Raw genomic sequence first — 72,089 nt, 5'->3', positions numbered from 1 at the left:
TTTTATTTTTCTATTTTTTGGACATTCTTCTTACTTTATTTATTTTATTTTTTAATTTTTTTCCAAATTTTATTTTTAATTATTTTTATTATTTTTTTTTTTACTTTATTTTACTTTAAAATACTGTATTGGTTTTCCCATACATCAACATGAATCCGCCATGGGTATACATGAGTACCCAATCCTGAACCCCCCTCCCACCTCCCTCCCCATACCATCTCTCTGGGTCATTCCAGTGCACCAGCCCCAAGCATCCTGTATCCTGTATCAAACATAGACTGGTGATTCATTTCTTACATGATATTATACATGTTTTAATGCCATTCTCCCAAATCATCCCACCCGCTCCCTCTCCCACAGAGTCCAAAAGACTGTTCTATACATCTGTGTCTCTTTTGCTGTCTCGCATACAGGGTTATTGTTACCATCTTTCTAAATTCCATATATATGTGTTAGTATACTGTATTGGTGTTTTTCTTTCTGGCTTACGTCACTCTGTATAATCGGCTCCGGTTCCATCCACCTCATTAGAACTGACTTAAATGTATTCTTTTTAATGGTTGAGTAATACTTCATTGTGTATATGTACCACAGCTTTCTTATCCATTCATCTGCTGATGGACATCCAGGTTGCTTCCATGTCCTGGCTATTATAAATAGGGCTGCGATGAACATTGGGGTACAGGTGTCTCTTTCAATTGTGGTTTCCTCAGTGTGTATGCCCAGCAGTGGGATTGCTGGGTCATAAGGCACTGCCTTCAATCTTTTCCAGCATCAGGGTCTTTTGTAATGAGTCTGCTCTTTGAATCAGGTGGCCAAAGTATTGGAGCTTCAGTCTCAGCATCAGTCCTTCCAATGAATATTCAGGGCTAACTTATTTGATTTCTTTGTAGTTCAAAGGACTCTCAAGAGTCTTTTCCAATACCACAATTCAAAAGCATCATTTTTTTTTACTTATTTGGAAACTTTTATCAGTACCGGTCTCAGACTTTTGAAAATCAAAGTCTTACTTAGTTGGAACCTTATATCAGTACCTGTCTCAGGACCACTGTCTATTTGCCCAAGAGATAAATACATATATATACAAAGATGATGCTTGTAGCTGAGACAGTAACAGTGATTGGAGGCATAAATCAGACCTCAACAAAGACATTGAGAGTGGGGAAGCCTTGAAGAACTTACACATACTTCTAAAAATATTACAGCATTTAGACACTTGCCTTACAGAGGATTCTGACAGTGAATCATTATTAACCAGAGATTCAGAGAAAAAAAAAAAATACTGAATGAGAGAATTGCAAGCTTTTCTAGTTAAATAAATAGTGCACCTACAAGTGCCTCTCAAATCTTCAAGTAGGGGGCAAGGTAAAAAATAAACAGCCAAATAAAACACATATAAGTGTTATCAAGTCATAAATCAGGGTTGTTGCTGTTCAGTCATGTCTGACTCTTCATGATACCATGGACTGCAGCATTCCAAGCCAGGATAACAAATTGTTAAATAACATTTGTTTTATTTTTCTACCTGATACGTATACCTTCATAATGATAAAATTTTAAAATATGGATGAGGCTATGTATTTCACAAAAGAAACTGAATTTAATCATTATTGTGCCTGTCTAAATAGTCTATAGATGGCAAGTTATGTTTAAGTGAGCAATATAATAAATTACACACATAATTCATAATTTCTATATTTATTTCACATTATGTCATTTGCCTCTTTTCAAAAAAATAGTTAATATGTTATTATAATCAAAAATTTCCCACTTATTTTAAAATAATAATAAAATTATAAAATAATTTAAAAATAAGATGTGATTGTATGAAGAGTATAAAATGTGAATAAGTATATAATTGAAAATTAGGCTAAAAGTAATTACATCACATGTATATGCATCAAAAGGTTGTTTTTCTTTTAACTTGTTCACAATTTTCTATTAATGTTAAAAAATTAAATATCAGTAATGACTATAAAAGTGTTTTATTTTAAAACATTACTTATAAATTTTTAAAAATTTCTTCTCAAATATTTCAAATAATTAAAACATATATCAGAGTAGCAATGCACTGCCACATTTAATAAATTGACAATTTATAAATAATGCTTACCTTTAGATATACACATAAATATAAAAAATGTAAAGGGCAATATGTATTTTTAATATTAAAATGTTTCTTACTCTTTATTTGTTATCTTTGAATTTATCTTGTTAATTCTGAAATCACAAAAAGAACACCAAGAGAACCTAAAAATCAGAAATTTTTCACTCTTGGGGAAGGATTCATTAAGCAATAATCTATTGCACTCATGCTGTTTGAAACAAAGGGTGTGACAGGTTAAAAAGTCTTTTTTGCTTATCGAAGCATTTCCATTTTGCAAATATCTGAAATTCAAGCTATTCATTGAATGACTCTGACACTGGAAAAAGAATATATAAACTTTCAAGGCACTGGGATGTGGATACCTTTCCCTTGAAAGATATACAGCAAGAGAGATAGAGAAGTGTTTCCTTGAGTTCTCAGCAGTGTTAGAAATGTAAATGCCTTGAGATACAGGTTTTGCCAAGTCAATATTGAGCCAGATCTTGCATAAGCAGGCTGTATATATTCTTTAATATGTTGGTTGCATTTTTAAATTATTTTGTGTATATTTTGTATGGTATGCAAGGCAGAGGACAGTTATCCTAATTGTTAAGTCCTGATTGTGAAAAGGGTGTTGGTTACCCCCTTTTCCTTTATTCTTGCTCTCTGCTCCTTACAGTATTGTGGAGGTTGAGAAATGGAATGAGTGGAAGAATGGTAAGATTCCTCTCTCCCCCAAGTCCATCAAGGCACAATCTCAGCTGATAATTGGCCAAATAGAAGCAAAGTTGAAGTATTTTGTTATAAAGGTGTAAGAAATGAGATGTAATAAGTCATGGTTTAAAGCAGGAACTAGTGCACTGTAGAGAAATCTTCTGAAAGCTCTCTTAAGAACTCACTTATGAACCCTACTGGACAACCAACATTCAGACCAGCACTTGGACAGATTGCATGTGATAGGCAGAAGAGAAATGTTATTAACCTCTACTAAGTAAATATCAAAATGAAATAAAATACCTGGTTGACATTTTCACCCTCATTCTTGCTTTCCTAACCCCAACTATCTTCACTCTAAAAGAAACAGAATTGAAGGGCTTTGAAAAAAAGCAATGTCAGAACTAGGCAGACATCAGATAACATCCTTCTCTTCTCTTGGTGGCTGATCTTGAATCCATGATCAGACTTGAATTTAAGGAAAGGCAAAAACTTAATACTGAGTTTGAATTTAAAGTTGAAATTTAAGCAAATTGTTCTTTTCCACAGTATGAAAAATTTTGAAATTTAAAGATAAAAGTTATTCTACTTTCTCAAGGTATCTTTATGTAACAGCAAGAGGAATCTGATATATCATGTTTGAATAATTCTAGATAAACTTCTTTTTCTTATTATGCCCATTCAATAAAGCAGTGACATACTTAGTTAACTCCCAGACATTTAGACTTTTCTCAATGTTTTACCATAATTATGATGATATGATGCACATCTCCTTTATTCAATGTGTTTTCCTCGATAAACAAAAAAAAAGTCTGAAATAATTTTCTATAATATTTAACTATCTTGATAATATTACCAAAAGGATTCTGATGAACTAAGGAAAGAAAAAAAAATTAACATGAGGTTAAAAGTAGAGCAAAAAATAAATGAAATATCCAAAGAGAGAGAGCTAGAAAAAATATGGGGTGGAGGAATGGTGATAGATTTTGAAATTCCACAAGGGTAGCTCACTCTAGTTTTTGCTTCAAGAAAAAAACTAATATTTTAAAGATGTTTCTCTCTTAAATACATTGGGATACATACCAAATTGCTTGCAAACCTATAGTAACACACACACACACACACACACATATATATATATATATATACACATATATACATATACACACACACACATACACATACTGGGCTATTAAAGATAATAACAAATACTGGAGATAGCACCTCAGGGAGAAGTACAGTAAGTTTCCACTTAAATAAGATTTGCACTTTTCACTTGTCCATAGGGAAATCCCAGAAGTGTCAGTTTTCTTTTAAAGAGACATGTACCCCTCTACAAAGAAAAGAATAATCAGCTAATGAGAACCACTTTGTAAATCTGAGTCAGTGCTTCCATATATGACTTCCTACAAGGGGTGAAAGAACAGGTCAGCTGCTTTACTTGCAATCAAGTGATCAAGACACATTTGTCTGTCTACTATTAATTCTCTGTGGGACCTTTGGTTGCACATTAGCTACTTTGAACCCAATTTCACTTAAAATGAATTTGATATTTTATTGAAAAGTTAGAAATTGTATATAGTAGTCATTGCTTCTGCGAGGGATATTTGATAAAGAGGATTCAGTCCCTGCAAATTAGGATGGAAGACATGAAAAACAGACAGACGGTAATACTAAAACATTTTTCTATGTCTATGCCCCTACATAGTGAAGAAACACAGGACTGAAAGAAATACAAGCTGGAATCAAGATTGCCGGGAGAAATATCAATAACCTCAGATATGCAGATGACACCATTCTTATGGCAGAAGGTGAAGAGGAACTAAAAAGCCTCTTGATGAAAGTGCAAGAGGAGAGTGAAAAAGTTGGCTTAAAGCTCAACATTCAGAAAATGAATATCATGGCATCCAGTCCCATCACTTCATGGGAAATAGATGGAAAAACATTGGAAGCAGTGTTAGACTTTAATTTTGCGGGCTCTAAAATCACTGCAGATGGTAATTACAGCCATGAAATTAAAAGACGCTTACTCCTTGGAAGAAAAGTTATGACCAACCTAGATAGCATATTCACAAGCAGAGACATTACTTTGCTGACTAAGGTCCGTCTAGTCAAGGCTATCGTTTTTCCAGTGATCATGTATGGTTGTGAGAGTTGGACTGTGAAGAAGGCTGAGCGCCGAAGAATTGATGCTTTTGAACTGTGGTGTTGGAGAAGACTCTTGAGAGTCCCTTGGACTGCAAGGAGATCCAACCAGTCCATTCTGAAGGAGATCAGCCCTGGGATTTCTTTGGAAGGAACGATGCTAAAGCTGAAACTCCAGTACTTTGGCCACCTCATGCGAAGAGGTGACTCATTGGAAAAGGCTCTGATGCTGGGAGGGATTGAGGGCAGGAGGAAAAGGGGACGACAGAGGATGAAATGGCTGGATGGCATCACTAACTCGATGGACGTGAGTCTGAGTGAACTCCGGGAGTTGGTGATGACAGGGAGGCCTGGCGTGCTGCGATTCATGGGGTTGCAGAGTCGGACACGACTGAGCGACTGAATTGAACTGATTCCCCAACCAGTAATACTGAAGAAGCTTAAGTTGAAAGGTTCTATGAAGACCTACAAGACCTTTTAGAACTCACACCCAAAAGAGATATCCTTTTCATTATAGGGGACTGGAATGCAAAAGTAATAAGTCAAGAAACATGTGGAGTAACAGGCAAATTTGGCCTTGCAGTACAGAATGAAGCAGGGCAAAGACTAACAGAGTTCTGCCAAGAGAATGCACTAGTCATAGCAAATACCTTCTTTCAACAACAGAAGAGAAGACTCTACACATGAACTTCACCAGATGGTCGGCACCGAAATCAGACTGATTATATATTTTGCAGTCAAAGATGGGGAAGCTCTATACAGTCAGAAAAAAGAAGACTGGGAGATGACTGTGGCTCATCCCATCTCTCCCATCTTCCTATTGCAAAATTCAGACTTAAATTCAAGAAAGTGCGGTAAACCACTAGAACATTCAGGTATGATCTAAATCAAATCCCTTATGACTGTACAGTGGAAGTGACAAATAGATTTAAGGGACTAGATGTGATAGACAGAGTGCCTGATGAACTATGGACGGAGGTTTATGACATTGTACAGGAGACAGGAATCAAGACCATCCCCAAGAAAAACAAAATGCAAAACAGCAAAATGGCTGTCTGTGGAGCCTTACAAATAGCTCTGAAAGGAAGGGAAGCAAAAACCAAAGGAGAAAAGGAAAGATATTTCCATCTGAATGAAGAGTTCTAAAGAATAGGAAAGAGAGATAAGAAAGGTTTCCTCAGCGATCAATGCAAAGAAATAGAGGAAAACAACAGAATGGGAAAGACTAGAGATTTCTTCAAGAAAATTAGAGATACCAAGGGAACATTTCATGCAAAGATGGGCTCAATAAAGGACAGAAATGGTAAGGACCTAACAGAAGCAGAAGATATTAAGAAGAGGTGGCAAGAATACACAGAAGAACTGTACAAAAAAGATCTTCACAACCCACATAATCAAAAAGGTATGATCACCCATCTAGAGCCAGAAATCCTGGAATGTGAAGTCAAGAGGGCCTTAGGAAGCATCAATAGAAACAAAGTTAGTGGAGGTGATGGAATTTCCATTGAGCTATTTCAAATCCTGAAAGATGATGCTGTGAAAGTGCTGCACTCAATATGCCAGTAAATGTGGAAAACTCAGCAGTGGCCACAGGACTGGAAAAGGTCAGTTTTCATTTCAATCCCAAGAAAGGCAATGCCAAAGAATGCTCTAACTACCACACAATTGCACTCATGTCACATGCTAATAAAGTAATGCTTAAAATTCTCCAAGCCAAGCTTCAGCAATATGTGAATCATGAACTTGCAGATATTCAAGATGGTTTTAGAAAAGGCAGAGGAACTGGAGATCAAATTGTCAACATCTGCTGGATCATCAGAAAAGCAAGAGTTCCAGAGAAACATCTATTTCTGCTTTACTGACTATGCCAAACCTTTGACTGTGTGGATCACAATAAACTGTGGAAAATTCTGAGAGAGATGGGAATACCAGACCACCTGTCTTGCTTCCTGAGAAATCTGTATGCAGCTCAGGAAGCAACAGATAGAACTGGACTTGGATCAACAGACTTGTTCCAAATAGGAAAAGGAGTACACCAAGGCTGTATATTGTCACCCTGCATATTTAACTTCTATGCAGAGTACACCATGAGAAACGCTGGGCTGGAGGAAGAACAAGTTGGAATCAAAATTGCCAGGAGAAATATCAGTAACCACAAATATGCAAATGACTCCACCCTTATGGCAGAAAGTGAAGTAGAACTAAAGAGTCTCTTGATGAAAGTGAAAGTGGAGAGTGAAAAAATTGGCTTAAAGCTCAAAATTCAGAAAACTAAGATCATGGAATCTGGTCCCATCACTTCATGGCAAACAGATGGGGAAACAGTGGAAACAGTGGCTGACTTTATTTGTTGGGCTCCAAAATCACTGCAGATGTTGATTGCAGCCATGAAATTAAAAGACACTAACTCCTTGGAAGGAAAGTTATGACCAACCTAGACAGCATGTTAAAAAAGAGAGACATTACTTTGTCAACAAAGGTCCATTTAGTCAAGGCTATGGTTTTTCCAGTGGTCATCTATGGATGTGAGAGTTGGACTATAAAGAAAGCTGAGCCCCGAAGAATTAATGGTTTTGAACTGTGGTGTTGGAGAAGACTCTTGAGAGTCCCTTCAACTGCAAGGAGATCCAACAAGTCCTTCCTAAAGAAGATCAGTCCTGGGTGTTCATTGGAAGGACTGATGTTGAAGCTGAAACTCCAATACTTTGGCCAGCTGATGCGATGAGCTGACTCATGGTAAAAGACCCTGATGCTGGGAAAGATTGAGGGCAGGAGGAGAAGGGGATGACAGAGGATGAGATGGTTGGATGGCATCAGTGACTCAATGGACATGGATTTGAGTGGACTCCAAGAGTAGGTTATGGACAAAGAGGCCTGGCATGCTGTGGTTTATGGGGTCGCAAAGAGTTGGACACAACTGAGTGACTGAACTGATTGAATACTAGAATTAGAAAAAGCAGCAGCATAGGCCTCAAATTCCCTAAAGTGTGACTATACCAGCCTGAATACAAATATCCAAGAAATGCAGTGTTACTAAGTGTAAGAGAGTAAGGAAGAAGAGGGGTAGATGGGAAGGTCAAGAGGGGAATAGCATCAGTTTATATTGGGGATGAGACGGTAAAGAATTCACTTGCAGTGAAGGAGAACCTGCTTCTATTCCTGGGCAGGAAAGTTGCCCTGGAAAAGGGTGCAGTTACCCGCTCCAATATTCTTGCCCAGAGCATTCCATGGACAGAGAAGCCTGATGGGCTACAGTCCATGGAGTCGCAAAGAGTAGGACATGACTGAATGACTAACACTTGCATTTTCAAGCCTTATTCAAAGATTGGTCTTTGTTGTCGTTGTTGTTGGGTGAAGTAGGAATGTATTTGAAGGCTTTAAAAGAATAGCGTGTTCTAATCTATGTTTTATCAGGCTTATTCTTACTACCACCAAGGGCTAAATTAAACAGTAAAAAGAAAAGACACATTAAGAGGTATATTTAAAGTATAGTTAAGAGATGATGGTAGCTTAGACCAGCATTATCAGAAGTGGTGGCTGTGAGCTGTGGTCAGATTCAGAATCCACTTTGAAGTCAGGGTGACAGAATTTGCTGATAGATTGGATTTACTTATTGACAGAGAATGAGTAAAGAATAATTTCAAGAGTTTTTGATCTGAGATAATAAAAGGATGGAATGGTCAATAACTGAGATGATACAAAATGTAGGAAGCTTGTTTCAACTGACCAAAAAAAAAAAAAAAATCAGAGGGGAGAGAAAAGAATGGATACAGAAAAGCAGATTCTAGGCAAATAGAAAAATAGAGTAAATATGGAATAAATGGCAGCATGGTAGGAAAGATAAAAATACAGCTTATTTTAAAATCTAAGTGAGATGTTATGTCAGAAATGCATAATGCATGTGGAATGATAGTGTCTGATACTGATAGTACATTATGAAGAACCCAGAATATTTCCAAAGGACTTCTCACTTTTTAGAAAGTTACTGAGAGCAACTGGCTTTTTGAGAATGAATGATCATGCTTTGAATTTCAGAGAGACAGTCTCTCAACATCCTGTCAGAAACAGGCCAAATGTTTTTGATGACTAAAATTCTAAATGTTAAAAGATTCAGTAAATGGTATAAATGATTTTAAACACTGATGAGTATTGATAAATTAACTGTGATCATTCCAATAAAAATGTGTACATGGTACCTTTGAATATTGGACAAGATTTTTTAAAAAGCACAATTCATTGTCACTTTTTTACAAATTGTATACGCGTTCATGCAATTGAGTGTCAGCATATAGCCATACATCTGAATTAGACACTTTCCAATTTTTATAAATTGTTTTGATTTATATTTTAATCTCTTCTTCTGCTGGTGTGATTAATCATTTTCTTATACATATATCATACATATAGAATATATTTTCTGATTTATTTTTATTTCAAATTTTCAAATGCTCATAGTCAAATCTACTAATTGTTTCCTAAGGACTTTTTCTTTGTGTTTAGGCTTATGCTTATTGTTACTAAAATAGATGTGTGTTTAATAGCAACTAACCCAGAAAAAAGCCTCTTGATGAAAGTGAAAGAGGAGAGTGAAAAAGTTGGTTTAATGCTCAACATTCAGAAAATGAAGATCATGGCATCCAGTCCCATCACTTCATGGGAAATAGTTATGGAAACAGTGTCAGACTTTATTTTTCTGGGCTCCAAAATCACTGCAGATGGTGATTGTAGCCATGAAATTAAAAGACTCTTACTCCTTGAAAGAAAAGTTATGACCAACCTAGATAGTATATTCAAAAGCAGAGACATTACTTTGCCGACTAAGTTCTGTCTAGTAAAGGCTATGGTTTTTCCTGTGGTCATGTATGGATGTGAAAGTTGCACTATGAAGAAGGCTGAGCACTGAAGAATTGATGCTTTTGAACTGTGGTGTTGGAGAAGACTCTTGAGAGTCCCTTGGACTGCAAGGAGATCCAACCAGTCCATTCTGAAGGAGATCAAGCCCTGAGATTTTTTTGGAAGGAATGATGCTAAAGTTGAAAATCCAGTATTTTGGTCATCTGATGTGAAGAGCTGACTCATTGGAAAAGACTCTGATGCTGGGAGGGATTGGGGGCAGGAGGAGAAGGGGACGACAGAGGATGAAATGGCTGGATGGCATCACGGACTCGATGGATGTGAGTCTGAGTGAACTCCAGGAGTTGGTGATGGACAGGGAGGCCTGGCGACCTGCGATTCATGGGGTTGCAGAGTCGGTCATGACTGAGTGACTGAACTGAACTGAACCCAGAAATAATTCAGTTAAAGAGAACAGAAAAATGCCTACAAAATTACCTTTATAGAGATATACACAAAAACATAGAAAGAAGAAAAAAGGAAAGAAAAATGAAAAAAAGAAGGGAAGGGTTAAAAAAAAAAAAAAGGGTAAGAAAAAGACTTTATATTTTGTCTTCCCAGGTTAAAAAATCTGTCTGCCAGTTCAGGAGATGCAAGAAACATTGGTTGGAAAGGAAATGGTAACCCACTCCAGTATTCCTGCCTGGAAAATTCCATGGACAGAGGAGCCTTGTGGGCTGTCATAAAGAATTGGACACGACTGATGTGAATGAGCATGAAGCAAATATGCAACATAATATTTTTTTAAGTTAAACCTTTTAGGAATATGAGGAAGTATAGAAAAACATCGCAGGAAAATCCAGTTCGGCTCTCTCAGCCACGTACCATGTGAACAGAAAGTGTTGAGAAGATATAAATAGCATAAAAATAAATTTATACCCTTTTACATTCTAAATCCTGAGAAGCTACCATGCATTGGACACAACTTTGTACCATATTTTAAATCCTAAACAAACCTAGGAGGTAACTTAGGTTTATAGCAGTTGTGTAAATTACTCAATATTCTTAATAAGTGTTATAATATGGACACCAATCTGAGTTTTCTCAGTCAATTGCCCACAATCCTCTGTCTTGCCTTCGGATGGAGTAAAGCAAAGAAATGCATTTTACTCACATGGATAAAGATAAAACATATTAACTCTCTTAAAGAAAAACAAATATAGAGTGTTTTGAGTTTGAGAAATATTTTTCAGTAAGTTATTCCTATCATATTTTTACCCTAAAAGAATACATGAAAGAGTTCTACTTAGTTTTTTTTTTTCTAAATTTATTTTCATAAATATATAAGTTTCTTTTAGGATGAGGTATCTCTTAGCACATGTAATTTAAACACAAATATATTAGATATTAAGATGTCATTTCTAACAGAATACTACATGTAAGGTATAAGGAAATTCCATTCTAATATTTTCCTGATGAGATGTTGAGGAGAAATGGTAAATTTAAAAAATTGAATCTTTGTTTAGTTCAGCTCAGTTCAGTCACTCAGTCATGTCCAACTCTTTGCAACCCCGTGATTTGGAGCATGCCAGGACTCCCTGTCCATCACCAACCCAGACTTCACCCAAACTTATGCCTATCGAGTCGATGATGCCATCCAGCAATCTCATCCTCTGTCATCCCCTTCTCCTCCTGCCCCCAATCCCTCCCAGCAGCAGAGTCTTTTCCAATTAGTCAACTCTTCACATGAGGTGGCCAAAGTACTGGAGTTTCAGCTTTAGCATCATTCCTTCCAAATAACACCCAGAGCTGATCTCCTTTAAAATGGACTAGTTGGATCTCCTTGCAGTCCAAGGGACTCTCAAGAGTCTTCTCCAACACCACAATTCAAAACCATCAATTCTTTTGCACTCAGTTTTCTTCACAGTCCAACTCTCACATCCATACATGACCATTGGAAAAACCATAGCCTTAACTAGATGGACCTTTGTTGGCAATAATGTCTCTGCTTTTAAATATGCGAGACAGCAAAAGAGACACAGATATATGTAACAGTCTTTTGGACTCTGTGGGAGAGGGAGAGGGTGGGATGATTTGGGAGAATGGCATTGAAGCGTGTATAATATCATATAAGAAATGAATTGCCAGTCTAGGTTCGATGCAGGATACAAGATGCTTGGGGCTGGTGCACTGGGATGACCCAGAGAGATGGTTGGGGAGGGAGGTGGGAGAGGGGTTCAGGATTGGGAACACATGTACACCCGTGGTGAATTCATGTTGATGTATGGCAAAACCAATACAATATTGTAAAGCAAAAAAATAAATAAATAAAATAAAATCTACAGAAAAACAATAAATATGCTAACTAGGTTGGTCATAACTTTCCTTCCAAGGATTAATCATCTTTTAATTTCACGACTGCAGTCACCATCTGCAGTAATTTTGTAGCCCAAAAAAATAAAGTCTGACACTGTTTCAACTGTTTCCCCATCTATTTTCAATGAAGTGATGGGACCAGATGCCATGATCTTCATTTTCTGAATGTTGAGCTTTAAGCCAACTTTTTCACTCTCCTCTTTCACTTTCACCAAGAGGCTTTTTAGTTCCTCTTCACTTTCTGCCATAAGAGTGGTGTCATCTGCATATCTGAGGTTACTGATATTTCGCCCGGCAATCTTGATTCCAGCTTGTGTTTCTTCCAGTCCAGCGATTCTCATGATGTACTCTGCATATAAATTAAATAAGCAGGGTGACAATATACAACCTTGATGAACTCCTTTTCCTATTTGGAACCAGTCTGTCATTCCATGTCCAATTCTAACTCTTGCTTCCTGATTTGCATATAGATTTCTCAAGAGGCAGGTCAGGAGGGCTGGTATTCCTGTCTCTTTCAGAATTTTCCACAGTTTATTGTGATCCACACAGTCAAAAGCTTTGGCATAGTCAATAAAGCAGAAATAGATGTTTCTCTGGAACTCTCTTGCTTTCCTGATGATCCAGCAGATGTTGACAATTTGATCTCTGGTTCCTCTGTGTTTTCAAAACCAGCTTGAACATCTGGAAGTTCATGGTTCACGTATTGCTGAAGCCTGGCTTGCAGAATTTTGAACATTAGTGTGTGAGATGAGTAGAATTGTGTGGTAGTTTGAGCATTCTTTGGCATTGCCTCTCTTTGGGATTGGAATGAAAACTGACCTTTTCCAGTCCTGTGGCCACTGCTGAGTTTTCCAAATTTGCTGGCATACTGAGTGCAGCATTCCATCACATCCATTAGCTTTGTTCATAGTGATGCTTCTTAAGGACCACTTGACCTCACATTCCAGGATGTCTGGCTCTAGGTGAGTGATCACACCATCATGATTATCTTGGTCATGAAGATCTTTTTGTACAGTTCTTCTGTGTATTCTTGCCACCTCTTCTTAATATCTTCTGCTTCTGTTAGGTCCGTAGTGTTTCTGTCCTTATCAATCCCATCTTTGCATAAAATGTTCCCTTGGTATCTCCAAATTTCTTGAAGAGATCTCTAGTCTTTCCCATTCTGTTCTTTTCCTCTATTTCTTTGCACTGATCACTGAGGAAGGCTTTCTTATCTCTCCTTGCTATTCTTTGGAACTCTTCATTCAGATGCTTATATCTTTCCTTTTCTTCTCTGATTTTTGCTTCTCTTCTTTTCACAGCTATTTGTAAGGCCTCCCCAGACAGCCATTTTGCTTTTTTGCATTTCTTTTCCTTGGGGATGGTCTTGATCCCTGTCTCCTGTACAATGTCATGAACCCCAGTGCATAGTTCATCAGACAGTCTATCTATCAGATCTAGTCCCTTAAATCTATTCCTCACCTCCACTGTATAATCATAAGTAATTTGATTTAGGTCATGCCTGAATGGTCTAGTGGTTTTCCTGAATCTTTGTAGAAGTTTACTAATTCTGTAACTTCCAAGTAAGAGAATGCTGATACAATACACTATTTTTTAACTTTTCTAATCTAATAGTGAAAAAGAGGCATTTCATTTTGTTTTATTAAAATTAAAACCCAGGCTATAAATTTTCCAGTGAGTACTGCTATATCTGTATGCTGCATGCTTTTCTTATTATTTAAAATATGACTTTATGAAATTTTCAGTTTAACAAATAGTGATTACAATTTCTTTGGAACATATCTCTTGAGAGCTTTCCAAGTAAGTGGGAGCATGAAGCAAAGATTTAGTAGTTCTCCATGTGCTAATGTCCATATATCTTCACAACCTATCAGTGAATCTTGAAAATGACCAAGTAGATCTCCCATCATATTTAATGTGTGGCAGAGTATAGACAAAACTCTGAGAGCTATATTTCTGGACCTTTGTTCATACATATAACTTACTCCTTAGAAGAAAAGTTATGACCAACCTAGATAGTATATTCAAAAGCAGAGACATTACTTTGCCAACAAAGGTCCGTCTAGTCAAGGCTATCATTTTTCCAGTGGTCATGTATGGATGTGAGTGTTGGATTGTGAAGAACGCTGAGTGTCGAAGAATTGATGCTTTTGAACTGTGGTGTTGGAGAAGACCCTTGAGAGTCCCTTGGACTGCAAGGAGATCCAACCTGTCCATTCTGAAGGAGATCAGCTCTGGGTGTTCTTTGGAAGGAATGATGCTAAAGCTGAAACTCCAGTATTTTGGCCACCTCATGCGAAGAGTTGACTCATTGGAAAAGATTCTGATGCTGGGAGGGATTGAGGGCAGGAGGAGAAGGGGATGAGAGAGGATGAGATGGCTGGATGGCATCACTGACTCAATGGACGTGAGTCTGAGTGAACTCTAGGAGTTGGTGATGGACAGACAGGCCTGGTGCAGTGCGATTCATGGGGTCGCAAAGAGTCGAACACAACTGAGCGACTGAACTGAACTGAACTGGACTGATTGCATGATTTGGATGGTCTGGAATCTGATTCATTTATTTTATTCTCTTACAGAGGCAATTAGGTGTCTGGTAAGTGAATTTTTCTATGGACATATTTATTGTGAAACACAAGCTTGAAAAATATCCAAAAAGTCATCCTGATTGGTATTTGCGTGTTGGCATGCTAAATCCCTTCAGTCCTGTCGACTTTTTGCAATCCTATGGACCATAGCCCGCCAGCCTCCTCTATCCATACGATTCTCCAGGCAAGAATACTGGACTGGGTTGCCATGCCCTCCTCCAGGGGATCTTTCTGACCCAGGGAACCAAACCTGCATCTCCTGAATTGGCAGGCAGGTTCTTTACCACCAGCGCCACCTGGGAAGCCCAGTTTGGTATTTACAATCAATTAAATCATTTCCTACAATTTCAGGCTGATACTTAACAAAAGAAGGAAACTCCATATTTTTCTGGGCATTATATTGGCAGCTGAGATGGGAAAATATGTTAGCAGTATATGGCTAAATTCATGTTTTCTTATTAAGACTGACACATTTCTAACTATAATTTTTATTTATTAGTTTTTTAAAAGGAAAGTGTTGCTGGGTTTAATTATTATGTTTATAATTGGAAGTTGCATGAAAGACACCATTTATCAAACTTTGAGTTCAATTTGGCAATTTTTTCCCATTTTATCAGGTTTTCTTATTTAAATCTCCATTTTCTTTCAGGTATCTAATTAGCTATAATCGGAGTCATCACCATTCAGATACTCTCAGAAGACCTTGAATGTGCACAGATAGAAAGAAAATAGTTTCAACTCGACAGTTTTAATATTGTGTAAATTAAAATACATGTTGCAGCCACATTATCTGGGAGTGGAAAGTAGGGAATTCATTCATTCTGTAAAGATAGTACTTATAGGAAATTATATAATTATAGGCATAATAAAATAATATAAATATAGGAAAATAATTTTTAATAAACATAGCTTCTAGATACATCAGTCTGTTCAGAAAAGAGAACAGTATCCTGTCTATTTTTATAATTGCTATTTGAACTGTGATTAGTTGTCCATTCAACCTCCTCTCCAATAAATTGTATGCAATTACTCCTGTTATTTATGGTCAAGTTTTACCATACATATGGTCTCAAATGTCTCATTATTTAAATTTTCACATCTAGGAGATGGTATGGATGTCAGAACTGTGTAAAACTTTTTGAAATCTCTCCTCTTTCTCAAAAGTCCAAATTCAGAATATGGAAGTGAAACTTCAATTCATACTGATAAACATAACAAAAGCAATGTTATGAGCTGTTTATACTTATCTTTTCTTCAGATTATTTTTTAAATTTAGTAGTGGAATTTCTGGATATTCTCTTGTGAAACTAGGGTGAATGTATGAAATCCTTAGGGCAGTTTCCATTACTCTGTGTTTACTTTGAAGCAGAAGTTCCTTAAGGGAGTTATGGGACCAAATTGGAATCATGTTTTCTAGATGGAACAATCTTCTGAAACAGAATCCAATAATTTCCACGCTAAAGACAAAAGACAGGATAGCAATGGGGGACATAGCGAGACTTTAATGGTTTTAGAAATCTGGATCATTTTCATCCAGGCATAAATTTTCTTGTTTCCACTTGCCTCTCTGTTTTACCTTTCTATACACACTATTCATTCTATTGTCTTCTTAAGATCTCTGTTTTAACTTTTGCTCTCTAGTGTTCTCCCCTCCTAACATAATAAATCTGATTGTATGCCATTTTTCTTGGTTATTGGTATAAATGGGGATCATATTCACCTCTAAACTTTTCATCAAGATCTTTAAAAATTATCAGACTGCAGAGTAAAAGAAGTAAAGTCCCCTTCAAGCTTAAATTTTCACTGGTTCAATATGATAAATTACTACAAAGCTACTGGGTCAGAGTTGAATTTAGAAAAAAAATATATATATATATTTTTTTATTATATAAATGTGGCACACTGGTAAAGAGTCTACTTGCCAATTCAGGAGATGTAAGAGACTTGAATTTTGATCCCTGGTTGGGAAGATCCCCTGGAGTAGGAAATGGCAACCCACTCCCATATTCTCACCTGAAAAATTCCACAACAGAAAAGCCTGGCGTGTTACAATCCATAGGATTGCAAAGAGCTAGATACAACTGAGCACATACACACACTTACATAAAGATATAAATAGAAATACATTTAATTTCCAACTTAATTGTCCTAACTTAAAAAAAAATAATTATTATATTCAATTATTTAAGAGGATGTGTAAAATTGAGAAGGAGCTGTAACCCAGCATTGAGAGAATTTTTTATGATTCCTCAGTTTCAAGCTATGCTTCTGTATCTTTCTCTCATTTCATGTAGCTTTGGCTGAATAACTTACCCTGAAGTTTCACCACTTTTGTTGGCTAAAGAAGAAATACATCTAAGGAGGAAATACATACCACCCTAGTATATTTCAACAGTTAAGAAAACATAACATTGTAGAGCAAAAATACTATATTCAGCACCCTATAACAAACCATAATGGAAAAGAAAATGCAACATAAATTTATACAGTCTATAATTTCATATGTTATTCAAATATTTTAAAATTATGTTAATCTTTTTTCCCCAAAATGAAAAACTGTTTCTTTCCAGAGTCACAGTGACTGAATCTTCAAGGAGCAGAGAATTAGAACTTTTACAAAATTATCTCTTTCCTACTCAGACATCAAAGAGATAATGTCATTGCCAACTAGAGAATGAGAGAGAGGAAGAGAAACATACAAAGAAAAAATGAAGAGAGAAAATAAAGAGAAAGAGAGAACAATGAATTGGGCTCTAATATATTCAAACGTTTCTGAAAAAAAAAAAAAGTAACATATCTTGGTTTGAGAGAAATCTGCTAACAAAATAATAGGTTCTACTCAGAAATGATCTACCTATTGTACAAATACCTTATTTCTTATGTAAAAACTGTATTTTCCTTTTATTCATATAAAATATACTTGTTATTTTGACGTTATCATTATGTGCTGATTATTTGACCACATTTCAAAAGGGGAATTTAGAAAGATATTCTTTATATAATAGTCTAATTAATCCAATCGACATAGCCATGTTAAAATATTAAGGTGGAATATATAGAGCAGAAAAATGAAATATTAAATTAAGGGATTTACATAATCTTGGGCACAAATGCCAGATTTCAAAAGCCAACATCACCTTTCATAATTGAAAGCAGAGTACCTTTGTGAAGAATCTTCTATTAAAACTAAAGTACTATTTCAATAAAGCGTTAAGATTGCTGCATAGAAAGCCCCTTGAGCAGCACTCTGAAATAATAGTGGATTGCTATTCTAATCCACAGTGGAACATGTTAATAAGTATGATAAATGACTCACAGGGAGCTTCAGATTTCAATGTCACTGGAATTAGAATCAAGCAAAGGCTGGCCCTGGGTGATGGATGTAGAGGATTTTCGTGGTAAACACTTGCAATGTCAGGACAATACTGGCTTATGGAACACTCAGAGGCAAAATTCATGTTCATTTGTCAACTTGTTGCCTAAGGATAAAAATGTAGACAGAAAACTAGTCTTACTTGAACAAGTAATACACTCCCTCACATTTCCTAATTCGTCAAAATGATACGAAACAGAGAAATTAAAGGACATAATTTATCAAGTTAAACCACTTTACACTTAGAAACATAACCTTGATAATAGAATGGATTAGGAAGATATATTACAATCAACTGAATTGATATCATTGCCATATTTTTTTGCCTTAAATTTTTTTCTTTAGGTGTGCAAGCTTTGCTAAGTTGCTTCAGTCGTGTCTGACTCTGTGCAACCCCATAGATGGAGGCCCACCAGGCTTCCCCATCCCTGGGATTCTCCAGGCAAGAATACTGGAGTGGGTTGCCATTTGAAGGTATAAATGTATGTACTGTGCTGAGTTGCTTCAGTCGTGCCCAACTCTTTGAGATCCTATGGACTCTAGCCTACCAGACTCCTATGTCCTTGGGATTTTTCAGGCAAGAATACTTGAGCGGGTTGCTGTGTTCTCCTGTATGGGATCTTCCCAGCCCAGGGACTGAACCTGTATCTCTTACATCTCCTGCATTGGCAAGCAGGTTCTTTACCACAAGTGCCACCTGAGAAGTCCACATAAATGTATATGTGATGCTATTTTTGGTTTTATTTTCTAAAGAGATACAGATCACATATATACAGACAAAATTTCTTTTGACTGTTTCAACTGAGACAGATGCAGAGTAAGGATATTAAGAAATTTTTAAAAATTCATGACACTCTATAGAATAGTGGAGTATTGTACTTTGGTGTTTAAATTTAAAAAAAAAGAGCTGTACTATGTATATTATATTTTCAGTGATTTACTTGGATATATCGAATGTTCCTTAGGAGACATGCTTCTGATTTATAGTTCATTTTCTAAGTTAACATTTCCCTCACTCTTTTTCCAACATGTAGTCTATATCACAGAAATACACAAAGTACCTGGATCTGTATGAAACTGAAAACAAACAACAAACAAATGTAGAGGGCTAAACCGAACAACAACAACAACAAAAAAAAAAAACAGTTGATAAAACTAAATAGAGAAAATGCCTTCTCAAATGTTGTTATTTATGAAATCACAAAACACTACCAATTTCAAAAACAGTATGAGGAAAATATTATTTACCTTTATAAATAACATTCACAAAATTGATCAAAATAAAATAACTTTAAAATATATTCTTTAATATATGTACAGTTTTTAACATAATTTTTGGTCATTGCCATTTCACCAAGGCAGTGCTTTCCAAACTGTCACATGCACAGAATCTTAGTCAAATAAAGATTGTGATGCAGTTTATCTGCTTGGTGGGAACTCAGGTGGTAATTTCCACACAAGATTTTTACGTAAAAACCGTTTTTCCTATAGTTTTGGTCTCATCTTGGTGAGCTAGTCACTAAAGGAACATCCTTGAATTCAATCAGGATGTAATATTCAAGAGAGTTTTCAAGGAGATAAAAGCTATTGCTCTATGGTGGTTGCAATTACATGAATAAAGGATATACTAATGCTGAGTCCCTTTTGGTTTCAACTAAAGTCAAACAGTGACAGGAAGTGGGTATCATGGTTATAGGTTTGACTATACAATCAGATATTTGGATTTGAGTCCCATCTTCACTCTTAACTAGCCTTTGGATTCATGCTTATGATTCCTCTTCTGTAAGCCTATAATACCATTAAAAGTTATTTAATTTAGTGTTTGTGATGGCTAAATGAGGCAAAACCTATAAAATACTTAGCTCCTGGCATATGATAAACCCTTTCATATTATTTGTATTAAGAGATAATGCTACTGACTTTGGAAAAAGAAAACTTGGATTTTAATTTCTGCTATTCCACTTAAGGATTAAAATACCCTTAATCCTTTAAAAGTATTTTAAGTCTCTGATCCCAATTTATTCAGTTATAAAATGTGAATAATTATATGCATTTTAAGGTGACTCCCATCCGCATCAGTTGTAAAGAATCCACCTGCAAATGCAGGAGATGTAAGTGACATGAGTCTGATCACTGGGTCGAGAACACTCCCTGGAGGAGGGCAAGGTAACCCTCTCCAGTATATTCTTTCCTTGGAAATCCCATGGACAGAGCAGCCTGGCAGGCTACAGTCCATAGAGTTGTAAAGAGTTGGACCTACCTGAAGCGACTTAGCACACACGTGCATTTTAAACAGCTACTGAGGTAAATAGAACTCTACATATGAAAATATTTTATAAGCCATAAAATTATGAAATTTTAAGTATAATTTCTACTCCTTGAGTATTAAAGTTTTTGAAAGAATTGTTTAAACTCACTTAGTGTTGGTAGAATCTCAGAAACATCATATAATTTTATTGATACTATATATATATATCTTTTTTTTTGTCAGAGTTCCCTAAGAAAATTGTGTCAAAATATAGGCAAATGAGAAACTAGTGAATTTTACACATATTTTATTGCTAATTAGAAATAGGTATTGGAGAAGGAAATGGCACCCCACTCCAGTACTCTTGCCTAGAATATCCCTTGGACGGAGGAGCCAGTAGGCTACAGTCCATGAGATCGCAAAGAGTCAGACACTATGGAGTGACTTCACTTTCACTTTTCACTTTCATGCGTTGGAGAAGGAAATGGCAACCCACTACAGTGTTCTTGCCTGGAGAATCCCAGGGATGGAGGAGCCTGGTGGGCTGCCATCTATGGGGTCACACAAGAGTCAGACATGACTGAAGCAACTTAGCAGCAGCAGAAATAGATATAGAAGCAAAAACATGCCCAAGTATATGTCTTTACTCATAAATAAAAATAAATCTATGCTATTAATACTCAATGTCTCTTTATGTGATTACAAATATACAATGAGATTATTTGGGGAAAATAAAGGAAATTGTTTTTTCATATTTGAGCCCTGACAAAGGAGACACTCAATAAATAGCTACTGAAGAATGAGTTCAAAAGTACAAGCTTCAGTTCAAATCAGTCACTCAGTCATGAGCGAGTTTGTGACCCCATGGACTGCAGCACGCCAGACTTCCCTGTCCATCAGCAACTCCCGAAGCCTACTCAAACTCATGTCCATCTTGTGGATAATGCCATCCAACCATCTCATCCTCTCTCGTCCCCTTCTCCTCCTGTCTTCAATCTTTCCCAGCCTTGGGGTTTTCTTCCAGTGAGTCGATTCTTCACATCAGGCGGTTAAAGTATTGGAGTTTCAGCTTCATCATCAGTCCTCCCAATTGATAGTCATGACTGATTTCCTTTAGGATAGACTGGTTGGATCTCCTTGCAGACCAAGGGATTCTGAAGAGTCTTCTCCAACACCACAGTTCAAAAGCATCCATTCTTCGGTGCTCATCTTTCTTTATAGTCCAACTCTCACATCCATACATGACTACTGGAAAAATGATAGCTTTGACAAGATGGATCACTGTTGGTAAAGAAATGACCCTGCTTTTTAATATGCTGTCTAGGTTGGACAGTACATCATGAGAAATGCTGGTCTTGAAGAAGCACAAGCTGGAATCAAGATTGCCAGGAGAAATATAAATAACCTCAGATATGCAGATGACACCACCCTTATGGCAGAAAGTGAAGAGGAACTGAAGAGCTTCTTGATGAAAGTGAAAGAGGAGAGTGAGAGAGTTGGCTTAAAGCTCAACATTCAGAAAACTAAGATCATGGCATCTGGTCCCATCACTTCATGGGAAATAGATGGGGAAACGGTGGAAACAGTGTCAGACTTTATTTTTTGGGGCTCTAAAATCACTGCAGATGGTGACTGCAGTCATGAAATTAAAAGACGCTTACTCCTTGGAAGAAAAGTTATGACCAACCTAGATAGCATATTCACAAGCAGAGACATTACTTTGCCAACAAAGGTCCGTCTAGTCAAGGCTATGGTTTTTCCAGTAGTCATGTATGGATGTGAGAGTTGGACTGTGAAGACAGCTGAGCACCGAAGAATTGATGCTTTTGAACTGTGGTGTTGGAGAAGACTCTTGAGAGTCCCTTGGACTGCAAGGAGATCCAACCAGTCCATTCTGAAGGAGATCAGCCCTGGGTGTTCTTTGGAAGGAATGATGCTGAAGCTGAAACTCCAGTACTTTGGCCACCTCATGCGAAGAGTTGACTCATTGGAAAAGATTCTGATGCTGGGAGGGATTGGGAGCAGGAGGAGAAGGGGACAACAGAGAATGAGATGGCTGGATGGCATCACTGACTCGATGGACTTGAGTTTGAGTGAACTCCGGCAGTTGGTGATGGACAGGGAGGCCTGACGTGCTGAGATTCATGGGGTCGCAAAGAGTCGAACACAGCTGAGCGACTGAACTGAACTGAATGCATACATATAAATTATTTTTCTTGCAATATTATTTACAATAGTGAAAAATACCAGTAATGTATTACCTAATATATTGCCTAATTACCTAACTACCTAAATGTCCCTTCATAAGAAGGTGAAGGGGAAGTCGCTCAGTCATGTCCGACTCTTTGCGACCCCATGGACTATAGCCTAAGACTTTCATAAGGGTCTTATGGTATATTTGTCATATGGGACAGTATGCAGGAGCTAAGAAAATGATATGCCACTTGTTGTGCTAGCTTTATAAGTTACAGAGTGAAGCGGCTAACAGATCTATAAGTCTAAAATTATCGTTTAAACACTGTGTGTATATTTGTGTTTGTGGAAGAAGATCTGAAATGATACAAATAAAATTTTTCATTGTCGAGACTCATAGTGGAAATGGTTGAAGTGAAGAAAAGACAGGTGGTGACAAAAATGTAAACATTATTAACATTCTTTTTATGAAGTGTTTTTATTGCTTGAGTTTTCTTATGAATTACTTTTATTATAAAATATGGATAATTATGATGCTAAATCTATATCAGTGATTTTTAAAGAATTATTCTTGGACACATACTTGGCAGAAATTGAAATAATTCATATAATGACAAATTTATCCAACCAGAATGAAATGCACACAATGGAAACTGTCCTCAGTATTCTAAATAGAAAAAATTGTGAAAAATAAAATTTGCAAATATAATTGAAAAGGAAAAAGAGTTGATGTATGAAAATAAAATATTAAATAAAAATAAAATTTAATTTCAATTATTTTAATAAAAATATTAATAAACTATAGTTCTTCCCCAACTGACAGTATCAAATCAGCTTATATCACTAATAAAAAAATTTGATTCTCTGTCAATATGCAAAAGTTTGCTTATTTAGAAAATAAAAGATTATGTCTTATCATTTAATATAAAGATTTTGTGCTTCTATGAAGAAAAGCATGATAGTTTCTACTAGACCTGAGTACATCCATCACTTGAAATCTCCTCACAGCATTACTGACATTAATTGGAATTAGTTCTCTGGAAAAGCAAGAACTAAGTGTCTTGTGCCAGAAGGTACAGAATGCAGGAAGATTAAAGGGACTGCCCATAAAATGTGAAGTAAGGAATTCTGCTTTTGCCATAGACTTGGTTTTGCAAAATGAATAGGCCAAAAAAAAAAAAAAAACATAATTTTATTTTGAAAGAAAATAATTGGGGAAAAGGAAGCAGCTTGGCATACTGACTTTTTATAGTAATCTAAGAGATTGCATTTCTAAAGCATAGTAATTTAAGCCTGGGCTTCTTGCTTAGCCTTCATTAATTAAACCCTTCACCATCCTACATAAAGTATCTTAATTTATTAGCTTAGTTTGTGTGGAAAAATTTTTTCAGTACATCCAATTGAGTAGAGTATGTTATTCCATTTATCACATATTTTAAAAAATTTACAATAAAAGTTTTACTGTTCATGTAAAACTAATTTACTTTGCTGCTGTTAAGCAAAGTTTTTTGGTGAAAACCTAGAATATAATTGCAATTACACACTCATTTCATACTTCATTTCTTCTTATTGGGATTTCTTTTCTGTAAAATTAACCAACTCCCTCAAAGAGGTGTGATGTTTGTTTGTCTTTCATCATTCACATTTAGAAGCTCTCTTTCTTTCTTGCTCTGTCTCCCTCTCTCTCTCTCCTTTCCTGCCTTGTAAACTCTCCTTAATTGTCATAAATTTTTGCAGGTTCTTTTTTTTTTTCAATACAGATTTGTGTCTCATGCAAGGAATATCAGATCTCTAGAATGAAGAATACAAAATTATCAGCTAAATGTAAATAAGGAAGAAATCAGATATTTATGGTAATCATTGAAATGATAATCATTAAATATAAATATATAATTTATAACATCAATTTTTGATTTAAAAAAATTTGAGTTTTTTCCTGCCCACATAGAATAGATTTTAAGAATCACAAGATTCATAAAATAATGTTTTGTGGCAACTGGCTCTAAGAATGTGCAAACTCCCCTTTAGATGGATACTTACCATCATAATCAGATCCATTTAATAACATAAAAGGCAAGACAAAAATGAACTGAGTGTTTAGGACTTGCTATTTGGAATATCCCATGTAGAAAATATGTAAAAGTGAAAATGTCCATAATAATATTAAACTATGACTTAAAATTACTACTATTATTATCAGCACTGCTAGATCATAGAAACAGCTAGAGAATTCCAGAAAAAATATCCACTTCTGCTTCCTGGACTGCACTAAAGCCTTTGACTGTGTGGATCACAAAAAACTGAAAAATTCTTCAATAGATGGGAATACCAGACCACCTTGCTTGCCTCCTGAGAAACCTGTATCCAGGTCAAGAAGCAACAGTTAGAATCAGACATGGAACAATGGACTTGTTCAAAATTGGGAAAGCATTATGTCAAGTATGTCTAGCAAAAGCTATGATTTTTCCATTAGTCATATATGGATGTGAGATTTAGACCATAAAGAGAGTTGAGAACTGAATAATTGATGCTTTTGAACTGTGGTGTTGGGGAAGACTCTTGAGAGTCCAGCAACGAGATCAAACCAATCAGTCCTGAAGGAAATCAGTCCTGAATGCTTATTGGGAGGACTGATGCTGAAGCTGAAACTCCAATACTTTGGCCACCTGATGGGAAGAACTGACTCACTGGAAATGACCCTGATGCTGAGAATGATTGAAAGCAAGAGATAAGGGGACAACAGAGGATGAGATGGTTGGATGGCATCACCAACTTGATGGAGATGAGTTTGAGCAAGCTCCAGGAGTTGGTGATGGAATAGGGAAGCCTGGCATGCTGCAGTTCATGGGGTCACAAAGAGTCAGACATGACTGAGCGAATGAACTGGAGTATTAAAGTCTTTTCTTTTTTCTGATATTGGTATAGCTGATTCAGTTCTCTTATTAATTTTATTTGCATGAGATATATTTCCCCACCCTTTTGCTTTCGATCTGTGGGTTTTTCTGAATCTAAGTTTTATCTCTTACAGACAGCCTATATTTAGATCTTGTGGGTTTTTTTTTTCCTTTTTTTTATCCTGACAGGATTGTATAGAATTTCACATTTAAAACAATTATTGATACAGTTAGAATTGCATTATGTATGTCTTGCTTTTTGTGTGTTTTTAAAGGCTTCCTTAACTGGGCTTTCCTGGTGACTCAGTGGTAAAGAAACTACCTACCAGATGTAGGTTTGATCTGCATGTCAGGAAGATTCTCTGGAGAAGGAAATGGCAACCCACCCACACAGTATTCTTGCCTGGGAAAATGCATGGACAGAGCAACCAGGTGGGCTACAGTCCAAGTGGTCACAAACGAATGGGACACAACTTGGTGACTAAACAAGATCAGGCTTCCTTAACAACTGGCTTTTATACTAAATGAATATTATTTAATGTTAAATTTAATTCTTCTTTTAATTATATTTTTATTATTTTCTCATGGTTTCTATTGAGATTATGATGTGAAGCTTAATTGATTAGATTCACATCATATTAAACCTAACTTGATTCCAGTATAATATAGAAATTTTGTTCTTACCTAGGACCAGTCCCCCATTTGTGTGTGTATATATATATACACACACACACATATATATATAATTGTCAGTATATATATTTGCGTGTAATATAAACCCAATAATTCAGTGTTATGACCATTGCTTTATAAAATTTAATAATTTTAAGATATTAAGAGACTAAAATGTTTATAGAATCAAATATATTAATTGATCAGTTTATCTTTTTTTTTTTTTCAATTTCTTGTGATTGAAGTATGTTCTCACATAATTTCCTATAGCCTGAGGAAGTCCCTGTATTTTTTTGCAAGACAGGTAGGTGTACTAGTAACAATGTTTTCCATTCTTTGTCTAAGAGTATCTGAATTTTACTTTCATCTTTAAAGGCTATTTTGCTATATATATATTTCTGTATTGATAAGCTGTTTTGTTTGCCTGCTTTTCTTTCTGTGTTTTGACTATGTCATTCCACTGTCTGAAGGTTTCCATGGTTTCAGATGAAGTCATTCATTAATTATATTGAATTGTTCTGGTACATGGTGAGTCATAATTCCCTTTCCTTTACACAAATTTTTCTCTTTCAACAGTTTGACTATGATTTCTTTAGATGTGGATTTATTTGCAATTTAAAAGCTCTCTTCAAGTGTACATTAACATGTTTTTATCAAGTTCTTGATCATTATTTTTTTTTTTCTGCTCTATTTCCTCTTCCTCCGGGTAAACCATCACAGATTCCTGTTAGTTTAATTAAAGGTTCAGTATTTATCCAAGTGAAATAGCTTTCATAGAAATATATGGTCTGTTTCCTGGGCATTGAGATGGTTGTTTTTTATCAATTTTGTCCTGCTTTATAAGCTGCTTTTAGGGACACGATTTTAAAATGTATAATCATAGCAATAGCTAACATGACTAAAATTTTTTTTTTAATTTTTGTACAAAGAAATTCTTTGGTTGTATATACATATGTTTCTATATGAGTTTAAATTATCAAACTGGAAATGATTTCTTTTTAAGATTTACATAATGAGGAGAGACAATATGAAATGTTGATGTTTTCAACAGATTGTAGCTAAATGAAGATTATGAGTGAAGTGAATCAGAAAGAGAAAGATAAATACCGTATTCTAATATGTATATATGGAATCTAGAAAAATGGTACTGAAGAATTTATTTACAGAGCAACAATGGAGAAACAGACATGAAGAATCGACTTATGGACATGGGGGGAGATGGGAGGAGAAGGTGAGTTGTGTGGAAAGAGTAACATGGAAAGTTACATTACCATATGTAAAATAGATAGCCACCAGGAATTTGCTCTATGGCTCAGGAACCTCAAACAGGGGTGGCTCGGTATCAACCTTGAAGGGGTATGATGGGGTGGGAGATGGGAAGGAGTTTCAAAAGAGTGGGGATATATATATACCTATGGGTGATTCATGTTGAGGTCTGACAGAAAACAGCAAAATTCTGTAAAGTAATAATCCTTCAATAAAAAATAAATTAATTTTAAAAAGAGAGAGAGATTTTTAAAAAAAGTAACATGTCACATGGCAGGTAACAATGAGAGGTCATTAAGAGGTGAATGGTTCAGTCCTACATCTGAAAGAAACTGGATTATGTCAGCAATCACTGAGTTTGGAAGAAGCCTGTAATTACTGGATTACTACCCAGAGGGATACATTGTTTCCAGTTTATAAGAACCTGAACACTACATGCCTGTAAACTATGCCTGGAAGTCTGACCTATAGATGCTATAGGATAATAAAGAGGTGTTCTTGACAGTCACTAAGTTTGTAGTGCCTTTTAACACAACAGTGGAAAACTAATACTGTGGAGATTATCAAAGTAACATTGTAGTTTATGCCTCTTACTAGTGTGACCATTTGTTGTTTCAACTTTCTTTTGGTGAAGGCTTCCTTAATTTTCTTTAGTGTTTCACTTCTTCCCCACCATAAATCCATGTTACTCTGTTGGATCTAATTAACCTTCTTCACTACAGACCTGCATTATGGGTTGAGCAAGCAACATGTATTTCATTCTGCAACTGTGAAGGATGAAAACTGTTTCCTTCTGCTGGGGTTTAAAAACTGATAATATAAAAGCCTCATGATATAGATGATCATCTTTGCCATTACAAAGACAGATTACACATTGAAATGCAACACAGAGCCAAAGGAGAGGTTAGATAGATTTGTGGAGGCTCCTGTCTCTGCTCATTGCTGAACATAAGTGTGACACTGAGAATTCCAGTTACATCCACCAGTCAAATAACAAATTTGTTTTTCTTACGCCATTCTGAATTTGATTCTATTTTGTGCAGCTGCAAGAAGCTTGACTAATAAAGATATAATAAATCAAAAGAGAGACTGAAAATGAGGAAAAATTTAGTCTGAGAATGTGAATTCACTGGGTATGATTTATGTATGTATCACTTCCTTTGGCAGCTCAGCTGCAATGCAGGAGACACCGGTTCAATTTCTGGATCAGAAAGATCCTATGGAGAAGGGATAGGCTACCCACTCCAGTATTCTTGAGCTTCCTTGGTGGCTCAGATAGTAAAGAATCCTCCCTTACTACCCAGGACACCTGGGTTCGATCCCTGGGTTTGGAATATCTCCTGGATGAGGGCATGGCTACCCACTCCATTATTCTTGCCTGGAGAATCCCCATGGACAGAGGAGCCTGGTGGGCTACAGTCCATGATGTCCCAAAGAGTTGAACACACCTGAGTGTATAAGCATAGCACAGCACATAGGTAACCACTAAGTTTCCTTAATACTCTTTTCAGCAAACACTGCTAATTGATTTCTTTACTTTGGTTCAATTCAAGATCCTCATTGCAATTCTCTAGATTTAGCATAAAATTTGGAATTTATTCCATTCCTTGCATAGTTATGATAATATTTATGAGTAAAAGAAAACTAGCTACAATTACTGCCTGCTCCTTATTTTCTTAGTATTAATTTGTTTATAGCAAAATAGACTTTGGGGACAATAAAAAGATAAGATATCAGAAGAATATTGGGATTTATTTTATTGGTGACTAAAAGTGTCGTAGTTATGTGTAGGCATTGATTATGTTAAAATAATTTCAAAATTCTATGAAAATGGATGTGCATATTACTCAATATTATATTAGATAATTATTAAAATATTTAACAATGCTAAAATAGAAGCAATATATTGATACATGCTATAAATTAAAAACTATCAATGGAATTTATAAGGTCCAAGCAAATTCTAATAGGCTTTCCATCATTCAGGAGAACATGTCCTCACTTCTTAAGATGATGAAAAGCCATAGTCTGAGAAATGTAGTAACTCAGAGTTTTTACTTTGATTACCAAGATTTTAAACTGGCAGTACATGACCAAAATCCCTCAATTTTTTTAACCTAGTCCTCCCATGAAAACATGACATATTGGTCAAAACTGAGAATTCAACTTTAGGGAATACATTAATAATTTAAAATTGCATATATATTAACTTTCCATGCAATTTTAATCCAATGAAGAAATTAGAAGACATATTTATGGGAAAAAATCTAAAACTGAATCATTCTGCAGAGTTGCTAGCTCATACTCTACACTTATTTTGCATTTAAAATCATTGCAAATTAGAATAATCTCCCTACAGTCATAGATATAAAATTGAAATTATTTGCATTATAAAATCACCTTTAAATATCTTAATAGATGGTTCAAGGCAAAATAAACCTATTAGCTCTATAAAGGGTGATAAATGAGACTGTGTGCATATTATAATCATGTAATTGAAAGGGTGTATTAAGTCTTTGCTTGGAGAACTACTGGATCAGAACCTTAAGATATGAGAGAAAAATGAGAAGGGATTCTGGGAATTTAATTTGCTTGGGGGAAAAACACGGAAAACTTAGTTAAGATAGTTGTGCTTAACTGCAATTTAAAACTGATTCCTAGATTTTAAATCTTAATAACATGTATAATGTGTGCTTCAGTAATTCAACATACACACATTCTCCAATACATCACTAGGTATGTTAAAGGAATTTTTAAAAAATGGAATTTTTTTTTAACTCCAATTATTTAATAACAAAAAAGCTAGTATTTGTTTTGTGCTCAAATTTTGTTAACTCTGTATATTACATTGTCAAACCAAACTCTCCCTATTAAACTAAATATTTATTGTCATGTTTATTTTAGAGGTCAGATACTGAGGCCTATTCAGGTCCTCAATAGGTGATAAATTATTCAAAAACATGATGAAATAAATACAATGCAGTCACTAAAAATCACATTATAAAGGTATATTTAACTCATGGAAAATATTTCTAATTGGTAAATAAATAATTAAAATAAATTAACAATAATAATTATTAGTGAGTTTTGACATTATGAGAAATATTTGACACTTTGTGATCAATCATTCATTTGTGTTTGACTCTTTGTGACCACAGTGGACTATACCTGCCAGGATCCTCTGTCTGTGAGATTTTCCAGGCGAAAACACTGGAGTGGGGGGGCAATTTCCCACTCCAGTTGATCCTCCCCACCCAGGGATCAGGGGTTCAACCCACATCTCCTGTGTTTCCTGCATTCGGGTGGATTCTTTTACACTGAACCATGTGGGAAACCCCTTTGACTCTACTATTTTTTTTTTTCTAAATTGTCTACAATTGACTTGTACACCTTTCCTAAGCAGGAAATTTCATTTATTATTTCACAAAAACAGCCTTGTGGATAATATTTTAGACCAAACAATAAGAACTTTTGCCCACTATATCCCAGATGCCATTTTAAGTACCTTGCTCTTCTCTTAATTTTTTGTGCCTCCCAATAATTTGATGGAGTAGATACTATCAGTTGTATTATTATCATTATTTTGCAGTTGACAAACTAAGGAACAGAGGAGTTAAATGACTTGCTTTGAGATCACAGCTAAAAGGCAGCAGTGGAATTTCAAACAATGAAAACACTTTTATACTACTTGACTAATCTATTATCCAGCGCTAAAGCATTATCAATCTTTATCTCCACTCTGATTTTTTATACACTATTTAAATCAGACTTGAATACTTGTTTTTTTTTTTAATTTTTATTTTTACTTTATTTTACTTTAATACTTGTCTTTAAAAAGTTACTTTCATGCCTGCAAGTGGCAGAGTACAAAATGGAAGCAGTGTGATGCAGGATATGCTTCAAGCACAAAGAAAATCTACATGAAAATTAGAATCATCATTACATTTTCTTCTTTCCTGCTGAACTCTGCAGTCACTTATCGCATCTCAGTGGCATTGCCAAGAAGAAGGGTAATAACACTGTGAGTCTCAGTTGACTGATGTCTCAGCCCTTTTGCCCTTTTAACACAATCACCTTTTCCATTACTTAGGGATTTCATTTGATATTCTTCACTGTTAGAATCATTGTAACAGCAGGAGGAGGCAGAATTAACACTTATGGATAGATATCTGCTCATTTCTCAGTTATTTTTCTTAAAATTAAAGGACATTTATTTCATATATGTGAAGAAAAATGAATATCTAATTCTATATGTTTAAATGGATTTGGAATCTGCAATTTATACTCATTATTTCATTTCTTAACAAGTCATTCAGTCCAACCTATGATATGACTAAAAGAGCAAAATTACCAATAAATCATAAGCCCTTGACTTTGTAACGTTACTTAATGTTTTATTTTTGCTGATGCTTCTGAGAGCTAGTTAATGTGAAAGTTGGTTTTAGAATTGTTAATTTATAAGATAGAAATCTATAAATTTTTAAAGAAGAAATGCATTGTTATCAGATATTTAATTCACTAAAATTAAATAGTATTAAATATTACCAATTTATTGAGTGAGCATTAAAAAAATGTTTTATGCTTGCCCAAAAAGTTTAAAGGAAAATTTTAATAGAGACATATTTTAGTTAATGTTCAGAATAAATTCAAATATTAGTTCTGTGATTAATAGTTGTTAGTCGTTCAGTCCTGTCCGACTCCTTGTGATCCCATGGACTGGGACTCACCAGGCTCTTCTGTCCGTGTGATTCTCCAAGCAAGAATACTGGAGAGTGTTGCCATTTCCTTCTCCAGGAGATCTCTTGGAGAAGGTCTCTTCCTGATGCAGGAATAGAAACTGTGTCTCCTACATTTCAGGCAGACTCTTTACCATGTAAGCTCCCAGGGAAGCTCTGTAATTACTAGTTAAAATCAATCAATAAACACTGTCAACATTGTCTTAAATGAGTATTTATATGAACTGTCTCTCATGCAATTAAATCTCAACTGTGAAAATAAAATACCTAAAATATCCACAAACCAAAAATTAAAATTTTGTAATTTAAGTTTAATAATTTCATTATAAATAGCAATTTCTTGAAGGTTAAAATTTGCCTGTCAGTCATCTCTATTATCAAGAAGATGAATGAAAATTTTAATTAAATAGCTAATTCCAAAAAATGACATGATATTTCATTTTAGCTCAACTACAATTTTCTTGAAAGTTTAATAGTATCTTCAAACTATCAATCTCAATATTTGAAATAAAATATATAGCAAAAGGTAATGTTTCAGACTTGACCTAGAAAAAGTTAACTCTTTCTGAGAAGGTTTAGAATATACTTTGGACAAGATTTAGATGTATCTGTTTCATAATGAAATGCCGTAAATCACCTTGATGTTTCATTATCATACAAACTAGAACATTTTTATACTTTTTCTTGTTCAATGTTAATCATATTATATTTTATATCATTAGAATGAACCTAAAGAGAAATTTTTATACTGATTCAGTATAATTAAAATAGATGCATATCAGCTTAGAAAAAATAAGAACTTTATTAGTATATTGGTATAATTATTAGATTATACCAATGTTCCATTTCACCATATTTTAATATTTAATGGTTGGGCAAAAAATATTTGTGGGTAAGAAGGGAAAGGATGAAGTTAGTAAAAGATTAAAGCAAGGAAAGTGTGAAATTATGTAAATGAGACTTTTTTTTTTATTTGAGGAACCCATATAAAAGTTGTTTGATAGTCAAGCATAGAAAAATGTGAAAGTGAATCTGCTTATAGAAATGAAGTTAATGACCACCATTGAAGCAGTCAGAGCCTTACTCTATTCCAATAAATATTTAAATCAGAAGGTTGAGGCAAGTCACACTTCCTTAAAGATGCACATTTAGAATCAGGCATCTTACCTTATAATATTTGATTATCTTTTACCACTAATTATGTCATTAGACTAACCATAATAGATAAACCCTCATTGAAATGAAAATCAATATTTCAGATAGTCAGTACCTTACTTTCTCATCAGCTGGAACTATCCATATGGCTGCTTCACAGCATGACATCCGGATCCTCTTTGAGCCAGTTAGAGACAGAAGAAGTGAATAAGAGAGAGGGAGGGTCCAAGATGAAAATTACACTGTTTTATAAGCTAGTCAAATAAATAATGCCCTATTGCTTTTATGCTCTAGTAGTGAGACACCAAATCCAGACCAAGCAAGCAGAAGGGTTACCAGTAGGTGGAAGTCACTAGGGGTCATTTTATAGGATGCCTGCCACACTAATCCCTATGTCTGCTTCTACCAATCCACTTGACAAAAATCCAAAATCATGGCTTAGCATAGTTTAAATTTTATACATAACATTTGAGAATACAAAAGAAAGGATCACAAATGAATTACCTTATCTCTGCATTTTACAAATCAGGAAGCTGAGAATCAGAGAAGAAACACAAGTTGTTTGAAGTAGGGCTAAAATGAGAATGACTTGCCAATGATTTTCTCCATTAAAATGTCCTACCAGTTGTCAACCTCTAAAAATTACTTTGCAATCATTTTAGTTTACTCAATAATTGTCAAGATAGTTTAATGAGTTCCCATAAAACTTTTACCCAACATTCCCTAGTACTAACCTTGTCTGTGAAAGTCACTCGGTCGTGTCCGACTCTTTGTGACCCCATGGACTACATAGACCATAGAATTCTCCAGGTTGGAATACAGGAGTGGGTAGATGTTCGCATCACCAGGAGATTTTCCCAATCTAGGTCTCCCACATTGCAGGTGGATTTACCCATGTTGCAGACAGATTCATTACAGACTGACTGCAATGCAGACAAACACTTAAAATTATAAACTTATCAGATTTTATTCACATTTTGTTAGCATTTAAATACTTCATTCAGGGACTTCCCTGGTGGTCCAGTGGTTGTGACTTTGCCTTCAAATGAGGGAGTGCAGACTCAATCCCTGATCTGAGAGCTAAGATCCCACATGCTCTGCAGTCAAAAAACTAAACATAAAACAGAAGTGATATTGTAACAAATAGAATCAAGACTAAAAAATGGTCCATATATATATATATAACTTTATTCAGATTTTATTATATTTCCCACTAATGTACTCTTACTATTAAAGCATGCAGTCTAGGATACCGTAATGTGTTTAGTCATCATATCTCCTTCATCTTCTCCCATCTGTGATGAAATCTCAGCATTCCCTTGCTTTTCATGACTTTGAAAATTTTGCTGCATTCTTATAATGTATTTTGTTGAATATCCTTTGATATGTGTTGGTCTACATCTTCTTGTGATTAGCCTGGGGTTAGCATTTGGGGGGGTATGATTCAGCAGTGGTGAAATGATATTATCATCACATATATCAGGTAATATATAATAACATTATGACTTATGCCTTGACATCATCCACCACAGACACACACACAAGGAAATGATTAGAGTAAAAACATTATTCATAAATACTCACAGAAAGTTGTGGCATTTTACTAAACAAATGTAGCTGTCAATATTTATAAATGTTCAGTTCAGTTCAGTTCAGTTCAGTCACTCAGGAGTGTCCGACTCTTTGAGACCCCATGAATCGCAGCACGCCAGGCCTCCCTGTCCATCACCAATTCCCGGAGTTCACTCAGACTCACGTCCATCGAGTCAGTGATGCCATCCAGCCATCTCATCCTCTGTCGTCCCCTTCTCCTCCTGCCCCCAATCCCTCCCAGCATCAGAGTCTTTGCCAATGAGTCAACTCTTCTCATGAGGTGGCTTAAGTACTGGAGTTTCAGCTTTAGCATCAGTCCTTCCAAAGAAATCTCAGGGCTGATCTCCTTCAGAATGGACTGGTTGGATCTCCTTGCAGTCCAAGGGACTCGCAAGAGTTTTTTCCAACACCACAGTTCAAAGGCATCAATTCTTTGGCGCTCAGCCTTCTTCACAGTCCAACTCTCATATCCATACATGACCACAGGAAAAACCATAGCCTTGACTAGACGGACCTTAGTTGGCAAAGTAATATCTCTGCTTTTGAATATGTTATCTAGGTTGGTCATAACTTTTCTTCCAAGGAGTAAGCATTATGTATACACAGTTAGAGTGTTTGAACTAAAAATAAATGGTAAGGAAGGAAGCTGCTGTTGATTGTGCATGCTTTGACTTTTGACTGCCTGTGATCAGACTTTAAATATATCTTTGGAATAACTATATTTTAAATGGGTCATCCGCATATAAAATAAGAAGAGTTTTTGTCAATAAATCCTCTGATATTTAAATATATTTTGTTTAATTCAAATGTTTAATAAAATTTTTCAATAAATTGAGTGGCATGAAACTTGTGTTTTGGAAATACTGAACAAATTAAACAACAAAAATTTATATGGCATATAGATTTAATTTTGAACATCTACATGTGTGCTTTGGCATATCTCTACATGTAGAAAGACTTTTTGATGCAATACTTCATATTTAACTTATATTCTACCCTGGCATGGAATCAAATAAAGATATTTTATGATTTTGAAGCACTTATGTTTCCAAAAGGCATAAAAAAATTTAAATAAGTCATTTTATGGAGTCACAGTAGATAATTTCATCTTATAAGATATTAGTTAAAAACAGTAGTGTTCTGAATGAAGAAAATAAGACAGTACCCTTGAAACTGTTCAGACTTATTCACTTACCATTGTAAAAAAAAGAAATTGAAGCTGGTCATCATTTTTTAAATGTTTGGTTATTTTTTACTAGGTACTAAGAGAAAGAGAGTAAAGTAGAAAGAGAAAGAAAGAATTATCTCAATTAAAAGCATTTTGGTATAAATAAAATTGCAATTAGATATACCACCATTTTCAGTTTTATTAAGTAAAAAGCAATTTTGGAGAGATTATGGATGATTTTATAAAAAGAAGAACTATATTTTAGAAAATGTTTTGAGAAAAAAAATGACAGCTGCAAGGCTTACTAGGGAACTGAAGTGTGTTAATATGTAACTAGAGAAAAGAATATGCCTATTTCACTTTTAGTATAAATGACACCTTTTGCTTTAATTGATAGACAATTGTAGCAATGTATACATAATTAACATGAATATATATTATTTAAAGTTGTTTAGAACTAATTTTATTTTCAAAATAAATTTTGAATGATAGCTGATCACCAGTACAATAAGACCAAATCACTCAGTCATTGAATAAATACCCTAATAAAAAATTTCACTCATAAGATATCTTGGTTTGAACAGTAAAATATACACCTACTGTATATATAATTATTAACTTTTATCATTTAAATATAGTTATAGGTCTTTATGATTCTCCTTGCAATGATTAACATTTTCCTTAGATAGTTTTATTGTTAGATTCTTCTCATTATTACAACCTTACTCAAAGGTCATCTCTGCCTTTCATCAGTCACACGGTATCTTATTGTCTTTTTTTTTTTTCCATTGCTAGTCTTCTTATCTGAAATCATCTGATCATTTTTCTGTGTATTGTCTCCTTTCACTGATATGGAACAATGGCAAAGGATTTTTCAGTACCGTTCCATACTTTGTTGCTCTACCTGCAATAATTATTACTTGAGAGAGAAAATAAAAGTTGATCATCTACTCCAGACCATCATTATCTATGTAAATAAATGGAGAATTTTCTTAAAATTTTATTACTGATTAATCTACTTAGAAAGCAATAACTTAGTAGTATTTTATAATCTATTTGCATTCCATTTATAGATATACCACTGGAAAGTACAGATTTCAGAAATCTTACCTCTACTGCACCTTGATATTTTTAAAATTTTGTGATGTTTTTTCTTCATTCTACTCCCTCTGCTCATATGCCATTAATCCAGTATTCACAACATTTTCATCTTAAATTAATTTTACCCCTTTTTAAAGAATTTTGGTCTCTATTAACTTACTCATTTTTAAAATTTAGTAGTTCATTTTAATTGGAGGATTAGTACTTTACAATATGGTGGTGGTTTTCGACATACATTGATATGAATCAGCCATGGGTGTACATGTGTCCCCCATCCTGAACCTCCGTCCCACCTCCCTCCCCACCCCACCCTTCTGAGTTGTCCCAGGCTATATAAGGATAAAAAGCATCGAAAAAGCAAGAGAGTTCCAAAAAAACATCTATTTCTGCTTTATTGACCATGCCAAAGCCTTTGACTGTGTGGATCACAAGAAACTGTGGAAAATTCTGAAAGAGAAGGGAATACCAGACCACCTGACCTGCCTCTTGAGAAATCTGTATGCAGGTCAGGAAGCAACAGTTAGAACTGGACATGGAACAACAGACTGGTTCCAAATAGGAAAAGGAGTACGTCAAGGCTGTATCTTGTCACCCTGCTTATTTAACTTATATGCAGAGTACATCATGCGAAATGCCAGGTTAGATGAAGCCCAAGCTGAAATCAAGATTGCTGGGAGAAACATCAATAACCTCAGATATGCAGATGACACCACCTTTATGACAGAAAGTGAAGAACTAAAGAGCCTCTTGATGAAAGTGTAAGAGGAGAGTGAAAAAGTTGGCTTAAAGCTCAACATTCAGAAAACTAACATCATGGCATCTGGTCCCATCAATTCATGGCAAATAGATGGGGCAACAGTGGAAACAGTGTCAGACTTTATTTTGGAGGGCTCCAAAATCACTGTAGATGGTGACTGCAGCCATAAAATTAAAAGACGCTTACTCCTTGGAAGGAAAGTTATGACCAACCTAGATAGGATATTAAAAATCAGAGACATTGCTTTGCCAACAAAGGTCTGTCTAGTCAAGGCTATTGTTTTGCCAGTAGTCACGTATGAACGTGAGAGTTGGACTATATAGAAAGCTTAGCACTGAAGAACTGATACTTTTGAACTGTGGTGTTGGAGAATACTCTTGAGAGTCATTTGGACTGCAAGGAGATCCAACCAATCCATCCTAAAGGAGATCAGTCCTGAGTGTTCATTGGATAGACTGATGTTGGAGCTGGAACTCCAATACTTTGGCCACCTAATGTGAAGAGCTGACTCATTTGAAAAGACCCTGATGCCGGGAAAGTTTGAAGGTGGGAGGAGAAAGGGATGACAGGGGATGACAGAGGATAAGATGGTTGGATTGCATCACTGGCTCAATGGATATGAGTTGTGTGATGGACAGGGAGGCATGGCATTCTGCAGTCCATGAGTTGCAAAGAGTAGGACATGAAAGAGTGACTGAACTGAACTGAACTGAAAGACAAAGCTCTCACTCAGGGGTATCTGGTGGGATATTTATACTCTATAAAACCTATAAAGTGAGAGTTACCACTGAGCCACCACATGAAATAAACACATAAGTTATTAAATATTAAAGAATCTCTCATCAATGCAGGAAATGTGGGTTTGAATCCTAGGTCTAGAGGATCCTCTCAGAAGCAAATGACAACCTACTCTAGTATTCTTGCCTATGAAATCCCATGGACAGAAGATCCTGGTGGGCTACAGTCCAAGGGGTGCCAAAGAGTCAGACATGACGAAGCACACACATTTCAACCAACATTTTGTCCCTGGCACAGAGGAGGAGCTGCTCTTAAAAATGATTTCCTTCATAAATGTAAATGTCTCTTACAAAAGGATAACTCTGTTTTCAGAGCTTCTTCTGTGTCTATAGTTTCCCCCAAAAATCAGCTGAAGATCATATGCCAAAAGGACATATTGGCATAATTTGCTATTTTATGTATATATATATATTTTTCCATATGTACTTTTATTTCTTTGTTACACACACCTAACTCTATTATCAGATTTGGGGCTTAGTTTTTCACCTATCTGTGCATAATTGGACATTATTATTATTATTTTTAAGTTTAGGTTCAGGTTTTCTTATTTTTTAAAAACCGATATTTTAAAAAATTTTATTTATTTGGCTGTGCTGGGTCTTCATTGCTGAATGGACTTTTCTTTAGTTGCAGCACATGGGTTTCTCATTGTGGTGGCTTCTCTTAGATCCGTAGTTGTGGTTCATGGACTCCAGAGCACTGGCTCATGAGTCGCGGTTCGTGGGCTCTAGGGTGCTGGCTCAGGAGTTGTGGTGCATGGGTTTAGTTGCTCTGCCACGTGTGAGATCTTCCTGGATCAGGGTTTGGATCCATGTCTCTTGCATTGGCAGCTGGATTCTTTACCACGAACTACCAGGGAACACCCCTGCTACCTTTCTAATGAGGAAAAGACTCATCTGCCTACTGCGCAATTGCTGTCTTTGAAAATAGAAGGGGATAATGAGCTGTTGAATTTGGGCAGCCTTTAGAACCTGAAGAAAACAATAAAACAGATTCTTCCATATAGCTTCTAAAAAGGAGCACAGTATTGCAGACACATCTATTTTAGTCTAGTGAAACCATTTCATGCTTTGATGTCTAGGAATTTAAGATAATAATACACTTGTATGTTTCAAATCACTGTGCATGCATGCTAAATCACTTCAGTCATGTCCGGCTCTTTGTGACCCTATGGACTTTAGCCTGCCAGACTCCTCTGTCCATAGGATTTCCCAGGCAAAATTCTAGAGTGGGGTGCCATGCCCTCCTCCAGGGGATCTTCCCAACCCAGGAATTGAACCTGGGTCCCTTACTTTTACCTGCATTGCAAGCAGTTTCTTCCCACTAGTGCCACCTGGGAAGCCCTTATATCACTGAATTTGGGGTGATTTGTTACAGCAATGATAGGAAGCTAACAAAGTACTAAATTAAAAGTCAGTAAAAATAATCCCAATTAGTAGCCTCACTTTTTTGCATTTTTTTTACTTCTATGTTACCTTGAACGTGCTTCAGTTCAGTTCTGTTCAGTTCAGTCACTCAGTCCTGTCTGACTCTTTGCAACCTCATGAACTGCAGCACTCCAGGCCTCCCTGTCCATCACCAACTCCCGGAGTTCACTCAAACTCACCTCCATCGAGTTAGTGATGCCATCCAGCCATCTCATCCTCTGTCGTCCCCTTCTCTTCCTGCCCCCAATCCCTCCTAGCAGTAGAGGCTTTTCCAATGAGTCACCTCTTCGCATGAGGTGGCCAAAGTACCGGAGTTTCAGCTTTAGCATCAGTCCTTCCAAAGAACACCCAGGACTGATCTCCTTTAGAGTGGACTGGTTGGACCTCCTTGCAGTCCAAGGGACTCTCAAGAGTCTTCTCCAACACCACAGTTCAAAAGCATTAATTCTTTGGTGCTCAGCTTTCTTCACAGTCCAACTCTCACATCCATACATAACCACTGGAAAAACCATAGCCTTGACTAGATGGACCTTTGTTGGCAAAGTAATGTCTCTGCTTTTGAATATGCTATCTAGGTTGTCCATAACTTTCCCTCCAAGGAGTAATTTTAATTTCATGGCTGCAATCACCATTTGCAGTGATTTTGGAGCCCCCCAAAATAAAGTGCTTAGCTTATCAAAGGTTAAAACTATTTTCCCAGTTTTTGCTTTGCCAAATAACTTATCAACATTCAGTATACTTTAAATAACTGAGACAATAACTTTCAAGGATAAGCAGCTTTACATTGATTATGCTTTGTTCTGAATTACTGGTCAGAGTTCAGCGGTCATAGATATTTTAAAACAGCTCTCTCTCTCACTCTCTCTCTCTCATACACACAATTTTGCCAAATATTAGATGTTCTTGATATAATACATACATATATTTTGAGGAAAATATTGTAAATGTGAAATTATTGCCAGTGAAATTGCTGATTTGTGATTCAGAAACTGGCAAGTTGGAGACAACACAGCCCGTCAAGAAAAATAATACTGTCCATCAACTTTCCAATAGCAATATAAAATGCTGACTAACATCCATGGAAATAGTTGAAAGCATTTTCCCTCCTCTCTTTGCCTCAGAAAATGATGATTCAACTCATCAGTAAAATGAGAATTGTTCTTTCTTCTCACTAAGAGATAAGGAAGAGAAATGATGAGACACAACACAGCCATGTTTATTTTGGCAGAAAAACACAGCTGCAAACTGTAACAAAAATTTCTATCACTTTTTTTTTTTTAAGTAACAGTACTTGCTACCTGTTCCTTTTCCTCTAGAGCAATAGATTTTTATATCCATTTTTTGCCCCTCACTGCTAGCTGACAAAGGCTGTGGGCAGAACTCAATTCACATCTCACAATTCTCGTCACCCCTCCCTGACTAAGATGCACACTCTGTATGTTTGATGTATTATTTCCTCCACAGAAAACAACCGTGCCTCAAGAAACAAGATATGATACAAAAGGCTCAGCTTTGCCTGGCAGACAAGAAACCAAACTCTATGAAAATAAGGCCAGTTAGGGAAAATAATAGCAACTCTATACACATTGGGATAAAACTTTTTAGAAAAGGTGTACAATTTCTAGCTGAGGTAATTAGTAAAAACAAAAGGTAAAAGCTTTTGTTTTTACTAATGATACTGAAGGTAATTGGTAAAAACAAAAATTCTTTAAATATCTGTGTGTACATATATATATACACATATATGTATCTATGTGTGTATATATATATATATATATATGAAAGTGAAAGTGAAGTTGCTCAGTCATGTCAGACTCTTTGCGACCCCATGGACTGTAGCCTACCAGGCTCCTCTGTCCATGGGATTCTCCAGGCAATAGTACTGGAGTGGATTGCCATTCCTTTCTCCAGGGGATCTTCCCGACCCGGGGATCGAACCCAGGTCTCCCGCATTGTAGACAGATGCTTTACTGTCTGAGCCACCAGGGAATTTATACATTTATATATTTCTTGATGACTCAATTGTAAAGAATCTGACTACAATGCAGGAGACACAGGAGATGCTGGTTCGATTCCTGGGTTTGGAAGATCTTCTGGAGGAGGAAATGGCAACCCACTCTAGTAATCTCACTTAGAAAATTCCACAGACAGAGAAGCCTTGAGGGCTACAGTCCAAAGGGTTGCAAAGAGTTCACATGACTGAGCACACAGCTTATATATGTATATGTGTATATATGTATATTTGTTTTGAAAACTCACCCCTCCCGACAAAGGGCATGGAGAGATTAAAGAGACAGGCTGGCTACTCCAGATTGGTAGGTGACAGGGTTAACAAGAAGGCAACTTACAAGATGCACAGAGCTCTTCTCCTGCCCTCCAGAATATTAAAAGTTTGCATAGAGACCTTAACTGGGTTCAGTCACATATACTGTCCAGATAGTATCAACACTTTGCTCTCTCATGGCTTCTTGCTTAAAAATGGCTCCTACTGTGGGAACAGTGGGTAGAACATACATTCCAAGGATGGCACAGTGTGAGGAGCCTCCAATTGCTCAGGTCCAACTCAGAAATCAATCAGAGGTCATGTCCTCTGGATAATTTCCTCCAGCACCCTATGCCTCCTAACTGGCTCTTGGAATCTTACACATCTCCCTTCTTCAGCAGCATGCCCTGAGTGGTTGGCAGGGGGGTTCATTAACTTGGAGGTGGCTTTTTTGGCATCTATCTAGCTGCATAGCAACAATATAGGCACCTGAAAGAGGAATACATATCTAGATGACTCCCCAAATAAGTAACAGTCCTGAGGGCAAACTAGTGTATCTTGGCTCTCATTCCTGCTGTGAATATGGTCCCATCAGAGCCATCCAAGACAGAAGCATTGGTGGTCTATTTCACCCCCAAATCCCTAAAAGAGTGTTGCACTTTCTCTATAGATTTCCAGGGCATCACATCCTCAGGGAGACTCTCCTCATTGGGTCAAGCTTTCCTGCAGTCTAGAATAACCCAGTACATAGGGGAGTGAGTACCTTGAACCCACAGAACGCCAGGTAGATATTGTAGGAGGGCACTGTAGGTGGTGATGTTGCTCATTTTTTTCTATTTCTTGCGCAATCAGATAAATGGCATTGCTCCCCTCCTACCACATAGCCAGGACAACCATGCAAGGGTCTTATTCCCTATCTTTTGCTGGAACATTGTAGATATTTCAGTGAACTCAGTGGGTGTATAGTCTCTCATGATTGTCTCCTGATTTGGGGGCTGCACCCCCAACTGGGATTGCTGTTGCTGTGCTTTTGCTTTCCTCTGTATCAGTGGTCAGATGACAGGGGGATTTCTACCTCTTGAGAGGCAGGTCAGGAAGCAACAGTTAGAACTGGACATGGAACAACAGACTGGTTCCAAATAGGAAAAGGAGTACGTCAAGGCTGTATAATGTCACCCTGCTTATTTAACTTCTGTGCAGAGTACATCATGAGAAATGCTGGACTGGAAGAAACACAAGCTGAAATCAAGATTGCCGAGAGAAATATCAATAACCTCAGATATACAGATGACACCACCCTTATGGCAGAAAGTGAAGAGGAACTAAAAAGCCTCTTGATGAAAGTGCAAGAGGAGAGTGAAAAAGTTGGCTTAAAGCTCAACATTCAGAAAATGAAGATCACAGCAGCCGATCCCATTACTTCATGGCAAATAGATGGGGAAACAGTGGAAACAGTGTCAGACTTTATTTTGGGGGCTCCAAAATCACTGCAGATGGTGACTGCAGCCACGCAATTAAAAGACGCTTACTCCTTGGAAGAAAAGTTATGACCAACCTAGATAGCATATTCAAAAACAGAGATATTACTTTGCCGACTACGGTCCGTCTAGTCAAGGCTATGGTTTTTCCAGTGGTCATGTATGGATGTGAGAGTTGGACGGTGAAGAAGGCTGAGTGCCAAAGAACTGATGCCTTTGAACTGTGGTGTTGGAGAAGACTCTTGAGAGTCCCTTGGACTGCAAGGAGATCCAACTAGTCCATTCTGAAGGAGATCAGCCCTGGCATTTCTTTGGAAGGACTGATGCTAAAGCTGAAACTCCGGTTCTTTGGGCACCTCATGCGAAGAGTTGACTCATTGGAAAAGACTCTGATGCTGGGAGGGATCGGGGGCAGGAGGAGAAGGGGACAACAGAGGATGAGATGGCTGGATAGCATCACGGACTGGATGGACCTGAGTCTGAGTGAACTCCGGGAGATGGTGATGGACAGGGAGGCCTGGCATGCTGCGATTCATGGGGTCACAAAGAGTCGGACACGACTGAGCGACTGAACTGAACTGGACTGAAGATCTAGGGTCTCCAATTTATTATCCTGCTCTCCCACCTTGTCTGTCAGTCCTGAGGTCAGCAGAGCAGTAGACATGTGCACATCTGTCTCTATCCTCAGCTCTTTCTCCAACTTTTCAGCTGGAAGTTCAATCTCTGATTGAGCCTAGGTGTGCATCTGGTTTGACCACAGTAGAGGCTATTTCTTGCACAGCTATTCTTTTTCTTTCTTTGTCCAAGTGCAGTGTGTTGTGCTCAGTTTCTCAGACAAGTGCATCAAAACAGCCAGCATTTTGGGGACACTCCCATGCTCATAAAGCACAAGTATCAAATACACAGGCCTCCTCTCCCCACATAACAGTCAACATTAAACTTGGAATTTCCCTGATGGATGTCTCTTTCTTAAGCACATTTCTTGATATCCTGACTGGCTTAATATCTGTTGGCTTGAAAACTAGCCCCAATACACAGAAGGTAAGGAAATATTGAAGGAAGAGGCAAGCATCTCGATTGGTAGGTGGCAGAGTTCACTTCCTTAGTGCCTCAGGCAGTAAGAACTATTCCTGCAATTCAGGAGACCTGGGATCAACCTTCAGTTTGGTAGGATCCCGTAGGAAAGTGAATGGCAACCCACTCCAATATTCTTCCCTGGAGAATCCCATGGACAGAGGAGCCTAGAAGACTACAGTCCATGGGGTTGCAAAGAGTTGGACACAACTGAGCAATTAACACTTTCACTTTTCAAGGTAAATAATAAGGAAACTTACAAGATGAGTGTGTCTTCCCACCCTCCCAGCACAATATTATCTGTTCAGTCATATATAACCAACAAGATGGCCACAACAACATCAGTTCAGTTGAGTTGCTCAGTCACGTCCAACTCTTTGCGACCCCATGAACCACAGCACACCAAGCCTCCCTGTCCATCACCAAATCCCGGAGTCCACCCAAACCCATGTCCATTGAGTCAGTGATGCCATCCAACCATCTCATCCTCTGTCGTCCCCTTCTCCTCCTGCCCTCAATCTTTCCCAGAATCAGGGTCTTTTCAAATTAGTCAGCTCTTCACATCAGGTGGCCAAAGTATTGGAGTTTGAGCTTCAACATCAGTCCTATCAATGAACACCCAAGACTGATCTCCTTTGGGATGGACTGGTTGGATCTCCTTGCAGTCCAAGGGACTCTCAAGAGTCTTCTCCAACACCACAGTTCAAAAGCATCAATTTTTTGGTGCTCAGCTTTCTTTATAATCCAACTCTCACATCCATACATGACCACTAGGAAAACCATAGCCTTGACTAGATGGATCTTTTTGGACAAAGTAATGTCTCTGCTTTTAAATATGCTGTCTAGGTTGGTCATAACTTTCCTTCCAAAGAGTAAGCATCTTTTAATTTCAGGGCTGCAATCACCATCTGCCATGATTTTGGAGCCCAGAAAAATAAAGTCTGACACTTTTTCCACTGTTTCCCCATCTATTTATCAAGAAGTGATGGGACTGGATGCAATGATATTCATTTTCTGAATGTTGAGCTTTAAGCCAACTTTTTCACTCACCTCTTTCACTTTCATCAAGAGGCTGTTTAGTTCTTCTTCACTTTCTGCCATAAGGATGGTGTCATCTGAATAACTGAGGTTATTGATATTTCTCCCAGAAATCTAGATTCCAGTTTGTGTTTCCTCCAGCTGAGCATTTTTCATGATGTACTCTGCATATATGTTAATAAGCAAGATGACAATATACAGCCCTGACATACTATTTTTCCTATTTGTAACCAGTTTGTTGTTCCATGTCCAGTTCTAACTGTTACTTCTTGACCTGCATACAAGTTTCTCAAGAGGCAGGTCAAGTGGTCTGTTATTCCCATCTCTTTTAGAATTTTCCACAGTTTCTTGTGATCCACACAGTCAAAGGCTTTGGCCTAATCAATAAAGCAGAAATAGATGTTTTTCCGGAGCTCTTTTCCTTTCTTGATGATCCAGTAAATGTTGTCAATAATTTTTAAGAATTTATTTTTTTTGTTTATTTTTTAAAAATTTTACTTTATTTTACTTTACAATACTGTATTGGTTTTCCTTACATCAACATGAATCCGCCACGGGTATACACGTGTTCCCAATCCTGAACTCTTCTCCCACCTCCCTCCCCATACCATCTCTCTGGGTCATCCCAGTGCACCAGCCCCAAGCATCCCGCATCCTGCATCAAACCTAGACTGGTGATTCATTTCTTATATGATATTATACTTATTTCAATGCCATTCTCTAAAATCATACCACCCTCTCCCTCTCCCACAGAGTCCAAAAGACTGTTTTACACATCTGTATCTCTTTTGCTGTCTCGCATACAGGGTTATCATTACCATCTTTCTAAATTCCATTTATATATGTTAGTATACTATACTGGTGTTTTTCTTTCTGGCTTACTTCACTCTGTATAATCAGCTCCAGTTTCATCCACCTCATTAGAACTGATTCAAATGCATTCTTTTTAATGGCAGAATAATACTTCATTGTGTATATGTACCACAGCTTTCTTATCCATTTGTCTGCTGATGGACATCTAGATTGCTTCCATGTCCTGGCTATTACAAACAGTGCTGCGATGAACATTGGGGTATACGTGTCTCTTTCAATTCTGGTTTCCTCGGTGTGTATGCCCAGCATTGGGATTGCTGGGTCATAACGCAGTTTTATTTCCAGTTTTTTAAAGAATCTCCACACTGTTCTCCATAGTGGCTGTACTAATTTGCATTCCCACCAACAGTGTAAGAGGGTTCCTTTTTCTCCACACCCTCTCCAGCATTTATTGCTTGTAGACTTTTGGATAGCAGCCATTCTGACTGGTGTGAAATGGTACCTCATTGTGGTTTTGATCTGCATTTCTCTGATAATGAGTTATGTTAAGCATCTTTTCATGTGTTTGTTAGCCACCCATATGTCTTCTTTGGAGAAATGTCTGTTTAGTTCTTTGGCCCATTTTTTTATTGGGTCATTTATTTTTCTGGAATTAAGCTGCAGGAGTTGCTTCTATATTTTTGAGATTAGTTGTTTGTCAGTTGCTTCATTTGCTATCATTTTCTGCCATTCTGAAAGCTGTCTTTTCACCTTACTTATAGTTTCCTTTATTGTGCAGAAGCTTTCAATTTTAATTAGATCCCATTTGTTTATTTTGCTTTTATTTCCAGTATTCTGGAGAGTGTTTTGCCTATATTCTCCTCTAGGAGTTTTATAGTTTCTGGTCTTACATTTAGATCTTTAATCCATTTTGAGTTTATTTTTTGTGTATGGTGTTAGAAAGTGATCTAGTTTCATTCTTTTACAAGTGGTTGACCAATCTGAACATCTGGAATTTCACAGTTCACGTATTGCTGAAGCCTGGCTTGGAGAATTTTAAGCATTACTTTACTAGTGTGTGAGATGAGAGCTCTCTTAAGGTCGTGTCCTTGGAAATGGCTCTCACTGTGAAAAAGTGGGTAGATTGTGTATTCTAAGGTCAGGTGAGGGGATAAGGAGCATCTGATTACCTCAGTCCAGCTAGTGGGTCTATCAATAGTTACGTTCTCTTGATGACTTCCTCTAAAAAGAAAATGATTTAATAAAATAAAAATTCTTAAGATTTTTCATGTCAAAAGTCCACTTGACAATTTGATAAAGTTTATGAATATTATTCCTGCAAGTCACACAGTTTTATAAACACACACATACACACACATTTGGCAGATTATTTATACATTTGTTCTTGGAACATCAGTGTCTTATCTAGAGAATTTTTAGGTATCCAACAAGCTTAGACTAAGACCATGAGTTGAAATAAGTGTGTTATTGTTTCTTTTTTTTAATTGAATGTTATTCTAGATCCAAAATTGTATGCTATTCTAGTAGGCTAAATTCTAAATAATACATTAATCTGAATTATATTATATCCTATGAGTTAGTTTCATATTGAAAAGAAAAAGAAAAAACAAAGTAATCACCTGAATAGTATGTGAAAGAGGCTCAAAACATTTTGTCAGTATCAAAACAGTGTCTTCTTTAATATGAGGGAGAGATGAACAAGAATGATATGCTGCCCATGAAGCATGATACAGGATACTCCGGGCTGGTTCACTGGGATGACCCAGAGGGGTGGGATGGGAGGGAGGTGGGAGAGGGGTTCAGGACACATTAACACCAGTGGCAGATTCATGTTGATGTATGGCAAAACCAATACAATATTGTATAGTAATTAGCCTCCAAAAAAATAAATAAATAAAGTGGGGAAAAAAAAGATCACAGATTGGAAATTTCTGAGGTTCTGGATAAAGGGAGAGAACCATTAATTGAGATGATTTAAATAATGTGAAGGTAAAATCTGACTCATCATTGGAAATATCAAGATCATGTGCAGATAGTAAAATGGATGCAGCAAAAATGAACAGAATAGGGAGAAGCTATGTTCTTGAGAGTGTTGATAAGGTTCAGATGAAGCACTACTTAAGGATTTGGGAAAATAGTTCATGGATTTGCCACATGCTCTTTGGTGCAGATTATAATTCCAGACAGATCTATACAATACCACTTAACATCTGAACTGTGTTGGAGCAGTACAGCATGAAGCAGATTCTGGAATCAGTTTGAGGTGCTTCAACTCTGCTGTGTAAGCACTTTCTTAACCTGAAAAGATAACTTAATCTTGCTAAGTCTTGGCTTTCTTATCTGTAAAATTGGTCACAGTTGCACCTACGTCATAGCATTATTCAAAGATAAGTAGAACAATGCTTATATAAGATTTAACACAGAAGGTTAAATAGAAGGTAGGAGAAATACGTAGCTATTAATATAATTATTATATAAGAGGGATGAAACTAATCTACAGCAAAGGAGCTTATCTTTTTAATCCATTTACAATTGTTAGGCTAATTATATTTTTCTGGCAATTGAATCTCAGTGCTATGTTCTTAAATACATTCACTTATATTACTGATATTTATTCAGCACTTATAATGAACCTACAAGTTTCTAGGCACTGTAGATATCCTAGTGAAGGCAATAAAGTCCCTGATTTCACTCCTTCTTTATATTTCAGAAAACAAGTAGTAAACAAACACGTACATAGAAATGCAGGATGTCACATGGTTATGAGTGATTTTGAGAAGATTAAAACACCAAAAAGGGTGTTTGGAGAGTGAGTGTGAGTTTGGCAATACCATTTAGTTTACAATGTTCAGAAAAAAATTCATTGTTGCCTTGTATCAGAGGAATAATATGATCCAAAATATTTAAAAAGGATCATACTGGCTACTGTGCTGAAAATAGATTGTTGCAAAATTAGTTAGGAGACTATTGCAAGAAATACTATGTAATCTGATGCCAAGTGGTAGCAGTGAAGGTAATGAGAAGTGATGTTATGTACATACCATAAAGATAGAGCTAAAATTATTTGATTTATATTGGGCAGATACATGTGTGTGAAAGAGAAAGGGAAGTACAGAGAATAATACATTCAGTCACTTGGAAAATGCAATCTTTACCCAATTACTTATATTGGAGCCTGGTGGGCTGCAGTCCATAGGGTCGCTAAGAGTCAGACACGACTAAGCGACTTCACTTTCACTTTCACTTACATTAATGATGACTTGCCTATAATCAAGTCAGTGTCCTAAGCTATAACAAAATATGACAATATCAATTAAAAGTGAGCACAGTTATCATAGTCAAATCAGAAAATAAATGCATAAGTGGGCTTTGCCTGTGGCTCAAATGGTAGAGAATTTCCCTGCAATGCAGGAAACTCAGGTTTGAATCCTGGGTCAGGAAAATTTCCTGGAGAAGTGAATGACAACCCACTCTAGCATTCTTGCCTGAAGAATTCCATGGACAGAGAAGCCTGGTGGACTACAGTCCATGGGATCGCAAAGAGTGGGACATGACTGAGCAACTGTCACTTCACTTCACTTGTACTATTAGTGCAAAAAAGTTTATGATTGTTTATTCAGACTTTTCCACCGTGTGACCGTGAGTTAGAGCCCATTCTTCTTGCATTTCCTGGGGTGAGACTCTCTCTGATTTTAAGTTTCTTTAAATATATTTAGAATGCACAAATTTTATCTTTATGAAAACTAATGTTGAACAAAATCCAAGTTGAACTAAGAGTTTATTTTTCCCTTATTATGATAATTTTTTATCTCACATTTCTTGGGAGGTGTTCTGAAACATATAATATCAACAAAAGCTTGTGACAAACTATTAACTTGTCTTTAAAAGAAGAAACCGGTGGAAGAAAGATGTTACCAAGAAACAGTGAAGAATGCTCATTATAGACAAAGAAGGGACAGTCTGTCCCACTACAAATATATATTTAATGTTTGCGTGTGTGTTAGTCACTCAGTCATGTCTAACTCTTTGCGACCTCACGGACTGTAGCCCATCAGGCTCCTCTCTCCATTAAATTCTCCAGACAGGAATACTGGAGTGGGTAGTCATTTCATTCTTCAGGGAATCTTCTCGATTAAGGGATCAAACCCAGATCTCCTGCACTGCAGGCAGATTCTTTACCATCCAAGCCACCAGGGAAGACCTCTGTTATCTTTAGTGAAATATTTCCAAAATTCATCCAAGATTTTTTGTTGCTTAGTCACTCAAGTTAAGTCTGATATTTTTGTGACTCCATGGACTCCTCTGTCCGTGGGATTTTCCAGGCAAGAATACTGAGGTGGGTTGCCATTTCCTACTTCAAGGGATATTTTCAACTCAGGTATCGAACTCAGGTCTCCTGTAAGTCTCTTGCACTGAAGGCAGATTCTTTACCCCTGAGCCACATGGGAAAACATATCCAAGACTGCCCTCTACCAATTTCAAACTGTTCTCATTTGCCAATTCCATCCTATTAACATCCTATTAACAGTATTAGGAAAAATCATGTTTACATCTGGAAGGAATGGGCAATGTATTCTGTGAATTTATTTGGATGGAAAAACAATTACTAAGCTCTTATACAAGACAGCGTTTGCTTTATTATTTTCTAACTAATGAAAAAATATATTGTTTTCTTTTGCCTCTGTGGTCTCTTTTAAATAACTTTGCTTCTTCCATTTGTATGGAGATTTCAATTTAGCTTTCAAATCTCACACTCAAAATTATGAAAAGGGATTGGTATCACTTGTTCTAAATATTTTTAGCTAGAAAAATATATGAAGAAATCTGACATGGACCAAAAAAGAGCAAAGATTTAAAAAAAAAAAAAAAAAACCTCTTTTAGAATCATCATTCCATTGTCTGCTCTATTATTCTAAGATAAAGTGTTTGGAAATTTTACTTGCCTGAGTATTCACAATGTGTTCTTTATTTAATTTTTCCCTTTCAGAAGGACTTCCAATGGAGTAAAAATGCTGATTTTTTTTTTTTTACCTAACACTGGAAAGATACTAAATGCCTGACTACAACAGGAAAATTCAGCATTTTGCAAGAAATGTGATATCTGTTATGGAAGTACACAAAAATACTGATAGATTTGCTTCTGGGCTTTCAGGGATTCTGATCATGTTTCTAGTATGTGCTTCCTTCCTTGTACTTAGAACTTCTCCCATGGCTCTGAGAATAACATTTGCAAACTCAGTGTCTTTCATGATAATTTTTCAGCCTTTCTACCCTCAAACATTTTTAGCAAAGTGTGCAATATTTCCTCTTTTCAATTATCAATGTAGACAGTACCACAAGCTTTTGTGTTCATACTGCCCTATTGATGCCTAGTCTCTTCTTTGTTTTATAAAAGTAGTATCCACAGAGCAATTATTGCATTAATCAAATATAAACAAACTTAATGTAAAGATTTTGCTGTTTTTTTTTTAAACAATAGACATTTATTTCTCTGGAGAAGATCAAGGTACTGGCAGATCTATTGCCTGGTGAGAGCCCACTTCTGGCTTTGCAGATGGCTGTCTTCTCATTGCATCTTTACATGGAAGAGAATGAAGAGATAGAGGAAGCAAGCTCTTTTATGTCTCTTCCTATAAGGGCATTAATCTCATTCATGAGGTCTCCACCCTTGCTTGTAACCTAATTACTTCCCCAAAGCCATCCTCCAAATATAACCACATTGGCTTCAACATATAATTTTGGGAGGATATAAACATTCAATCCATAGCAAGATGGAAGAGCTCTCTGTACTAACAGAGCTCCAGAATCACTGCATGAAGAAAGCAAGCTGTGGTATGGTACTTACAGTATCAGTTCAGTTCATTTCAGTCACTCAGTGGTGTCCGACTCTTTGTGACCCCATGAACTGCAGCACGCCAGGCCTCCCTGTCCATCACCAACTCCCTGAGTTCACTCAAACTCACGTCCATCAAGTCAGTGATGTCATCCAGCCATCTCATCCTCTGTCGTCCCCTTTTCCTCCTGCCCCCAATCCTTCCCAGCATCAGAGTCTTTTCCAATGAGTCAACTCTTTGTGTGAGGTGGCCAAAGTACTGGAGTTTTAGCTTTAGCATCATTCCTTCCAAAGAACGCCCAGGACTCCTTTAGAACGGACTGGTTGGATCTCCTTGCAGCCCATGGGACTCTCAAGAGCCTTCTCCAACACCACAGTTCAAAAGCATCAATTCTCTGGTCCTCAGCTTTCTTCATTATAGTATATTTATCTCAAATAACATGTAATAGCATACACAAAAATATACTATACATACACACACATTCCTGGAAGAAAGTCTGGAGAGATACACACAAAACTATTAATGATGCTTGTAACCAAAGATGGATAGTGTTGTAGCAGGACTGGAAGAACTTCAAAATTTTACATAATAATCAAAGGGAACTCCAGTGTTATTTGTAATATTTTTATAATGAAAATCTATTAATGGATGACTTATGTAGTGAAATATTTAAAGGTCAAAACAAGAAGCAAAAGAAAATAGTTTCTGTTGAAGAAGATAGGATAGGGTCCTGCCAGGGACTTAAAGTGTAAAATACAAAGGTTATTTTTCAACAGAAGGGCCATAACTGTGAATGAGAGCATCTTAATGATTTGGATTTCTTTGTCATCAATGTGCCTATAAAGCTCTAAGACTATTTATTTATTTATTTTTAAATTAAAGATACAAAGTTTACTTATATATTTGCATGTACTCACTAAATTGTTGAATCTTTTCATCTTGCATAAGTTCATCTATGCATGTATATATGTTTATATTACAGGGCAATAATGCAAATTTAATTTAAAAATGTTGTTTATTTTATGGAAAATTTTGTACAACTTCAGTTCAGTTCAGTTCAGTCATTCAGTCCTGTCAGACTCTTTGCAAGCCCATGAACCCCAGCACGCCAGGCCTCCCTGTCCATCACCAACTCCCGGAGTTCACCCAAACCCATTCCCATCTAGTTGGTGATGCCATCCAACCATCTCATCCTCTGTCGTCCCCTTCTCCCCCTGCTCTCAATCTTTCCTAGCATCAGAGTCTTCTCAAATGAATTAGCTCTTCACATCAAGTAGCCAAAGTATTGGAGTTTCAGCTTCAGCACCAATCTTTCCAAAGAACATCCAGGACTGATCTACTTTGGGATGGACTGGTTGGATCTCCTTGCAGTCCAAGGGACTCTCAAGAGTCTTCTCCAACATCACAGTTCAAAAGCATCAATTATTTGGCACTCACCTTTCTTCACAGTCCAACTCTCATATCCATACATGACCACTGGAAAAACCATAGCCTTGACTAGACGGAGCTTTGTCAGCAAAGTAATGTCTCTACTTTTTAATACGCTGTCTAGGTTGGTCATAACTTTCCTTCCAAGGAGTAAGCATCTTATATTTTTCCTATTAGAACACCGAAATCCAAAAGGAAGTGTCTTAACTTTTATTTTCAATGTTAACATTTTAAAAGAACTGTAAAGTGTTTGAAAAACTAGAAAGCATTTAAAACATAAATCAGCCTGTTGAACAAAATCAATAAGTGATCCTCCTCTATGTATAAAAGCAATACAAATATAAAAATCATAAACAGAGCATTTAATAGATTAAATACAGATTTTTGTATTTTCTAATCATTTAAAATAACTCAGGTACAAATTGATTTCAGCACATTTTAATGTAAGAATGAGTATGAAATTAATTCATGAACATTTAAATCACCATAATCATGAAATTAAATAATTTTTTAATGCTTGACATCTCCTCTAGATATATCTTGATATCTTTAAGTTAAATCAAGCATATTAATAACATAATCATTCAGCACTGTGATTTTATTCTGTGAGGTGTAGAAAAAACTTTTAATTCATATTCGTATTTTAGCTTTGGGTTTAAGTTTAAGGAAAAGTGATATTTCTTTGTCTAGTTTTTCCCCTTGAGATAGTTCTTTGAAAAAATGTATTGGTTTATAACTGTCCTTTGTAGACTTTAGTAACTTGTCTATTTACTTTTTGTCAAACTTAATAAACTATAGAGGTTAGACTTCTTTGGTGGCAAGTAACAGAATAAATGGACTCTCCTGGTGGCTCAGATGGTAAAGAATCCACCTGCAATGCAAGAGACCTGGGTTCAATCCCTAGGTTGGGAAGATATTCTGAAGGGATATCCAGACTCCAGTATTATCTGGAGAATCCTACTCCAGTATTGTCTGGAGAATCCTGTGAACAGAGAAGCTTGCTGAGCTACAGTCCACCGAGTCGAAAAGAGTCGGACACAGCTGAGCAACTATAGTTGTTTAAAGAACAGACTAAACAAACTAAGCAAACTACCTACCTTAAGAGACAATAAAATTCATTGCAAGTGTTTTGGTCAAGGTCAAGGAAGAGATGTGACTTGTAGAAATGAAGTAACATCTCTCTCTCTCTCATTTATTTATTCTAATACCCCTCACAGAACACTGGTTGAATCACCATTTATTTTAGATTACTCAGATGATAAAGTTTAGTTTGTTTACAGATTTAACTTTTGTGATGGCTAATTTTATGTGTTTATGCCATGGTGCCCAGTTCTTTGGTCAAACGCTTATTCCAAGTGATACTGTGAAGTTATGCTTTAGATATGATTAACTTTTAAACAGGTAGATTTTGACTAGAACAGATAGATATCCATAATATAGGTGGGTCTCATCCAATAAGTTGAAGGTCCCAAGAGCAGAGACTGAGAATCCTCAAAACAGAAGAAATTCTCCTCAAGTCTGCAAAATGGAAACCCTGCCTGAGTTTCCAGCCTACTGAAGAACAGGTTTATCTATATATCTACTATTTGTTTTCTTTTCTTGAGAACTAAAACACATCTATCCTAACTTGCTCCTGAGTACTAATGCAAAGCTATTTCTGACCACTTTGATTAAGTATTAAAATTTAAAGAAAAAAACTATTGTGTCTAATTTTAATTTTTATATAATGATATTATTCAAGAAATATTGCTCAAAATTCAATTTCTAAAAAGAAATTTCTTTTTTTTACTGTTTCTTTTTTAAAAGATAATTAAATTCTACTTTTCTTTTGCTTTTATTGCCATAAATCTGAAGCTAAATTTAGTGCCTAACAATAGCAATTAATTATTATTATTATTTTGTGTTAAAAATTAAAAAAAATTTTTTTTTTACTTTACAATACTGTATTGGTTTTGCCATACATCAACATGAATCCACCATGGGTGTACATAAGTTCCCACTCCTGAACCCCCCTCCCACCTCCCTCCCCATACCATCCCTCTGGGTTATCCCAGTGCACCAGCCCCAAGCATCCTGTATCCTGCATCGAACCTAGACTGGCAATTCGTTTCTTACATGATATTCTGCATGTTTCAATGCCTTATGATCCAGCAATTCCACTGCTGGGCATACACACTGAGGAAACTAGAATTGAAAGAGACACGTGTACCCCCATTGTTCATCTCGGCACTGTTTATAATAGCCAGGACATGGAAGCAATGTAGATGTCCATCAGCAGATGAATGGATAAGAAAGCTGTGGTACATATACACAATGGAGTGTTACTCAACCATCAAAAAGAATATATTTGAGTCATTTCTAATGAGGTGGATGAAACTGGAGCCGATTTTACAGAGTGAAGTAAGCCAGAAAGAAAAGCACCAATACAGTATGCTAACACATATATATGGAATTTAGAAAGATGGTAATGACGACCCTGTATGGGAGACAGCAAAAGAGATGCAGATGTACAGAACAGACTTTTGGACTCTGTGGGAGAGGGAGAGGGTGGGATGATTTTGGAGGATGGCATTGAAACATGTATAATATCAAATTTATTGAATTTAAACTCTAAATTCTCCACTTACTGGTTGTCTCTTTTTAGTGAAGTCACTCAGTCATGTCCAACTCTTTGCAACTGCATGGACTGTAGCCTACCAGGCTTCTCTGTCCATGGGATTCTCCAGGCAAGAATACTGGAGTGGGTTACCATTTCCTTCTTCAGGGGATCCTCCCGACCCAGGGATCGAAACCAGGTCTCCCACATTGCAGGCAGACACTTTAGCCTCTGACCCACCAGGGGTTACTTGTTGTCTGTTTTGGATAAATCTCAGTAATCTTATTATATGATAGTGATAATAATAATAATACAAACTTTATGAAGTTGCTACAACTTTTAAATGAAATAATGCATATGGAGTGATTAACATAATTATTAGAGCAATAAAATGAACTGGGAAATTTTCAGTAAATATTTACTTCTATAATTTTAAGATGCTTTCTCTATAAGTAAATATTAGGACAAGAATAAATATAGTAAGAAATTTATGTATTTTATCAAGGTTTCTCTTATATGTAATACCCATTTTTTTCATTTAAATATGTTAGACTAATCTGCCTATAATATACAAAATAAAAATTGCTTTAATTAATTTTACTACTTTAATTTTACACAATTTTTCTTTTATTTAATTAATGGACTGACTGCTCATAAGTGTCCATGCTAAAATCTTTATTTTTTATAGACTGTGTGATCTTACAGTAAATACAAAATAGAAAATTCTGTCTCAAAAAATTATCATACTATATTCTTTTACTATAAAAGCATCCTTGGTGTTTCAGATGTATTTAATAAATGTTTTCTCTTTGTGTCATGTTGTCTTTCTTAACATGATGTTATTTAACTAGAAAAAATTATTTTGCTTATTATATACTTAAGCATTCACATATAAGAAGATTTATAAGGTAGGTTTCTCTTGGCCTATACCTTGATTAATAAATTCAAAAATAATTCTTTGCTCATTTATTTTTATTTTTATCATTAGGGTGTGCTTTTGTTTTTCTAGGCACTAAGTTCTAAATTCTCTTGTTTCATCTCTTGCCCAAGTGATGTATCTTTTAATATCAGTTGGGTTCACAATACCTAGATTATCATTTTCACAGTTAACATTCAACCCAAATTACCTGTGATATGTCAAATCTTCACAACTAGGATTATGTTGAAAATGGGTTATAGGCAGACATTAATTCTAGAACTGCCATTTATCTTCTCTAGAGCTCATTAATCTTTAAAAGTTTGTACATGATTTCATAGTTATATTACAATGAGATTTTTATTTATCTTCTATTTCATCAGGTTGCCCCTTCCTATGTCCCATTATGAGAGTGAATTTTTTAAAAAACTCCTTGACTCAGCAAAGCATTCGACAGTACAGAAAAGTAACACATAAAGCAAAGACTATTTCTTTTCATCATCCATATCTTTAGCATTTCTTTAAGACATAGGAACAAAGAAATATGCTTTTTTGTGCTTAGAAAATCATATAAATAATCAGAAAAATAAAGGACCGTAGAATAATATAAAACTTCCATAATTATTTTTCCAATTTATTGAAAACCTAGTTCTCTTATAAGGTCCATTCATATTTTAAGTCATCTATAAAGTTTTACTCACTTGTAGGACTTCCCTTGTGACTCAGTTGTATCTCTACCACTGAGATACCTGCCAAGCAGGAGATGAAGCTCTGATCCCCAGGATGGGAAGATCCCCTGGAGGAGGAAATTGCAACCCATTCTAGTATTCTTGCCTGGGAAATCCCATGAACAGAGGAGCCTAGCACTCTACAGTCTATGGGGTCACAATTTGGACATGACTTTGTGAGTAAACAACAACAACATCTATACATTAAACTTTTGAGTTTTTTCTTAAAACATTAGTTTCCAAAATCAGGATGGTCTTTTAATCCTCTAGAGCTCATTTGAATACATTCTAATAGAAGATTTAATTCCCTAATCAGAATATCACAACAGTAGATTAGACATTCTGTAAGTCCACCGACAGTAGAATGGCAGAAATATTTCAAGCAGAGAAGGCAAGTCAATGTATAGAGTAAGTTCCATTTCAGTAAGAACAAAACACTGTTCCTTCCATGAGGCAAACAGTTCAGTGTGATCAACCTGGTAGCTAACTGACCACCTTGGAGAATATGTAATTTCAGGAATTCAGTGTTTTTCTCAGAAGCTGGCAGGTTGGGCACTCAGCAGCAGATATAGCCCAAGTGTCCTTGGTGCCACCATGGCTAATTTATTCATAAGTCCACTTTGAGATGAAAAGGTGAGTGGTATCCATGAGATGGGTCACTCTGTCCACTTGATTATTAAAATCCTCCTCTCCTGAGGTCAGTCTTTGGTGAACATTCACATGGGATACAAATACAGTCACTTATTTCCCCATTCAGAGAAATATTAGTTTGGTGTGAAAGCAATTGCGGCTTTGCATTGTTGAATTTTGCCATTTGTTTTTTTTTTTTTTTTAATTAATTAATTAATTTATTTATTTATTTTTTAAATTTTAAAATCTTAAATTCTTACATGCGTTCCCAAACATGAACCCCCCTCCCACCTCCCTCCCCACAACATCTCTCTGGGTCATCCCCATGCACCTGCCCCAAGCAAGCTGCACCCTACGTCAGACATGGACTGGCGATTCAATTCTTACATGACAGTATACATGTTAGAATTCCCATTCTCCCAAATCGTCCCACCCTCTCCCTCTCCCTCTGAGTCCAAAAGTCCGTTATACACATCTGTGTCTTTTTTCCTGTCTTGCATACAGGGTCGTCATTGCCATCTTCCTAAATTCCATATATATGTGTTAGTATACTGTATTGGTGTTTTTCTTTCTGGCTTACTTCACTCTGTATAATTGGCTCCAGTTTCATCCATCTCATCAGAACTGATTAAAATGAATTCTTTTTAACGGCTGAGTAATACTCCATTGTGTATATGTACCACAGCTTTCTTATCCATTCATCTGCTGATGGACATCTAGGTTGTTTCCATGTCCTGGCTATTATAAACAGTGCTGCGATGAACATTGGGGTACATGTGTCTCTTTCAATTCTGGTTTCCTCGGTGTGTATGCCCAGAAGTGGGATTTTTGCCATTTGATATTGGAATACATCCTTAAATAAATGTGATTATGTTATACATAATTTTAATGCATAACACTTGCTTTGTTTTTATGCTAGTGACATCACGTGCTGTTTATTTTATTTTATTTTAGACTAGTGAAATTATTTTAGATAAAAAAATAATTCGAGTGACTTTTTTATTCAAGTTCAAAATGGGTTGTAAAGAAGCAGAAACAGTTCACAACATCAAAAATACATTTGGCCCAGGAACTGCTAATGAATGTATGGTGCAGTAGTGGATCAAGGAGTTTTACAAATGAAGTGAGAGGCTTGAAGATGAAGAGCTCAGTGGTTAGCTATTGAAGTTGACAATGACCGATTTAGAAGATAATGAAGCAGACACTCTTACAACTACATGCTGCTGATGCTGCTGCTAAGTCACTTCAGTCGTGTCCGACTCTGTGTGACCCCATTGACGCCAGCCCACCAGGCTCCCCTGTCCCTGGGATTCTCCAGGCAAGAACACTGGAGTGGGTTACCATTTCATTCTCCAATGCATGGAAGTGAAAAATGAAAGTAAAGTCGCTCAGTCGTGTCCAACTCTTCGCAACCCCATGTACTATAGCCCACCAGGCTCCTCCGTCCATGGGATTCTCCAGGCAAGAGTACTGGAGTGGGGTCCCATCGCCTTCTCCATGGGAAATTGTCAAAGAAAAGAACTCAGCATTGACTATTTTATGGTTATTCTGCATTTGAAGGAAATTGGAAATGTGAAAAACCTCGATGAGAGGGTACCTCATGAGCAGACCACAAATCAAAAAGTTGTTTTGAAGTATTGTCTTTTCTTACCCTACTCAACAACAATGAACCATTTCTTGATCAGACTGTGACATGAGACAAAAAGTGGAATTTATACAACTGGAAATGACCAGCTGAGTAGTTAGACAAAGAAGCAGCTCCAAACGTCTTCGCAAAGACCCAACTTGCACCAGAAAAAAGGTAATGGTCACTCTTTTGTGGCTTGCTGATGGTCTGATCCACTACAGTTTTTTGAATCCCAGAGAAACTATTACATCTGAGAAGTATGCTCAGCAAATTGATGAGATGCACCCAACACTGCAGTGTCTGCAGCCAGCACTGGTCAACAGAAAGGACTCAACTCTTCTCCATGACAACACTTGACCATGTGTCACACAATTAACGCTTCAAAAGTTGAACGAATTGGGCTATGAAGTTTTGCTTATCCACCATATTCACCTGACCTCTCGCCAACAGACGACCACATCTTCAAGCACCTTGACTCTGTTTTTCAGGGAAAGCACTTCCATAATCAGCAAGAGGCAGAAAATGCTTTCCAAGAGTTCATTGAATTCCAAACAAACTTATTTCTTGTTGATAAAAATGTGTTGATTGTAATGTTCTTATTTTGATTAATAAAGATGGTTTGAGCCTGGTTATAGTGATTTAAAATTCACAGTCGTAAACCACAATTACATTTGCACCAACCTAATATATTCAAATATCTCTTTCTTAAATTTCATTGTCACTAATTTTCATGCCTCTTCCACTTCACTGATCATCTAGCCAAATCATTGGCTATAGTCCAGAAATCACTATGTAATCACACATTTGACCATTTTACATCTAACCAAGTGCTCACTTTTGTATGTTGTTGTGACATATGAAAGAAAGTCCTAACTCTTAGGTCATGCCTTTTGTCTTCACAACAAATTCTCTTCCTTGCTCAGCTTAATTCTACGACTCTCAAAACCAACTGACATGATTTAATTTACCAATCTGATAATTGTTCTGTCATTATTAGAATCTAAATATTACGCTGCAAAGAATTCCAGTTTTGTTTTGTTTACTATTATGCTATCAATATTTAAAGTTTGGTATGAAGTAAGATTTTTTTTTAAAAAAGTATTTAATCAATGAACCTCAAAGCTTTAATCACTGTGTTCTAAAAGTCTCCATGCTTTCTGTTTTACCTCTTCAACAGAAAGATCTGATAACTTCTCAAGACAAGTTTTTGAGGTAGATGCTCATCTAATAAGTTGATTGCAATCCCATTGAATCAAGTGCTTACTCTGATTCAGTCAACTCATGACCGTAGTTAAAGCAGTAGTTTACATAGTGCCTAGAATGCTTCTATCTTCTGCACAGTTAAGTAGACACTTATCTAAAAGATTCCATCACCAGGTAAAAAGATATTAAAAATATTAGTTAGCCCTTAAATATGTCTGTTCCATCCTATTCTGTGTTTAAAGAGTCCCATCTCCTTAGAAAATAAACAGATGGGTAGAAGAGGCATCATGGGAAGGAATGGTGACAAACATACTCAGATGCACGTATTCTTTTTAAATCCAAAATAAGAATTCTTGCAATTCCCTTATAAATATTGAAACTCTAGTGATTAATAATAAACATCTCCAAATAAATAATTAATGTTATGTCATTAGATAGTTTATGGCAAAACAATGTTTGTCTTGATACTGTTTTGAAAAGAATGAGATTATCTCTCCCAGGTATCTTGTAGTTTTTTTAAATGAATTTCTAATATTGTTTAAAAACATTAGATTATATTTTATAAGTCACTTATGAATGTATAATGTAAAATTTAGAACACAAACTTTTGATACTGCTTTCAAATAAGAGCTAATGGCAGCAGTTATAAATGAACAGCAAAATTAAAATGTTTTATTTACTTATCTGTGCACTTAGGATGGATAGCATAAGTTTCAAACAAGTTAACATTTAAAAATAGTAAAATATCAATTAGTTATATTCCCTATTCAAAATGTTTCAAACATGGGTTCAACCAAGACTCAACCATGTACTATATGTTTTTAGGGAAAGAACAGAAAGAATGAGATCTCAATTTTTATATTAAGAATAAGAATACAGAGTTTTGCCCTTGAGGTACATAATTATGAGTAAATTACTAAATTCTAGGTGATGGGAAGTTTGCTACTTAAAGGCTTGTTAATATGGTGGTAGGTGAAAACAGTAACTGAATCTCTTTTGTTCAAAAATTCAGAAGACCATTCATTTAAAATATGTTTGAGTGAGCATGTAATAAAGTGCTATTTTAAGGATGATAAGTAATATCAAATTAATAACATCCATTTATTGTTATTATGGAATCTAAAACATCATTATAAAGATGAAATGTATGTAGATGGTCATATAGCCACACAGAAACCATATAGATGCTGAATAGCAGCTATATAGAACAATTGTACTGAATATAAAGAGAACAAACACATAAAGCAAAGATAGTCAAGGAACAGTGTTTTAGGAAAAGTGACAATTTTCAATATTATTAGAAGAATGTAAGCTCTCTACGAATTTTCTTGAAACAATAAATTTCAAAAGAAGAGGAAAGAAGATCTTTCACTCACTAAATCAATTTGGATAGTTTCAGGAATTATCTTAAAAGTGAGAGAAAGTTTATGAATTGTTACAGAAACTTCCAAAAACTTTCAAAAATTGTTTTAGAAACTAATGAAACTATACAAAACTTTAAAAATCATATAAAGTTAATCCCTACTTCTGGTTATAAAGAACAAACAGAAAAACAAGATTCATTGCAAAATATTTGCGTATATAAATTGACCCTTACTTTCTCATGTAGACCTTATAAATACACATCTGAATGTGGAATATGTGAATTCATGGGTAGCCCTCTATACCAAAATGTTCATGTCTTTCAGCTCCTTGATGCTAAGGACCAAATGTTAGTTACCTTTGTACCCACAGTCTCACAGTCAAGTCTGCACAAATTTACATCTAAGATGCTTATTGAACGAATGAATATAGCGGAGCTTAAAACTAATTTTGATTTCATAGGAATCCTGACTTTCACACCTCTAATTGTGTGAAGTGATGTTTCTTCTCTGAGGTGGGATGGTTTTTCAAATGAAAACTTGTATCCACCTCATACCTGTCAACACTTTTTAATATTGTGTGAAATAAAGTAGAATGACAAACGCTGGGATGTGATATTTACACCTTGTATAAAAGAAAGGGAAGGCTGGGCATTTGAGAAGGTCTCTTTTTGAGGGACTTGTAGTTTAAAAATATACCACTTGTCTGTTTTTACCATTTCAAGAACTGTTTTTAAGTATAATATTCTCTGCTGCTGCTAAGTCGCTTCAGTCGTGTCCGACTCAGTACGACCCCATAGAGGGCAGCCCACCAGCCTCCCCTGTCCCTGGGATTCTCCAGGCAAGAACACTGGAGTGGGTTGCCATTTCCTTCTCCAATGCATGAAAGTGAAAAGCGAAAGTGAAGTCGTTCAGTCGTGCCTGACTCTTAGCCACCCCATGGATTGCGGCCTACCAGGCTCCTCCATCCATAGGATTTTCCAGGCAAGAGTACTGGAGTGGGTTGCCATTGCCTTCTCCGATAATATTCTCTAAATACTTAGGTTCAAAATTATTTTTAGCACAGCTAAATTTAGACTACAGTAAAATCAAATATTTGTAGAATAACTAGCAAATTTTGAGTTAGTCACTGTAGACAAAGAAAAATAAGACAAAATTCCAGCATTTAATAAACCAGTTTTTAAAAGTTACTCGGAGGGGCACAATACATCTATATATATATCTGGAAAACTTAGGTTAGACTATAACAAAATGTTCAAACTAATAATAAAAATTATAAAGAGATAGAGAATTTAAACACATATTGCATGTTTTATATTGAAGTAAACAGAAAAAGATTTAACAAAAAGAGATGAACTTTTGACTTGAAAGGACAATAGTTTTGAAGCGGAAAAACATGAATATATTTATATAGACAAGAAAAGTCTTCCAGTAGTAAACTCTAGTATGGGAAAATATATCTATCAATTAAGTCATATACTAAACCTATACTCTATTTGAAAATATTTTCAAACTGTGTTGTATTGTCTACCTCAAAATTCTCCCTCTTATGTTACATTGATTTAGACCAAAGTATTTACAACAGTATTAGTTTATGGATATGCACTAGAGAGGAGCAGGCTAGAGAAGTCATTCATTCAGAAACTATTAATTTGCTTTTCCAGACAATAGAACATACCAAGGAACAAAAAAATATCTCTCAGCCCTCTTAGAGTTTACATCCTGACAATGGATCAGAAAATATTTTCCCTAAACATTCATACAGTAAATATTTTCAGCTTTTTGAGTCTTATACTGCTGCTATAAATACTCAATCTGCCATTGTGTCACAAAAGGAGCCCTAGCTAATAGATAATTAAATGTGTACGGCTGTGTGGATGCGTGCTAGGTCACTTTAGTCATGCCTGACTCTTTGCAACCCTCTGGACTGTAGCTTACCAGGTTCCTCTGTCCATAGGATTCTCCAGGCAAAAATACCAGAGTGGATTGCCATTTCTTCCTCCAGGGGATCTTCCCAACCCAAAGGGATCCAACCCACATCTCTTATCTCTTCTACATTGGCAGGCCGATTCTTTACCAGTAGCACCACTTGGAAAGCCCACGTGTATGGCTATGTTCCAATAAAAATTTCTTTATAAAAACAGACCTTGGGCTGGACTTGACCTATTGGGATACAGTTTGCTGACCTCATGGCTCAGATGGTAAAGCGTCTGCCTGCAATGCAGGAGACCCAGGGTTCGATTCCTGGGTTGGGAAGATTCCCTGGAGAAGGAAATGACAATCCACTTCAACACTCTTGCCTGGAAAATCCCATGGATGGAGGAGCCCGATAGGCTACAGTCCATGGGGTCGCAAAGAGTTGGACACGACTGAGTGACTTCACTTTCACTTTGCTGACCTCAATTCTAGAAAAATATTTTATAATATGCTGGAGTAGGAAATGGCAACCCACTCCAGTGTTCTTGCCTGGAGAATCCCTGGGATGGGGGAGCCTGGTGGGCTGCCATCTATGGGGTCACACAGAGTAGGACACAACTGAAGCAACTTAGCAGCAGCAGCAGCAGAAGGTGACAAGTTCTAGGAAAAAACAGAATGGGCAGTTAGGAGAATGGAGGTATGAGAGTAGATTAAAATAGTAAATACAATGGTCAAAGTGCATTTCATAAAAGTACTGTATGTGCAAAGAATTGAGGGAAGTGATTGAAGAAACCATGCATTCCATTCACTGGCAGAATTGTTCCAGGTGGATGGAAACCTTCGTGCACAGGGGTATTGCCTGTCTTGTTTTGGGATGAGCACGGAGCCCAGAGTTACCATAGTGAAGTGACAGAAAGGTAAAACAGAAGATGCGATCAAAGAATTTTCTGTGTGCAAGACTACATCCTCATATGCCAGTGCACAGTTGCTTGTTTTTATTCTAAGATAAATTAATAATAAAAAATAAAATTATGCTTATTCATAATTTTATATCATAATTTTATTTACCTCAATTGCTAAGGTAAATAAATTAGACAACGGTAGTAAATAGTATGGTGGTGGTTTAGCTGTTCAGGCATGTCAAACTCTTGCAACCCCATGGAGTGTATGTAGCCTGCCAGGCTCCTTTGTCCATGGGATTCTCCAGGCAAGAATACTGGAGTGGGTTGCCATTTCCTTCTCCATGTAAATAGTAACCTGTTCCAGTATTCTTGCCTGGAGAAGTGACCCCCTTGTGAAGAAATCCTGGCTACTCTAAAGGAGAATAATTGACACGTGGTCTCCCCATATTCCCAGGTGATAGGAAGCCAACTACCAGGATGTGAGCAAGGCTCTCTTGGGCAATCCAGCCCTCAGTCTGCTGTAGCACAAGAGTGGAACATCAAGATTAAATATTTTATTTCAAGTAATTACAAAAATACCTTCCTATCTTTATGGGGGATCTTATAATTATTGTGTTGCGAATCTAAACTAGCACTTTTTTCCCTGTCATGTAAAACACTTGATTAGGATAGTCCTTTTCATGGAGTTTAATATCTGTGAAAAGTGAGTGAAGTGAAGTCACTCAGTCATGTCCGACTATTTGCGACCCCATGGACTGTAGCCTACCAGGCTCCTCCGTCCATGGGATTTTCCAGGCAAGAGTGCTGGAGTGGATTGCTATTTCCTTCTCCAGGGGATCTTCCCAACCGAGGAATCAAACCCAGGTCTCCTGCATTGCAGGCAGACGCTTTACAGTCTGAGCCCCCAGGGAAGCCCTGTGGAATATCTGTGGAAAATGGGGACAAACTAAGATGATAAGTGTAGCACTTTCTGTTTATGTTGTCAATTATTGTTTCAGCTAAAAATTTCATTTGGGTTTTTCCATGTGTGTGTCTATGTGTGTGTGTGTGTGTGTGTATGTGTGTGTGTGTGTTTAGTCACTCAGTCATGTCCGACCCTTTGTGACCCTGTGGACAGTATCCCACTTGGCTCCTCTATCTATGGGATTTTCCCAGCAAGAATGCTGGAGTGGATTGCCATTTCCTTCTCCCAGATGATCTTCTCAGGGATCAAACCCACATCTCTTACTTCTGCACTGCTGGAAAATTCTTCGGCACTGAGCAACCAGGGAAGCCCAGGTTTTCCATTAGTTAGTTCAGAAAACAAAAACAAAAACAAAAACCTTTTGGCCAACCCATCCAAAATTTCATGTGAAGAAGTTCAAACGCTATGTTTCTTCAAAAGAAATACTTTTAAAACACACTATTCTAATTTTTTCATTTAGAAAAGATACTGTGAATGCTATATAAGGAAACTTTTTACTGTTTTCAGTAAATACCAATATCAGCATAAAGGTGCTATGTTCTGATTATGAAGATTTTTATATATAATTTAATAGTAATACCTTAGGACTGTTACTCAGTCACTGAATATCAGTGCTATTTCCTGTGTTTCCCAGAAGGAGAACACTGTCATAATAGAGGTAAATGCTCTTTTAGGGAAATTAAATGTGAAATGCTGCAAACTATTTACAATTTGAAATCACAATCAAGTAACAAATAAAAGGATATATTTAAAAAAGAATTCATTCACCAAATTCAACTTAAGAATTTTACTGTTACCAGAACAGAAGTTCCATAATAGCCAGGGCCAGGATCTCTGTTTGTATTGCTCATTGATACATCTCAGGCAGCACACTTAGGCCTGTTCTACAGAAAATGATGTAGCAGGTGTTTTCGGTCACATCCCTTTGGACAGTTTCTGATTTTATCTCAACGGTGTCAAAGATATTGTTTCACTTTGGCTATAAGTATCAATCTCAAGCATATCTGAGTTTTTACACAGTGTGGCTCAGGACCCAAATCTGAATCTCTAGACCATGCTGAAACTTCTGGCCCAGAAGTGCAGGACAACTCTCTGATGTTAGCAAGTGAAAACTGTTTGGATAATGCTCCAGCCTTGCATCTTTTAATTGGATGCTTCTGGAAAGCATTCAGTGTGCTTTTCAACAAAACACACTATCAGTAAAGCATATGACACCACCTTCCGTACTTCACCCAAATCCTAGTGTTAGGTGCTTTATATTTGGGGGCAGGTATGGATGTGAGAGTTGGACTATAAAGAAAGCTGAGCGCTGAAGAATTGGTGCATTTGAACTGTGGTGTTGGGGAAGACTCTTGAGACTCCCTTGCATTGCAAGAAGATCCAACCAGTCCATTCTAAAGATCAGTCCTTGAGGGTGTTCATTGGAGGGACTGATGCTGAAGCTGAAACTCCAATACTTTGGCCATCTGATGTGAAGAGCTGACTCATTTGAAAATACCCTGATGCTGGGAAAGATTGAGGGCAGGAGGGGAAGGGGATGACAGAGGATGAGATGGTTGGATGGCATCCCCGACTCAATGGACATGAGTTTGGGTAAACTCCAGGAGTTGGTGATGGACAGGGAGGCCTGGCGTGCTGTGGTTCATGGGGTCACAAAGAGCTGGACACGACTGAGTGACTGAACTGAACTGAACTGAACCTGAACTTAATAAACATTTTGTCTTGTTTTGAAAGTGCATTTAAATTACATATGAAACTCTTCATTTCTGGAATGCATTACCCTAGTCAAACTGGGCATCTTCAAATTCACATAAAGAGAGAGTCTCATAAAACATACACTCTAATAACTGCAGTAAAAGTTTGAGATACGTGCTTCTCTTTATACTTTTAAAGGAGAAACAAGTTTAAAAGAATAATAGCATAGGGGATTTTCAGTTTTCTTTTTCCAGTTATTTGGAAAATACTATATAGGTCAGCTATCCAGCAATATATATATAAATATATATATATATATACATATATATATATATATATATACGTAATGAAAATTTAGCTCAATATGGAAGAAACTCACTGGGAAGGAAACAAACATATTTAGACATAGATCATGGACTGAAAATTTAAAAGAATTTTCATTGACACAATGTGAGTAGTCAGTGAAACCAAAATGAAGAGACTTTATTGAGACTGAGCTTATACTTCAGTGTTATATTTCAAGACAATGTATCCTCAGTTGGGACTATAGATTAATTCTCCATAATGAGTATCAACAGATTAATTCTTCCAGAATCAGTGTACAGATCAAATTTATTTATTGCTAAAATTAAATTTTGTACATTTGTACATTGTCATACTGTTAAGAATATGAAATAATGTGTTTGTTTAAAAGTGCATCAATTGATTTGTCAAGGATTGGTATTCTCTCTGGATGAAAAAAAGAGGGAACATATATGGTAAACCTAAAACTGCTTTCAAATCTTACTAGGATCGGCATATATTTGAATTAGTAACTGTAACTATCATATTCTGCTTTGATGTCTTTTTTAGCTGGCCACATAAAATTATTTTTAGGTGCTTACCTAGCATTCTCACATATAAATTTCTTCAGCACATCAACATAAAAATAATTTCATCAATCTCTGCAGTAAATTCTGTGTGTCTGTGTGAAAAATTATATTTACTATTTGTGGAATGTTGATTATTTTACATTCTGCTATTTTCTGGGGATACAAACCTCAATGAGGTACAGTTGCTTAGCTCAATATTTTTACAGTCTAGGAGGGTAGTGCAGCCAAGGTAATAGGAAATTTTGGTGGCGAAATGTTACAATCTGTCCAAATACTAAATACTGTGGGACTACACAAGAGAGACATTGACCCTCATTTCACATGTCTGCAGGACAATTGTTGAAACCTAGGTGATTTGTAGATATGGACAGAGTGAAAGAGAAGAAAATGATAGTTAAGGATAATTGAACATATTTTATGAGAACTGGAGGCAGGATTATGGAATATTTGGTGAGTTAATAATTCAAAACAGTTAAAGCTAAGAATTTGGAGTGGTGAGTGGTGAGACAGGAGGCTAAAAAATAAATGAAATCAATTATAGATAGATTTATAAGACTATTTAAAATGTTCTTATTCTGTTTTGAAAGCAAGGAGAAAACACCAAAAGATTTAAATATTCACTGAGCGTATTTTAGTAGCAAGTATTTAGCATTTAGTCTATACTTTCATCCAAGGAATAATTTTACCATTTCTGAGGAGTGATATTCTAGTCTCGCCTTGAATAATTCTAAGTACTGTGCATATGTGCTCAGTTGTGTCTGACTCTTTGCAGCCCCATGGACTGTATGTAGCCCACCAGACTCCTCGTCCATGGGATTTTCCAGGCAAAATTACTGCAGTGGATTGCCATTTCCTTATTCAAGGTGTCTTCCCAAACTAAGGATGAAACCCAGAGATTTAACCCATGTCTTCTGCATTGTCAAGCAGACTGTTTACCATTGATCACCTGGGAAGCTCTATAGGCAATCACAATAATACAATCCAGCCCAACTGACTTGTGCAAAATTATTATACGCTGTAAGCAATTACAAAGGTTTGTACTGATTTATATTAGGAAATAGTTCATATAATAATGTATTTGAAATACAAAGGAAATTTTTTCGATGATTACAACTGATATGTAAATATGTTCTTTATCAAATCTCTTTTTTACTATATTTTAAGTTTATAATGCCTGGAAATATTCAAAAAAGCACTAAAGAGTTTTATTTTGACATTATAAGCTTTTGCTAAAGTCATACTCTAAGCCTTGAGTGATAATTCTCTTCCCAGGTATATGCCAGATGCCATGTTAAAGAAATAAAACCATTAACAAATACCATGCACCATAATTAAAGTATATATAGTTTTATAGGGAACTTGCCAAAAATCTTTGCATTATCTAGACTTAGGAATGCATCACAGGTAAATATGTAAAACCAGAATGTGTATAATCGTCTGTGAATTTAAAATTATCTTCTAGAGACAAGCAAAATCAGGAAAAAAAGCACTTTATAAGTCATAGCTTTGAAATGACATTTTTTTTTCAAAATCTAAAAGCAAAAAAGACATAAGACAAACATCTGTTTACTTCTAACAGATATATTAAAACTGCATTATAAGATTACTAGTGACAATATCTTAGGCTTAGAATGTTGCTCAAAGTGCCTACTACAATGCCTTATACAACTGCATTATTATAGATGCTCCATATATACACACATAATTTGATAAGGAAGAATAAGAAAAGGAATCAATTTAAAAATTAAGGGAGAAGAGGAGAAACAATTTAAGATGTTTGGTGCATATAAATTGCTTTATGAATTAACATTAATGCACATGGAAAAGTATTTTCTCTTCCAGGAAAACTCATTGAAGTCTAAGAAAGTAAAGATAATAGTGGAAAACTGTTGCTTTGCTGCATTTAAAGTCAGCGTAGCATAGTGACAAAATCCCTTTTCTCTTTCTTCTTTTTCCCTTTTAGGTACTGGATTAGCAACTTTAAAATATAGAGTATTGTTTTCATGAACCTCTTACTCCCGTGCTGTTAGCACTGCTGAGCAAGTCTCCTTTGAAATCAACAGGAGGGTCAAGTACAAAGAGACATATGAACGTGTGCTAGGATATAAAATGTGCTGCATATTCTTTCATTTGATTAAATACTAAAATGTGAGATATTCTAAGTAGAAATTTTGATACAACTATCACATGATTTAATAAATTGTGATGTATAAATTAGGCAAATTAGAAAGCATCATTAATTATCTATGCCTTTTAAGTTTTATGTGTGTGTGCACTTACTTTTAATTAGTCTACATATATTTACTAAACACTTAATATATCTATCGGGCTTCCCAGGTGGTGCTAGAGGTAAAGAAACTGCTTGCCAAAGCAGGAGACCTAAAAGACACAGGTTTGATCTGTGGGGTAGGAAGATCACCTGGAGAAGGAAATGGCAACCCACTCCAGTATTCTTCCCCGGAGAATCCCAAGGACAGAGGAGCCTGATGCAATACAGTCCACAGGGTCGCAAAGAGCAGGACACTAATGAAATGACTAGCTTGCATGCATGCACACTATGTATTGGGCACTGGGGGTATGCATACACTTATCAGCCACTGGGGGTAAAATCAATTAAGAACTAGTTC

Source organism: Capra hircus, chromosome 6 (assembly GCF_001704415.2).
Source record: "Capra hircus breed San Clemente chromosome 6, ASM170441v1, whole genome shotgun sequence".
Classification (NCBI taxonomy): Eukaryota; Metazoa; Chordata; class Mammalia; order Artiodactyla; family Bovidae; genus Capra; species Capra hircus.
The sequence above is the reverse complement of the archived record's forward strand: the minus strand, read 5'-3'. Positions refer to the sequence as shown.